This window comes from Muntiacus reevesi, chromosome 4 (genome assembly GCF_963930625.1).
Source record: "Muntiacus reevesi chromosome 4, mMunRee1.1, whole genome shotgun sequence".
Lineage (NCBI taxonomy): Eukaryota > Metazoa > Chordata > Mammalia > Artiodactyla > Cervidae > Muntiacus > Muntiacus reevesi.
Window position 1 is genome coordinate 75328443 of NC_089252.1, and position 72089 is coordinate 75400531.

Consider the following 72089-nt stretch of genomic DNA (forward strand, 5'->3'; position numbering starts at 1 on the left):
TAGTCTTTGTCAGCATCTTTCAACCTTTTTTTTTTTTTTCCCTTCTGGGAAGGCAGATCATTGACAGAATAAAGAAATAAGCTCCAGGAACCGACAGCACTCCCATCCCCTCCCCACCATACCACCCAAGAAAAGCTGATGATCAGGTCAGAACGGAGAAACCATGGGCAAATGAATACATCCCCTTGGCAAAGAGGCCTGTCAGGACGCAAAGCAGAGGCTTATTAGTGCTTTGGACCACTGTGTGCAGATCAACTAGAATGAATACATAAAAGGATTTTTGTATATATAAGAGGATACATCACAAACACTCTCACTAAATGACTTTTTTAAACTTTTTTTTTGTTATGGCAAAATATACAGAAGATTTACCACTTTAATCATTTTTAAGTACATAGTTCAGTGACATTAAGCACATTCATATTGTTGTGCAACCATCACCACTATCCATCTCCAAAAGTTCGTCATCCTCCCAAACTGAAATTCTGCACTCATCAAACAGTAATTCCTCAATCCCTTCTTCCCTCCCAGCCCCTGTAACCACTATTCTGTCAATGGACGTGACTATTCTAGATACTTCATTTAAGTGAAATCATATTATAAGTGGAATCCCTCTGTGTCTGGCTTATTACTCAGCATGATACTTTCACGTTTCAACCATTTTAGAACCTCATTCCTTTTGAAGGCTGAATAGTACTCCAATTGTATGTATATACCACATTCCATTCATCCATTTATCCATCAGTGGACATTTGGGTTATTTCCACCTTTCAACTACTGTGAACAATGCTGCTATGAACATCAGTACACAAATATCTGTTCAAGTCCCTGCTTTCAATTCTGTTAGATATCTGTCTAGGAACGAAGTGACTGCGACATATGGAAACTCTATTTTTAAGTTTTTGAGCACCTTCCATACTGTTTTTCACAGGGGCTGTATCATTTTGCCTTCCTACCAGCAATGCTGAATGATGTTTTTAACTTCCTAGGTTATTTACTTCAATGTAACCTACTCAACAAGAACATAGGGGAAAATCTGTCTGGTCAGGAGAAGGGACAGGAGCCAAGGTAGCTGCTGAGGCTCCTTTGTATGCAGGCTATCCATTATTCAAGAAGTGGCCCTTGAAGTGAAAATAGGATTTGAGGTTTCAGAAAGCTTTAGAGAAACTAAGAAATCCATTAAATTTTCAGTGAGGATGAATTTATAGGCACCCAGAATCTACTTTCTAATAGACTCTCTTGTCAGACCTCTGTGTTTAGCACCAAACACAGAGGTACTCTGGCTAGACTGCCTGGTATTTTTATTGTAATTGTATAACCAGTGATCATATCCCATCTAAATTCCTCTTTTTGTGCACTCTGTTCCCTGCCAGCTAAGCCACCTGGTGAAACTTTCATATCCAGTTAGGAAGCACCTCATTCCCTAAATAGCACGTAGCCCTTGACCACACCCCCAAGCTCTTCTCCAGGCTCCCCCCTTGCTCCTCACCAGCGGAAGGGCCAGTGCTAATGCCCTGTCCTCCAGGAGCCCCCGGGATGGCCCATGTGGTCATTGTCTCTCACCAGGACCCTTCTCAGTGGGAAGAGGTGACAAATGGAAGAAGCTCAAAGAACTTCCTGGTAAAGCTTCAGTGTGTTTGCAGAGCAAGGCCTGCAAAGGCTGTGCCTACAAAGTCAGCTCTGTGTCCAGCTCTTTGGGTCTCTTCATCATCGTCTCTGATACCTTATCGCCTCCTCTGGCCCACGAGCAGATTTCTGCACAGCAAGGGACAGAGAGGGTGTAGACAGTGTCCTGTGGCAGAGAGGGCCCCCAAGAGGGACCACACACAGCCAGTGTGTGAATCAGGGACAAACCTCAGTCACCACGCCTGACATCACACTGTCCCTGATCCATACTCCATTTGGCTACACTGGTGACCCTCGCAGGACCTGTCAAAAATATGACTGACTCCCCTCCTCAGGAATGCCAAGTTCTAGTTTTGATTAGTTTTTCTCGTGAGGAGAGTCGGGGGAAAAGGTTGAGTAACCGCAGACAGATGAGCCATGCAGACTGTAAACTGGGCCAGGGTGGCCCGTTTCAAAGGCATTGAGGCAGCCAAGAAAACAAAGAGGCAATTTCCTACGGCCACATCACAGAAGGGCTGGGCAGGTTACATCTAAATGATTGCAAAGAGCTTGGAAAACTCCAGGCCACAGGCAAACCACAGCCACGAATAATTACACCCCCACAGTCTCAGAGTGGGGAGGTTTCCCACGGTCTTAGAATGAGAGCTCCCAGCTCAGCATGTGGTTCCCAAGCAAGACCAGAAAGTCAGGGTAGGGGGCCACTGGAAACTAGACAGGACCCTGGGAGAAGGGGACAGTGAGTCAGGAGCTAAGTAACATCGTGAATATCAGGAGATGCTGGGAACGAGGCAACAGGCAGAAACCACTGGGAGACTGGGTTAGGGCCACCCACGGCGTGTTGGAAAGAGCATCATTTGGGTGGTCAGTAAGACACGGGCTCAAATTCTAGCTCTGCTACTGTCTTCTTTTGAGACCTACCCTCCTCCCTCCACAAATAGCCTTAAAGACGAGGAGTGGGATGCAAGTAGTTAATTTGGGAGATAACCCCAAGACACACCAGTTGGACTGGAGGAGCAAGGGAAGGCAAAGATACAGAGTGAGTTATCCAGCAGTTAGCACCACAGGAAGTGAGCTGCAGAGCTGTTCCGGACCAGAGGCGAGGGAGCCAAGGGATGCGTCCACCAACACCCTTCCATCATCAGTTAAAGGTATTAACTCTCTGGCACTTCAGCTTGTCCTCTGTGCCTTATGGGGATGGTGGCGGGGGTGCGGCGCTTAGGTAGAAAGTTCAGGGTGGTGCTTTGTGGAAAACTAAGTGTTAGGACACAGGTGGGCTCCAATAGCCTCTAATATATCTTCTTACTAGTCATGTGATCCTGGGTCTGGTCTCCTGACATGTGAAGTATGGGAAAACGCACTTCTAAGGAAAGTGAGTTTTATTCAGTTGTTCTGCCAACAACCTCAAAGGCTTGTTTTGGCTCCTCGGGTGTGGAGGCATGGGTGTCCGGGCTGGACTGCTCTGCAGAGTGGATGGAGGAGAGTTGAGCGCTCCTGGGGTGATTCTGGGGGGCGGGGGTGGAAGGGTGGAAGCAGAGGTGACTGAAAGAGAGAGGAGAAGCCCCTAGCCCAGAGTCTGCAGTGAAGTCCACATAACTTGGCAGGAGTGGATATCTATGAGGGTGCTACGTTTTGTGACCAGGCTGATGCGAGGACAGAAAAGGACCGCAGGTCTGGGTGGTGAGCCACGAGCAAGGGACACGTGGTTGCTCTTGGGCTTAGTGTGATCCGGGGTAGGGTTTTGGATCTCTCTAGGCTGTGGAGTTCTCGTTGTTGTTCAGTCGCTAAGTGGTGTCCTATTCATTGCGACCCCATGAACTACAGCTTGCCTGGGTTCCCCATCCTTCACTGTCTTGTGGAGTTTGCTCAAACTCATGTCCATTGTGTCGGTGATGCCATCCAACCATCTCATCCTCTGCAGCCCCCTTCTCCTCCTGCCTTCAATCTTTCCCAGCATCAGGGTCTTTTCCAATGTATCGGCTCTTTGTATCAGGTGGCCAAAGTATTGGAGCTTCAGCTTCAGCATCAATCCTTCCAGTGAATATTTAGGGTTTATTTCCTTTAGGATTGACTGATTTGATCTCCTTGCAGTCCAAGGGACTCTCAGGAGTCTTCTCCAACACCACAGTTCAAAAGCATCAATTCTTTGGCGCTCACCTTTCTTTATAGTCCAACCCAGATGTCCATACATGACTACTGGAAAAACTTTAGCTTTGACTAAACGGACCTATGTTGGCAAAATGATGTCTCTGCTTTTTAATACGCTATCTAGGTTTGTCATAGCTTTCCTTCCAAAGAGCAAGTGTCTTTTAATTTCATGGTGACAATCACTGTCCACAGTGATTTTGGAGCGCAAGAAAATATGGTCTGTCACTGTTTCAAATTTTTCTTCTTTTATTTGCCATGAAGTGGAGTTGTGTAGGTTGTGGAGTTGGGGGAGTCCAATTCCCCCAGAGCACCCTCTGAGGTAAGGACTTGAGTACACACGGTTTGCTTGCAGAGGTGATTCCAGGGACAAAGCATGTAGATGATGAAGTGTGTAGAACACACTTTAGGACTGTCCCAGGAGGAAAGAAAAAGTGACTTTACCTAGAACTCTCTAGTTCAGATGAGAACTGCCCCTAGGGTGTGAACCCTGAAGCACGGCAGGCTGCTGTGCCCAGGCTGAGCAAACCCTTGTGCAGCCAGAGAAGGCTTTGGGCAGGGTGGAGCACACAGCCTTGAGGAGTGACAGCTGTCACAGGTGGGGACCACCCCCTGCAGCAAGTGAACTCCAAGGAAGATGGGGGAGGAAGGGGACTTGAAGCTTCTACTACACCTACCTAGAGCTCTGGGGGCAAGGTGGGCTCAACAGCATATGGGACATAAAGATCATGATCCCTCCAAACAGCAAAGATCTGGAGGCTGGTGGCCCTCAGTGACAGGAGAAGGTACAGGCCCAGGTGGAGGCCAGAAGTTCAGGTGTTTAAGAAGTCTGGGGGGGGGGGGGGGGCGGGGAGGGCCTGCATGTAAGTCTGGCTATGCATGGGAAATTGGCTGCAGCCCCCCAAACGGGCGGGGGAGGCCAGCAAGATTCTTATTCCTTTTTTAAAAAATAAAAAGAAACATAGGATTCATGGGGAAAGAGTAGAACAGTAGAACAGTGAGGGACTATATCCACTAGGATGACGTTAGTCTGTGAGTAACAAGAGACTCAAAACATCATGACTTAGACAAGACAAAAAGTTATCCCTCTGTCAAAAGGCTGGAGCTTTTCAGTTGGTGGCTCAGGCGGCAAGCTCCCCGACCAAGGGTGCAGGGACCCAGCTCCTTTCAGCTCCCCCAGTGCCACCCAGGGTGCTGACCCTCAACCTACAGTCCAGTTGCAGGATGGAGGATGGGACCAAGAGGAAAGGGAAAAGGACAAAGGACACCACCAGCTATTTTGATTGAGGACTCCTGGAAATTGCCACAACTCCACTTCGATCCCATTGGCCGATCTGAATGTCGTGGCCACACCCATCTTCAGGAGAGGCTGGGAAATGTAGTCCCGTGACCACGCCCATCTTCAGGAGCAGGCAGGAAACGCAGTCTGGTTTGTGTATGACCACGTACCCAGCTATACATCCTATTACTGAGAAAGGAGGGAAATTGATGTTTTTCAACCGGCCACCTGGGCTGCGGCAAACTTGGGGATCACCTTTCAATTGCGGACGCTGAGCCAAAGGTGCTTAGAGAACGTAAAATAGATCCCATTGTGTGTTCTGGGCAATAAACCGCTGTTTAACCCGCTCCGTGTCCCCCCATCCTGCAGCGGGCCCATCCCCTCCACCCTCCTGAGTTCACCTGCAGCTGTAGGGGACCGTTCCTGCGTGACAGCGGCCACCTCTGGTGATCACGTGCCTTCTTCTCTCCGCTGGAGACTTTCTCCAGACTTTCACCGTGAGGACATCCAGCACAGGCCGCACAACTGAACTTCAGAGAAGTTAATATGCTGGAGCAACTTTCAGAAGAGGGGACCCAACAGGCAGTGTGGTCTTGTGCCCCAGGCTCCCAGCCCTCAAAGGAGAATTTTGAGGGTGTTCAGCGTGGCTCCTCAGCAGACCCCAGTGGCGTGGAACCCCACCTTGCCACACCCACTGCCTTCTTTTCTCCACTCCTGTCTCATTTTCCTCACACCCTTCCCTTGTGGTTCAGCTGGTAAAGAATCCACCTGCAATGCGGGAGACCTGGGTTTGATCCCTAGGTTGGGAAGATCCCCTGAAGAAGGGAAAGGCTACCCACTCCAGTATTCTGGCCTGGAGAATTCCATGAACTGTACAGTCCATGGGGTCGCAAAGAGTTGGACACGACTGAGTGACTTTCACTTACCCTGATCAACTCCCTGCACCCATGTTCTCATCCCAGAGTCAGTTTTCAGAGAACCCAAATGAAGTCACCTTTGAATGCCCTCCCTATGATCACCCAGATAGTTAGCTACATAAGAATTCAAACTCGGATCTATAGACTTTGACGCCAAACACTTTTTCCACTGTGCCAGAATAAGAACATGGGAGCATTTTAAAAACCGTTACTTTTTCAACAAATTGCAATCCTGAAATTGTTGACCTGATTTCTGAATCAAATCATGGGCCAGCAAAGAGTGAATGGAGTAGATTAAAATGCAATAAAGACACAGCCCATGTATTAAAGATAATCACCAGGACTGGTTTTGCTAATGAATGGAGCCTGTGCCTCGTCCTGCCCCAGCAATTCTGGGAATGGCTGTTTGATTTGGTTTATTGGTTTGTTTTTTTTTTTTTCTTTATTAGGATGCTGTGCACAGTGGTGGGAGCCACCGCACTCAGAGGTTAAGAGCTCCACCCTGGTAGACATGAGAGGCTGGACACTCTAAGACCAAGACCCACAAAGACACCGTGGAGAGTCAACAAGAGTTATCCCACCTCAGGGTCACCCATGGACCCTGTAGCACAGCCAGCCTCCCATAGCCAGGTGCATTCTCTGTTAAACACATGTGCGAGGAAACGGAGGCAAACGACTGAGAACTTGCCGAGGATCTGTGTATGGGGTTCCCGCATAGGAAAGGAACAGAAGGGGTTGACAGTCAGGTGGGGCAAGATGGAGATCCTATCCAGACTGGCCCCTCCCTAGCTCCTGCATCCTGGCCCTGCCCTGTTGGACTGAGGCTTACACACTTGTTCCATCAGATCTGGTGTTTCCAGCATTAATAATAGTAGTAGTAGTAGTTTTATTATAAGCATAATATCAACAGGATCAACTGGTTTTGCTTTCTTTGGCTGAGTGTTTAATGTGACAGTTACTTTGCTTTTTTTTTTTTTTGCTTTTTTTATTATTTAATTTAAGATTATAGTTGGTCTGTTGATTTTCAATGTTGTGTTAGTTTCAGGTGTATAGCAAAGTGATTCAGTTATACATATATCTATTCTTTTTCAGATGCTTTTCCCACATAGGTTATTACATAATACTGAGTAGAGTTCCCTGTGCTATCCAGTAGGTACTTGCTGATTATCTATTTTATATATAACAACTGCTTTATTTTTAGTATTCCTTTTAGTCCTGACAATGATCTCCATTTTACAGATGAGCAAACTAAGCCTCAGTAAGGCCAGGTAACTAGGCCAAGGCCACAAGGCCAACATTTCCAGCATGTCTGCCCCCAAAGCCAAGTTTCTAGCACTATGCCTGCACATCACCTCCTGGTCTGCCGTATGTAGCCATCAGGGTACTGAGATGGGACAAGCTTTCACCTGAAAGCTCAGTTGGTAAAGAATCTGCCTGCAATGTGGAAGGCCTGGGTTCAATCCCTGGGTTGGGAAGATCCTCTGGAAGGGAAAGGCTACCCACTCCAGTATTCTGGCCTGGAGAATTTCATGGACTGTATAGTCCATAGGGTCACAAAGAGTCGGATTGAGCGACTTTCACTTTCAGGTGCTGGGCCCACCTTGCCCTTTTGAGGAGCTGCGGATTGCCTGCATGAAGGGACTCTGGCCCTTCAAAGGCACTCGAGATCCTGGGCAGGGCTTCCCAGAGTTTTGCCCAAGGTACCTGGGGAGCAGTAGGCAGGCTTTCAGGGAAGCCAAGCCCAGCACCTGGCCCGCCACAACTGTCCCAGCTCTGGAGCGCTCAGCACTACCTATGCCCCACCTGAAACTTTCTTCAGAACATTCTCCAGCAATGTCTCCTTGGTGAAATAAGGCTTGATGACAGAGAAGGGAGAAGGAACAAAAGCAGGGGCAAACGTAATCTGGGATTCATTTCTTGGAGACAGCAGACTCCTTAAATTTTCATCCGGGGCCATATGATGATGAAGTGTTGCTGGGGCTAGCGGCTAATGGGAAGCCGGAAAGGAGGCTGCGTCCCACGGAGGGGGCGAGAGGCATGCAGGTGGACCTGGTGAGCCAGTTTCTGCCCAGGCTGAACTGCAAGGACATCTCTGTGCTCCTCTGGGCTCGCTACATGCCACATCACCAGTCATAAATCTTCTGGTCCTGCCCTCTTTCCATTGAAGGTGTGCATGTAGTGGGGGGCAGGGTACACTGTGTCCCGACTGTTTCTTAATAAAATAGATAGGCTGGTGAGTGTTCCCAAATATCAAGAACCAGAGGGTGACTGGAGCCAAGGTTTTCCTAATGTTATTAAAAAGGCCAGTGGACGGAGGGCTGGGCTGTCTGCTGGCAGCCTCCAGAAAATGGACACAGTAGCTAAAGAGCCTGTGATGGATGGGGCTGATGTGCTGGCAGCTGGGCGTCTGGGAAGATCAGACCACAACCCAGTACATACAAAAGGGATGGTTTCTTTGTTTGTTACTGAACTAAGCTTGGCCTCTAAATAACAATGATACTCAGCTTTTAAGCCCCTGGTGGCTCAGATGGTAAAGAATCTGCCTGCAGTGCAGGAGAACCAGGTTTGATCCCTGGGTCGGGAAGATCCCCTGGAGAAGGAAATGGCAACCCACTCCAATATTCTTGCCTGGAGAATCCCATGGACAGAGAAGCCTGGCAGGTGGCTGCAGTTCATGGGGTGGCAAAGAGTCAGACACGACTGAGCACCTAACACTTCCATAAGAGGCCCAGTCTCAGTGCAGGGGCATTTTGCAAGTCCTTTCTTGGGGCACGTTGGTCAGTGTCCCATCCATGAAAGCACCATGTGGCCAAGCCCATGTTCCAAGAGTGAAGTAAATCCTTTCTTGACGGGAAGTGGCAAAGTCACATTGTAAAAGGATCTCTGTGCTGGGATGGGTAGGATGATGTTAGCCATTTTTTGCAAACTCTCTCCTGCTTACCAGCTCTTGCCTCCAAGATTTCAAAGTTCAGCCAGATTATTTCTGTCTGACTGAAGTTCATCATCCACACTGGTTCAGCCTCACAGTTTGAAAGATTAAGTGAATTGAATGACAGCAGTGTTCCGTGGGCTGGGAGTAAGGCATTGGGAATACTCTGGTATAAGGTGCCCGTCCTATCTGTGAAGTCATATAGTGTTGTTTAAAAGAGTCGCCTTTTAGGAAAAAGGGTGTTCGTTGAGTTAGTTGTAAATGCAGATTGTAAACTCTAGAGCAATCACAAAAAAATTTTTTTAAAGACATGAAATTTAAAACGCAAAAGAAATGTAATCAATATGCTAAGAGACGAGATAAAATGGTGTCATACAAAATGCTGAATTAAAATCAGAGAAGGCTGAAAAAGAGGGGAAGATTTTTTTTTAAAGCACCAAGAATTAAGAACAACAGATAGGAAAGAGTTATAAATATGAGGGTCATTATTCCAACTAATGTCAATAATCGCTTTAAATGTGACTCATCTAATACACCAATTAAAACAAGAAATTTCTCCACTGGCAGCAAGGATAAAACAAAAAGAAGATCCAATGGTATATGTTGTGTGCAAGAAGCCCAATTTGAGTGTTTTGAAAGATCACTCTAGAGCCATCACTCCTGTGTTCAGCAGGCTCTGCCACTGCCATAAGCCCGTAGGAAAAAGTGAAAGCTCCCGAGAATGGCTTATAGTGGGGCTCACAATCTGGCCTTCACCTCCTTAGTTAGCATCACTTACTGTACACCCAGAAATCTAACTAATGGCCCTAGGAGTCTGTACCTCCATGCCTTTCACCTTCTCTTCTCTCCACCTGGAAATCCTTGCCTCTTCTTTGTTCACTGGATAAATATCAGGGAGCTCATATCATATAAGAATTAAGTAGATAAAAGTTGTCTTGCTGAAAGCGAGAAAATTTTAGACACTGCCAGTGATGCTGAGAGATTCTAGCATCACATGTGTACTTCCCACTGTATGTAGGCCTTTACCTTTTCAGGCCAACCCTGGACCCTCCCTCTTCCGGTAAGGCATCTTTCCAGGGTACTACTGATCCTACACAGCTGGTAGACACTCTGTCTCCCCGCTGAGGCTCACCATGATGCCCTAGCTTAGTTAGCTGTTCTCTCCCCTGTGTTTATATAGCAATTTGTCTCTGTCTGTTCTAGCACTGCCCCATCGGATGATTGTCTATTTCAGGTAGACTGAGAGATCCCTGGGGGGAGGAAGAGTACCTTATTTAGCTTTGTACTTGCCTGACTGCCCACTCTGCAACCCATGTGAGTATAGTAACTGGAACCTAAAAGGGGATGGAATAGCATGGGTGGATGGATAGGGGGATGGATGTATAAAGTGGATAGATCATTCATTTGGGTTCCTGCAACTCACACCCAATGTGAAGATTTAGATGCAAGCAGTTTTTCTATAGGTGGTCTCAGGAAGCAGTAATAATCTGGGAAAGTAAACGAGTCAATAAAGGGTGCACAGATAAGCAGGTTGCCTTGTGGGGAGCCTGGAAGCTTTATCCCACCCACTGGGGACTCCCTGAGCAGGAACTTCTTGAGCATGGCTCAGGCGGTCTCACAGCAGACTAGAGAGCAAGGCCTTTGTTTATCTCTTCCCAGCCCCATCAGTTGGTGTGACTGTACTACTCCCCTGCATTTCCGGTTTCCCCTGCTTGCAGCTGAGTGACTTCCTGTGGTGTGGGAAAAAGCCCTTAGGCAGGTCCTCAGCAACATCTGCTACAAATGTAAACTCATCTGAAGACAGAGTCATCATTAATCTTGGGCTTTAGAGTGATAAGATCTTACCAAGCCCATTCCGACCCAGACACATTGCTTTCATTGAGATGGTCAACAGTTATTCTCTTACTTGCTATCAGAAGCTATGAGCTTTGCCCACTGCATTGTTAGAGTGTGTGGGCGTAGAGTCATCCTCCCCTTTCCCCTCTGAGGGATCATTGCATCTCTCACTGTGACTCAGGTGGTCTAAGCCAGTGATATTTTCCTGGTGTAGCTCCATGCTCCCAAATTATAGGATTCTGTTCTGCTGAGTAGATTGTAAGTCTGGTTCCTATGATTTCGAGGTCCTTCCCAGCCACATCAAGATTCCAAGAACAGGATGGAGTGTCCAGCAGGGAGTCACAGCCTGAACAATCTCTTAGAAATGGGAAAAGAGCTGACACATGGATGTCCAGGGAGGAAGTGCCATTTTGTTCCAATGAAGCTGGATGGTTTTGCCGCTTTTCCTCCTAGATTCAATGGTCTTTCCAGCTGTGTAGAGAATACATAACGGGGAGATAAAGACCAATTTGGGGTGGGGGAGGGAGGGAGGAAGAGCTGTCTAAGAACTGATAATAGAATTGCTGGGTTGAGGCATCTTCTATTGTTTTGTTTGTCTTTTGCATTTTAGGATGCAAGAGACGGGGTTTGCAAGTGTTACTTGAAAAGAAACTCTTTTTAGCTCTTCAAAGAGAATCTAGTGTTGCTTTCACTGTATTATTCTTGTTAGTAACTGGAAACAGCTATTCACCTGGCAGGCCCTAGACAGGGAAGACCAGCCTGCAGTGGGTGAACAGGGGCCAGTCTCAGAGAGCAGGGTTGGTTTTCTAAACTGAAAACAATGCTTGGGTCACTGGAGCTTAGTATTGAGAGGCTGGACAGAAGCTCAGCGGAGCACATCTAAACTGCAGAGAACTTCAGAAGACACAGGCATCCTAACGAAATAGTATGTGGAAGAAAGAGAGCCTGAGACAGGGCTTCTTCTTTGGGGGTGCTCTCAGGGAAGCAGGATGGAGCAGGGGCAAGGGGAGGAGCCAATGAGGATGTGATTTCTTCTGGGCACGCTCTTAGCCTGATCCCTCCAGGAGCTCCGGAGCACGAATTGTACCAGAGCTGTCCCAGTATGAGGCAGGGGGGTACCTTTGTCATACTGTGTCATTTGGTCATTGCTCAGGTTTGTGGGGGCCAGGGTGACTTGTAACCTTGGGGGAGGCTGCAGTGGGGAGTAGCTCATATCCCTCAGGCTGAGGCTGGCATGGGGAGGAGGCAGCTGCAAGCGATTTGCATCTACTGCTTACTGCAGCCAGAGGTCAGGTGTGTTTGTGCTGTGATGGGATCTGCGTGGGGTGCCAGAAGCTTCCACAACGGGAGGAAATACCAAACTTTAGCCTGTCTGTGTCCACATGAATAGCTGACACCGAAAAACACATCTAATCTCGTAAGATTTATTGTGTGGTCCTTGGCATTAACACAACCGGTTCCCAGCTTGTCATAAAAGATGGGTTCTCTGCTGCCTGATCTCGGTTCCCTGTGGGTACATATACACTCTTCTAGGTACTTCCCATCCATTAGATTTTGATATTTTAATTATTCTAATCAATAACTAGACTATTTGACTCCATCGAGCTCTCCATGTTGAAATGTATGTTTCTCAGTCTGTGCTTTTGTGCGTCTGAGCCTTAAACTTAACCCACTGAGAACCAGGCCCAGAAAAAAACAAAAAGCACTACTTTTTAAAATCCAAATAGAATCAAATCCAGATCTTTGAACTGGAACATGAATCAGAAAGAGAAATCAGAAGCTATACTTTCTGAAATAACTGAAACAAAGAAAAGCCTGGATGTCAAAATTGCCTCAAAACTGAAAGTTATTTATGGTGCCATTGTATTAGGTCTGAGTCACTTGTGGACATTTGTTCCCCAACTGAGCAGTTGGTCCGGTTCTGTCATGAAGGACCCACGTCAGTCCTATTCACTCACCATCTCCTCCTTTACCTTTTACAACGTTCCCCTTGGAGGTGGAGGAGGAAGGGCGGGGAGGGAGCTATTTTAGAATCTGCCGAAGGTGTAGACAGGAAGAGTCCCTGGGAAGAAACGGCTGCAAGCTGCAGCAAACTTTCCTTACTTGTTTTCCCCACGTATTAAGGGACAAAACTCACTCAGCTTCATGACCGCCCCGCCTGCCTCTCTTCTCTTCCTCCTTTGTTCCCATAAGTAAATCCTAGTGAAGTCATGTGGGCATTAGCCTCAAGCGTGTTCAATTCTAAGCATGGTCCAGGAAGCTGCAGTGGAATGGAGCACAGTCATCTTCTGTGACTTGGTTCCAAGTGCAGCTTCAGGGGCCGCTGATCATTTGCAGGCAGGCAGGAAGGCCACCTTGGCTTCGTTTTCCCGAGGACTTCTGGGCTGCACTCAGCCTGCAACTGGCAATCCTGAGCGCCTCCCCAGGGGGACAAAGGGACACAGGGCCTGCTGTTCTTTTGGGGGTCTGGCAGGAGCCTGTCGATTCTTTTATGATGCTGTTTAAAAATGAGCTTCCCCCTCTTTTCTTTGAAATATTTGCTTACATACATTTTCTCACTTTTCTTTCCGTCTTCCCACCCTTCCCACATACACACACAGAAATAGCTTCACTTCTCCAGAGTGGCAGGCTCCAAGCTCTCCGGGTGGGGCTGCGGAAGCCTGTGGTCTCTTCCTAGAACTGGCAAACGGCCGAGGAGGCTGAGGGGGCCCTGGCCTCAAACCAAGGACGTAATTACTGACATGCTTAGCATCCATCCACTCTTCTTCTGCGAGGGCTCTGCTAATGAGGCAATCGGCTACACAAGTCTCGTGCATTTTGCAAGGGAGGGGTGCAGTGTGGAGAGAGAGAGAGCCAGAGAGAGAGAATGGGACCCAAAGATTCAAAACTCCAGGAATGGGCTCAGAGAGCCCTTGGAAAGATTGGCGATAAGTGTGAGTGAAGTATAAGCCTTCTGACCCAGCAGGAAGCCAGACTGAACTTCCTACACTCCCAGAACACATTTATGTCACCAAAATCTCTCCCAGGACCAAAAAAAAAAAAAAAAAGATTAAATATTAGACTTTAAAATTAAACTCAGAGAATTCTAATCCCTGGCCAGAGACTCATGCTCTGAGATGAGGCATGTGCTAAATGATATCTGAGGCCCAATAACTCCATGGGAGACATTTGGGGACTCCAGGTGTGTTCACAGCATGATGCCAGCGCAAGTGCAAATATTCACAGCATCCAGCATGTGATAAAGTGAGTGCCGTGGGCTGAGTGGGCACCATGGTGAGTGAGGAACCTGGGCCAGGTAAGAAGGCACCTGCCGATTACCCCAGGTAAGAGTTCAGTTCATTTCAAACACTCAGTCTTGTCGGACTCTTTGCGACCTCATGGACTGCAGCATGCCAGGCTTCCCTGTCCATCAGCAGCTCCCGGAGCTTGCTCAAACTCATGTCCATCAAGTCAGTGATGCCATTCAACCGTCTCATCCTCTGTTGTACTCTTCTCCTCCTGCCTTCAAACTTTCCCAGCATCAGGGTCTTTTCTAATGAGTTGGCCCTTCATGTCAGGTGGCCAAAGTATTGGAGCTTCAGCATCAGTCCTTCCAATGAATATTCAGGACTGATTTCCTTTAGGATTGACTGGTTTGTGTAAGTGTAGCCACATGTAGGATCGTGGCCAGAGCTGCCAAAAGGCACTTTTGTTCAAGTGGAGCCAGAAATTCAAAATTTTATATGAAATCACTGATTTTTAAATACCGTGTCTAATTTTTTTAAAAAACTGTTTAGGTCAAAGAGCACATCAGTTATGAGCTGGTTTGCCCAAAACTTTTAAGACAATTCCCTTAAGTGACTTAAAAGCTTCATACAGGAACTCCCGAGGTTCAGTGAACTTTGCAGACCTTGGAAGGGGTCATTCAACTCACTCCAGAGAGGGGCAGGTGGCCCTTTTTGTTCTACCTGCCACTGGGTACAATCTAAAGGAAGCGAGACCGGCCATGGAGACTGTTTCTCCATGAGGCCAGGATGATTTGGGAAGCCGGCTTTGGCTGAGCCAGGACTCTGCCCACTCCCTCACCCAGGCAACCGCTTCATGCCTGTGGATGGGGCTCAGGAGACAGTCCTCCACCCACAGCCACCCACAGCCCAAAGTCTGAGCGGCATGACCTGTAGCCTGTGCATTCCAAGTGGAACCCCGTATCAGACAGCTGCTTGGGTTAAAGTAGGAGGAGAGGAGACGGGCACCCCAGTGGCCCCACCCACTGCCAGGCTGACAGGCGCCTCACAACCACCCCCCTCGTGCGAGAGAACTGAGCACACACTTCGCCTGCAGTCCCTTGGAAGGCCCAAGCCCTCCCCTGTGGTATTTGTATGGATGCCTGAGTCCCACTTCCTCCATGCCACTGGGGTTACCTCCAAGTGGCTCCATCTCTGTCTGTTGCTGAGTGTTTTATTAGACCCCACTCAAGACACAAGCGTAGAGGCACCTTCCTCTGCTCTCAGAGCAAAAGCAAATCCCTCCTTGTGTGATGAACACAGCGACCTGGGGGTGCTCCGGTGCTTCTGTCTGCCCTGGGGGGCCTCACCTGCTCCCAGCAGCTACTTCTACAAGGATCGCACTCAGGACCCACCTCACAGGAGCCAGACCCCACGTGCACAAGGGTCTCGCACTTGATGGAATTCTCTGCTGCCACCATCTTGAAATTCTTCATAATTTTTGAATAAGGGACTCCATATTTTCTCTGCATCATTCTCCCCTCCCTCCTTTTAAGGAGCCAGTCCAGGAGTGTCTCACTGGAAAAGACCCTGATGCTGGGAAAGATTGACGGCAAAAGGAAGAGGATGACAGAGGATGAGATGGTTGGATGGCATCACCAACTCAATGGACATGAATTTGAGCAAACTCCGGGAGATGGTGGGGAACAGGGAATCCTGCTGTGCGACAGTCCATGGGGCCACAAAGAGTCAGATCCGACTCAGCGACTGAACAGCAACAATAGCCTGGCTGTATGTGCCTAAGCCCCATGGTGCCCTAAGAGGAACTTTAGTGGTAGCAGTGATCTGTGGCCTCAGACTCTCCACCTGTGAAATGGTCATATCCATCTCCTGTAGGTGGCCCACTCATTTTGTCCTTTGCAATTAAAAGCTTCTGGTTCCTTGAGGGGCTGGTGGAGGGAGGGGGTACAGAGTCTCCCCAGTGTCTCCACCGCTAAGAGAACGAGATAAGAGACAGAAGAGGGTGTATGCTCCCACTCTGTCCCCATTCTGAGCAGAGGAAAGGGAACCGCCCCACCCGCCAAAGCGCCCCGACTCCAGCTTCAGTCCTGCTCCTCTCCCTTTAAGTTCATTCTCACAGAATCGCCCACGACTGCACCAGGACCCTGGCAACACCTGCAGCTTTTCCTATTTGCATGCAGCACCAGATGCCCAGCAGGGCCCTGACTGGTGCCCACTGCTGTGGCCGGGCACTCACCCCCACAGGCAAGTTGCTGGATAAACACTCACAACTCTGCCCGGGTGTATTTTATGGTCATGAGGGCTTGCTCTGCACACACAGGAAAGGCTAGGAAGAGAGCCTGTAGTACTGGAAGCAGTCCTGTGCTGAAGATAAGGGGAGTTGGTGGATAACTGTGCCCGCTTCCTTGTCGGCCACGGTGGGACAGCTGTGGGGTGAGTGCCTGACCCCAGTGGGACTGGCCCCAGCTGCCCGTGGTGGAGACCTGCTCTAAAAAGTGTCCTGCTTGGACCTCCCCCCTTCCCACTGCCCTCCAGGGGCTTCCTGAGCTTTTCCCCCAAATTAACCACTTGCACTTGAGTTTTTGTCTCAAGGTCTGCCTCTGGGAGAATCCAATTCAGAATAATGCCAGTACACTTGCCATTTTGCTACCAAAGTGGATCATTGCACAAAGTGGATGTGCTTGCCAAAGTAGGCTAAGGAGAAGCAGATCACCCAGCTCTTAGACCATGTGCTCCTCGGCTCACCCAGGCCACATCACTTCTGTGTAAGGTTTGAAAGGAGGCATTTACATTTCTCAGTTTCACTCTATTACATCCTAGAGGTGCCAGGATGTTAACACCCCAGGAGTGACCCTTCATCAGTGCAGGAGGGTAGTTGGTAGAACACAAGTCAGAGTCTGGTGGGCTAGTTATAGTGATCAATACTGGGCTATGATCTTTTGTCCCCCACTCTTCTGGGAAGAGTCCAGTGAAATTTACTCCAGTTGTCCCCCAGGAACTGTTCTGTACTTTTTTCCTATTTGACTTGTCCTGCTCCCTCTTCCTAGGATCACCTTGCAAACAGACTGCTTGCGTGCGTGCTAAATTGCTTCAGTCGTGTCTGACTCTTTGTGACCCTATAGACTGTAGCCCACCAGGTTCCACCTGTCCATGGGATTTCCCAGGCAAAAATACTGAAGTGGGTTACCATGCCCTCCTCCAGGGGATCTATTCTATCCAGGAATCAAACCCCCATCTCTTATGTCTCCTGCATCGGCAGGCAGGTTCTTTACCATTAGCGCCACCTGGGAAGCCTTGCAAACTACAGTCCAAATAGTTGACTGTAGGTCTGCTTTGGGAAAAACACAAACTAGCACTTCTCCATTTTCCAGATGAGGCAACTGAGGCACGGAGGCCTTGAAGGATGTATTCAAGGTGAAACAGCTGTGATTGGAGCCCAAGCATTCTGGCTCCAGAGCTTGAGTTCTTTTTTATTTTAGTATGTATTTATTCAGCTGTGTCAGGTCCTAGCTGCACTCACGGCATGCGGGATCTTTCGTTGTGGCATGCAGGCTCAGTAGTTGCAGCTCAAGGGCCTTGTTGCTAGGAGGCATGTGGGATCTTAGTTCTCTGACCAGGGATTGATCCCACATCCCCTACATTCCAAGATGGGTTCTTAACCACTGGACCACCAAGGAAGTCCCTCCAGAGTCCGAGTTCTTTATCTGAGTACAGCAATCCTCTACCTGAATCTTGCCTTGGAATCACCCAGAGGATGATTAAACCCAGATCGCTGGGCTCCACCTCTCAGAGCGTCTAGGGTCTGGATGAGGCCCTGGAACTGACATCTCTAACCAGTATCCTGTAACATTATGGTTGGTCCAAGCACCGCCTATGGGAACCACAACTGTGATGCTTTGTCAGTGCTCAGTAATCAGAGCCCCTGTCATGGTCCTGTTGAAGATGTTTGTCAAATGGATCCATCGTATCAAAATGGTAGGGCCTGTCCCAGGGCAGGTTGCCTGCCCCAGGGGAGCTGAGTCCCGGTGTGGCTACTATGCTCTGTGGTCTACTGACATGTCCGCCTGCCATGGTGTGCAGTGGATGCACACTTAGGGTGTATCCACTCCAACCTTTCCTGAGTATCCACGTGTCAGGTATTGTACAAGAGGCTGGAGGCATATGGAAACCTATAAGACCAAACGTCTGCTTTTGGAAAATGTGGGTCTAGCCTAGGGTACAAAATTTGAGACCAGCCCCAAACCATGATAGCAGGCAGCTGATTTTAAACACAGGAGAGGGACTTACCTGGCGGTCCAGAGCTTCAGACTGTTCTCCCTGCAGGGGGTGCAGGTTCGATCCCTGGTTGGGGAACTAAAATCCCACTGACTGTGCAGTGCAGCCAAGAAAAAAACTTGTTTTTAAATCAAAATGAAAACAGTAACAAGTTTGATGTCTGGATTAGTACCTCAGAAAATCACCAGATCAGTCATCAGAGGAAGTAGGAAGTCAAGCCTTGGCCTGGTGGCCCCAGGGCAGAGGTGAACTGTGGATACTGCTCTTGCTTGTGTAATTCCTGTTTTATCTGCAGATAATGAACACAGCCCGTGGGAGCTGCCTCAGAAAGCCTGAGTCTACTGCAGTTTTGATTCCTGACATTGGAACTTGTTCCTTCACAGCCATTATTCTGCTGGCAGAAGGAGATTAATTCATGGGATGAAAGGAAACCATATTAATGGCAGAGATGATATAAATTTGTATTCAGTGAGGCAAATCAGCAGTGCTCTGCACCTACAGGAGCAGGAGGCAAAGAATGGCATGTTAAATTACTCCTGTCTTGGGCTGTCAATTTTAAACACCTTTTGTGCATTCTTTTCTTTGACCAAATATATGTGCATTTCAGGCGCAGTGTGAAGGCAATACCCGCTAACCTGCAGCGTTCGTCCCTCCCCCTCCCTTATAAAAGGGTTCAGTAGCAAAGGCTTGTAAGTTAAACTAGAGTTGCTTTGATTGGAAGTATTTTCCGTGTATAAATATAAGGTAGCTATTAATGTGTGTGTTGTATATGTGTGTGTGTGTGCATGACTTAGTTGCAATTAAAAAAGAATAAAGACTGCAGTGGTTTGAATCATAATGATTTGCAACGAAAAATCCATTAGCCCTGTCTACGGATAATGCTAAATATACCAAATGTCAGGATGTGGTGGACGGGAAGGACAGCCTTAAAATAGTTCCTTTGAAAATAGCCCCTCCAGATGGCTTTTCTCCACAGATCTATCTCCTTGACATATATTCCTGGGGAAACAAAGCCGATGATCGGGTGCAGGGAAGATTGTACAGGGGGAGGAACAGATATGGGTGTTCCACTGTGTAAAAACCCCATGGATCCTGGGCCAGGGCCAGGGGTTCCTGCAACCCATTTGGGGTTGCTCTCCAGCCTCTGGTTGCAGGTCACCTGGATCACATCTGCCCTTGTCCTAGTGAGAGAAAGCTGATCAACCATCAGGAGCAGACTTGACAGAAGTCGAGACCTGGAGTTGTTACTGTGCAGCCTCTTCTGTGTAGATAGGGTCAAAGAGGAGTTGACAGGCTTCAGGTGCTGGTCTGAGGGGGGTCCCCCACTCTGGAGGGAGCTGCTTGAAATGGTAGAAGGTTGTGGACCGACTTCCAGCTGCCTGCACCTACCCCATATGACTTTTCCTGGGGGTTCTCTCTCTACACAGCAGACCCTGAGTTCCAGGGACTCCCCTACCCCCAGGAGCAAGGGGTCGTTGCATAAACACAGCTCCTTTGCCCTCAGGTGGGACAGATCCAAGGTGCATGTTTTACATTTATTTCTAGAGTTTCTCATAGGGACTACGTTCCAGGTATCCACGGTGATAACCTGCTGATTCCACATCCTTTACTGACTGATTTCCCTTTCCTGTCTCCCTTCACCACTCCGCTCCTGGAGTTTCTTGGGACCAACTCTCAAATAGACTATCTGTACTTGAGTCCTTGGGCTTACCTGGTGGCTCAGATGGTAAAGAGGCTGCCTGCAATGCAGGAGACAGGGTTTCGATCCCTAGGTCAGGAAGGTACCCTGGAGAAGGGAATGTCAAACCACTCCAGTATTCTTGCCTAGAAAATCCCATAGATAGAGGAGGCTGGCAGGCTACAGTCCATGGAGTGGCAAAGAGTCTGACATGACTGAGTAACTGACACCATCATTTTCATGTCACTTGAGTCCTTATCTTAGAGTCTGTTTCTGGGGAAACCGAACTGAGACCAATGTATGACTTCTAGTATGGCCTATTCAGGGCCTTTATTTACTTATTTTTATGGAAGATGGCCATAAGGGAGAGTGCCAGATATTTGAATTTTTGATATGCTGTAATTATGTACCAACTAATGGTAGAAGCTGGGATTAGATTAATGGAGAGGAAAGACATCCGCTGGTACACCAGAAGAACTGCCCTCTAAATAGCATTTCTCTGTTTTCCTTAGATTGCAAGGGTTGCCTTGGAACTTATTCTCTACCTAGGAAATTCTAGTTGATCAACCAGGCCACCAGGAAAGTATTTGTGTAATGATACAGGAGTTGAGTTAAATGAAGATTTTGGGACTGTTGAGCCAGATAAAGAGCCAGGCTTGGGTAGGACATAGGCTGCCCCACTGCTTCCCTGTTAGGCTAGCCACCTCCCAAAGGCAGGATGGGGGCCTCAAATTTCTCATCTGAAAACTTGGTCCCCAAAGAAATTAAAATTCTGCCTCAGAATCCAAGCCCATATGACTAAGAGGATTCTTTGCCAACATCTGCACATCCTTACTCAAAGTATGGTCCATGGTCTAGCAGCATCAGCATCACCTGTGAGCTTGTTAGAAATGCAGAGACTTGGTCCCACCTATAGACCTCCAATTCGGGTCTGCGTTTCAGTAGATCCCTAGGTTGTTTGTGTACATTTGGCATTTAGAAGTGGTTGCCTCTTGGAGGAATTAAGGTGGAGACTAGAAGGTGGGAAGGACTAGGCTATTGCTTTTAACTAGGTGATCCTATTACTTTTATAAAAATGTAAAAGTCACTATGAATAAAGAAGCTAGATGCTTTAGCATATCATTTAAAGCTATAACACATATAAAAACAGAAGAACTAAAAATTTCAAGAAACACAATTTGTGTGAAGACAGGGTGAGAGAGGTAGAATACATCAGCTAAAAGCCGTATCTTTCATACAGAGAAACCAAAATATACATGTCAAAAAATAGAGGTATAAGCAGTAATTTTTTTTTTAATGTGGATAACTACCAGGGAAAAAAAGTAGAAGCAGTATCATTTGAGAAAACTTTTGGTCCCAAGGAGCAGTACTAGTGGAAATGTGTTGGGCCGGAAAGAAGGCTTTTATTTTTATATTGGGTTTTCTGTACTGTCTGAATTTTTATTGGTATGCGTGTTATTTATAAAATTAAATTTGAAAAGGAAAGAAGAGAGCTAGATTAAAGTTAACCAAGGTTACAATGGCAGGAGAGGGCTTTTTAGCATAAAAAACACTTGAACATATTTATAGGCAGAGGATAAAAAAAATAGAAAGATTTTAAAGATAGAAGAAAAGAAATGGCCAATAGACCTTGATCCTTTACTTGTGTCTGTCCCTCTGCCTGACCTTCCAAAGAACTTTCACCAAAACAGATTTTTCTAAATTCTGGAATATCACTACCCAATTTTTCTTTGTTAAAAAATTTTTTTAAGTTGCAAAAGCCATCCCTATTCCTCTCCCTTTCTCAAAGAGAATCCATGTTATCAGTTGGGTGTGTTTTGTTTCTGTAGTAGTCAGATAAAGTTACGTAACCACAGACAACACATTAGGTGACACAGCAGGCATTTATTGATTGTGTGTCTGGTACGGTCTTTTTGGCAGTTCTGTTCATTTGGACTGGGTCTGCCCACAAGTCTGAGGGTCAACTGACTATCAACCAGTCTACAGCTGTGGAGACTGGACTCTCCTCAATGTGTCTCCTCTCTTCTAGCAGGCCAGCGCAGGCATCCTCTCTAAGTGGTGGAGAAGGCACAAGAGGAAAGCAGTCCCAGGGTACCAGTGTCTCCCAAGCTTACATTTGTGTCCCACGCTCAGCATCCCATTGATTCAAAGCAAATCACATGGCTGAGTTCCGAGTCGGGAGGAGAGAGTTAAACAAAGACATACAGCAAATGGTACAGACACAGGATGGGGTGAAGAAGTGGGAGCACTCTCGCAATCAGTCCCACTACTAGGTGGCAAGTTACGGACCACAGGCTGAATCCAACCCACCTGATTTTTGTAAATCAAGTTTTATCGGGACATAGTCGGCTCATTCCTTTATGTACTATCTATGGCTACCTTCACACTACAATGGCAGACTTAAGTAGTTGCAATAGAAGTGGTAGTGCCTAAAGTATTTACTATCGGTCCTTTACAGAAATTTACCAGCTCTTTTTCTAGACCATTTTCTAATCATTTCTATATATATATATATTTATCAATATGACATGTTAGCTGTTGATTTTTAAAATTTTACATAAAAGGGAACATATCATATATATTATTCTATAATTTATTTTTCTACTTTAAAATATACCTTGGAGATCTTTCTATATCAGTACATGTAAGTCTACCTCATCCTTTTTTAAAAAACTTTTGCATAGTTTTCTATTTTATGGATTTACCATGCCCCACCACCCAACCCACCTTTTATTTTCCCTGCTGTTAAAAACAATATTGCAATGACTACCCTCCTATATGCCTCTTGGTACACATCTGAAGTGTGTTTCTCTAGGATAAGTACCTAGACATAAATGGATTGGGTCAAAGGGTATGCCTATTTTTTCCCCAACACTTTATTATGAAACTTTCAAACAAACAGCAAAGATTAGATAAATTTAAGTAAGCACCAGTGTGTCACTATCTACCATTTTACCATTAATATTTTTGTATACTTGTTTTATCAAATATCTATCCATTCTTCTACCCATCCATTAACCTATCTCATATTCTGATGTCTTTACGAGTAAACACAGTGTTCAGTTCAGTTCAGTTGCTCAGTCGTGTCCGACTCTTTGCGACCCCATGAATCGCAGCACGCCAGGCCTCCCTGTCCTTCACCAACTCCTGGAGTTTACTCAGACTCATGCCCATTGAGTCAGGGATGCCATCCAGCCATCTCATCCTCTGTCGTCCCCTTCTCCTCCTGCCCCCAATCCCTCCCAGCATCAGGGTCTTTTCCAATGAGTCAACTCTTCACATGAGGTGGCCAAAATATTGGAGTTTCGGCTTCAGCATCAGTCCTTCCAATGAACACCCAGGACTGATCTCCTTTAGGATGGACTGGTTGGATCTCCTTGCAGTCCAAGGGACTCTCAAGAGTCTTCTTAAACACCACAGTATACTTTCCCCTAAATACTTCAACTTGCATATAGTTGAGTAGTGTTAAATTTTTTTTTAGAGTTTTGATTTCTTTTGATGTAGAATTTATGTGCAAGAAAGTGTTCAGATCTTAAATGAGCATTCATGGAGTTTTGACAAATTGTATGCCCGTGTCTCACTGAAATTTTCCAAAATTAGATCATAAACATCACCCAAGGAATTTTCCTCATGCCCTTTCTTATCTGTAAACACACATAGAATCAACTACTTTTCTGATACTTTTCCATCCTTTTGCCTGTTCTAGAACTTCAAATGAAATCATACTGTATATGTTCTTTTTGTAAGGATTTTCATTGTTCCATAGCCTCACCAACATTTAATATTGTTCCTTTCTCATTTGAGTCCATTCCAGAGGTGTGTCAGTTCAATTCAGTTCAGTCACTCAGTCGTGTCCAGCTCTTTGTGACCCCATGGACTGCAGCATGCCAGACCTCCCTGTCCATCACCAGCTCCCGGATGTTACTCAAACTCATGTCCATCATGTTGGTAATGCCATCCAACCATCTCATCCTCTGTTGTCCCCTTCTCCTCCCACCTTCAATCTTTCCCAGCATCAGGGTCTTTTCCAATAAGTCAGTTCTTCACATCAGGTGGCTAAAGTGTTGGAGTTTCAGCTTCGGCATCAGTCCTTCCAATGAATATTCAGGACTGATTTCCTTTAGGATGGACTGGTTGGATCTCCTTGCAGCCCAAGGAACTCTCAAGAGTCTCCTTCAATACCACAGTTCAAAAGCATCAATTCTTCGGCACTCAGCTTTCTTTATAGTCCAACTCTCACATCCATACATGACTACTGGAAAAACCATAGCCTTGACTAGATGGACCTTTGTTGTCAAAGTAATGTCTCTGCTTTTTAATATGCTGTCTAGGTTGGTCATAGCTTTTCTTCCAAGGAGCAACCATCTTTTAATTTCAAGGTTGCAGTCATCATCTGCAATGATTTTGGAGCCCAAAAAAAGTCTCTCGCTGTTTCCATTGTTTGCCCATCTATTTGCCATGAAGTGATGGGACTAGATTCCATGATCTTAGTTTTCTGAATGTTGAGTTTTAAGCCAACTTTTTCACTCTCACTTTCATCAAAAGGCTCTTTAGTCCTTCTTCACTTTCTGCCATAAGGGTGGTGTCAGCTGCGTATCTGAGGTAACTGATATTTCTCCCAGCAATCCTGATTCTAGCTTGTGCTTCATCCAGCTCAGCGTTTCTCATGATGTACTCTGCATATAAGTTAAACAAGCAGGGTGACAATATACAGCCTTGATATACTCCTTTTCCTATTTGGAACCAGTCTGTTGTTCCATGTCCAGTTCTAACTGTTGCTTCTTGACCTGCATACACATTTCTCCAGAGGCAGGTCAGGAGGTCTGGTATTCCCATCTCTTTAAGAATTTTCCACAGTTTGTTGTGATCCACACAGTAAAAGGCTTTGGCGTACTCCATAAAGCAGATGTTTTTCTGGAACTCTCTTGCTTTTTCAGTGATCCAGCGGATGTTGGCAATTTGATATCTGGCTCCTCTGCCTTTTCTAAATCCAGCCTGAACATCTGTAACTTAATGGTTCACGTACTGTGGTAGTATCTTATTGTGGTTTTAAATTGTAAGCCTCTGATAACTACTGTAATTAAGCATTTGCAAGTCCTTACTGGGGAATCATATAGTATTTTCTTTTGGAAGGTTTTTGTTCAAAACTTTCGCCAATTTTTCTCAAGTATTTATTTCTTAATTGTTGTCAAAATCCTTTATATGTGCTGAATACCAGGCTTTGGTCAGTTTTGTGTTTTGAGAATATTTTCTCCATCTGTGGCTTGCCTATTTATTTCCTTAGTGATGCTTTTTGATGAACAGATGTTTTCAATTTTGATGAAATCTAATTTATCAATTTTAAAATAATTATTGCTTTCTGTGACCTTCCTAAGTAACTGGTTTTTTAAAACCCCAATTCACAACGATATTCTTCCAAGTTTTATTGTAAACAACTGATAGTTTTAGCTTTTATTTTTAGTTCTAAGAGCCATCTTAAATTAATTTGAAACAGAGTGAGGTGGGCTTCCCTGGTGGCTCAGACGGTAAAGAATCTGCCTGCAATGTGGGAGACCCAGATTCGATCCCTGGATTGGGAAGATACCCCGGAGAAGGGAATGGCAACCCATTCCAGTATTCTTGCCTGGAGAATTCTATGGACAAAGGAGCCTGACAGGCTACAGTCCATGGAGTTGCAAAGAGTTCGACATGACTGAGCGACTAACACACAACACAACACACAATAGGGTGAGGTAGAAATATTATTTAATTTTCTCCATATGAGTATTCATTTATTCCTGCTCCATTTGTTGAAAAACATTTCCTTTCTACATTGGATTATTTTATCACCTCTGTTAAAAGTTAAATGTTTGCGTTAACTAGGATGTATGTCTGGGTTTACTGTTCTGTGCTTTTGATCTATTTGCTTATGTTTATCCCAGCACCACTCTTCATGAAAGGAAGTCTTACAGTCAGATAGTGTAAATTCTCTGGCTTCGTTGTTCCTTTTTAAGATGGCTTTGGATATTCAATATCATTTTATTACTATATAAACTTTAAAATCTAGTTGTCAATTTCTTTTTTATAAACTCTGCTAGGATTAAGATTGAGATGGACATAAATCTTTAGGTTAATTTAGAAATAGTTAATATTTTAAACCAGTGGATTTTCCAATTAATTAACATGATATATTTTTCCATTTATTTAGGTTTTCTTTAATTTAGCTCCAAATGTTTTACAGTTTTTAGTCTAAATTTCTTGTATAGCTTTTGCTACATTTTATCCTAAATATTTTAACTTTTTTAAAACAATGGAATCAATTTTTTATTTTTTATTTTCAATTGTTTGCTGTTGATACATAAAAATACAACTTACTTTAGTATGTTAATCTTGTATCCTGTGACCTTACTAAATTAACTTCTGAGTTTGATCATTATTTTATGAAATTCATAGAATTATCTACCAAAAAAATCATGTTATCTGAGAATATAGATAGTTTTACTTCTTTCTTTCCAATCTTTGTGTCTTCTATTTCTTTTTCTTTACTTGTTGCAATGGCTAGCATCACCAGTACAATGTTGAATAGAGATGGTGAAGGTAGGCATCCTTGTTTCAGTCCTAGTCTTGAAGAAAAATGTTCAAAATTTTACTATTAAACATGATGTTAGCTATATGCTTTCAATAGATTGATTTTATCAGATCAAGGGTTACCTTCCTATTCTAATTTGCTGTGGGTTGTTATTATGGATGGATATTAACTATTGTAAAATGCTTTATCTGTATCTATTCAGGTGATCATATGAGCTTCCTCCTTTATTAATGCAGTGAGTTACATTGATTTATTTTCTTTAAACAAATCTTGCATCCCTTAAACTTTATTTGATCATGTTATTCTTTTAATGTAACATTGGGTCTAATTTGCTTACATTTTTATTAAGACTATCTGTATCTATATTCATGAAGGATATTGGTTTGTAATTTTTTCAGTAATAACTATGTGAGATTTTGGTGTTAGAATTCTATTAGACTCATAAAGTCAATTGAAAAGTATTATCACCTTTATTTTTTTAAAGAGTTTGTATAAAAAGGTGTTATTTCTTGCATATTTGATATAACTCATCAAATGAAATGATGGTTTCATCAATGAAACCATCTGGGCCCCAGTAAAACCATCTGGGCCTAGAATTTTGTGTGTTGAAAGGATTTATTTTTAATGATTAATTCAATTTATTTTTAATTATGTGATTGACTATTCTGATATTCTCTATCACCTTGTTTCCATTTTGGTGGCTTGTATTTCTCAAGGAATTTATTCATTTTATCTAATTTATTAACTATATTGGCATAAAATTGTTTTTATTTTTAAATTATCCTTTTAATGCCTCTAGGTCTTATACCAATATCCTTTCTTTCACTCATGATATTGATAACTTGTGTTCTATTTTTATTTCTTGAACTGACTAGCTGCATTTTTTTTTTTTAACCTCTAAAGATAGCCAGCTTTTAGCTCTGTTGGAAGGTGGAAGTGAAGTCGCTCAGTTGTGTCCAACTCTTTGTGACTCCATGGACTGTAGCCTACCAGGCTCCTCCATCCATGGGGTTTTCCAGGTAAGAGTACTGGAGTGGGTTGCCATTTCCTTCTCCAGAGGATCTTCCCAACCCAGGGATCAAACCCAGGTCTCCTGCATTGTAGACAGATGCTTTACCATCTGAGCCACCTTGGAAGTCATTAGCTATGTTAAATTATTCTATTCTTAGCCAGTTTCTATTTCATTAATTTCTTCTCTTTAAAATTTTAAAACATAATACCTATGGACTTCCAAAAAGAGGAAAACCATCAGTATTTACTCCCAACAGCAATGTACAGTTCAGTTCAGTTCAGTCACTCAGTCATGTCCAATTCTTAGTGACCCCATGGACTGTAGCACGCCAGGCCTCATGTCCATCACCAACTCCCGGAGTTTACCTAAACTCATGTTCATTGAGTCAGTGATGCCATCCAACCATCTCATCCTCTGTTGTCCCCTTCTCCTCCCACCTTCAATCTTTCCCAGCATCAGGGTCTTTTCAAATGAGTCAGTTCTTTGCATCAGGTGGCCAAAGTATTGGAGTTTCAGCTCCAGCATCAGTCCCTCCAATGAATATTCAGGATTGATTTCCTTTAGGATGAACTGGTTGGCTCTCCTTGCAGTCCAAGGGACTCTCAAGAGTCTTCTCCAACACTACAGTTCAAAAACATCAATTCTTCGGTGCTCAGCTTTCTTTATGGTTCAACTCTCACATCCATACATGACTACTGGAAAAATCATAGCCTTGACTAGACTGACCTTTGTTGTCAAAGTAATGTCTCTGCTTTTTAATATGCTATCTAGGTTGGTCATAACTTTCCTTCCAAGGAGTAAGCAATGTGCAAGAGTATAGAATTCTCCCTTATCCTCTTCAAGTCAGGATGTTTATTAACATATAAATGAATTGGATGGGTTAGAACTGATAATTCATTGTTTTAATTTTTATTTTCCAAATTACTGCTGAGATTGAGTGTTGTCACATATTTACTGGCCACTTGTTTTTCCTTTTTCTGTGAATTGTTTATTCACATTTTTAATTGTACTGTGTTGACTTTCTTCTTTGATTCATAACTTTTATGTACTTAGACATCAATTCATTCATAAATATATATTGCAAATTTTTTCAGGAAAATAGTATGCAAATTTTTTTAATATGGACAATTTTTCAGTATTTTGTATTTTGTATCTTGTTTAATAGTGTTAAATTTACTCCCAGACCTGTAAACCTTCTAATTCATGGCTCCATATTTATCTAAGAATTACTCTGTAATTTACCTAAAATATTTTCATTATTACAAGAGATAAAACCTAAGTTTATTTCTCTCCACATGACTAGAAAATTTTCTTAACCATGAGTAGTCCATACTTTTCTCGCTGAGTTAAACATGCTAGATTTCTTTTATACAAAATTAAGGGTATGCATTTGTATCTGAACTCTTCTGTTTCATTAGGTTAGTTTATTTTAAGGCCAGTTTCACAATTTTAGTTACTAAAGCTTTATAGTATCTTTTGTATTTGGGATCCTTCATTATTTTTCTTTTTAAAAGATATGTCTGACTATTTTATTCATTTTCCATCCCAGATTAATTTTAGAACCAGCTTGTTAAATTCCAGGACAAATCCTGTTGGGTTTTTGTTTGAGTCTGTATAGAACTTACAGACTAATTCATTGAAACAAATATCTGCATTATACTAAGGTATCCTATTCAAGAACACAGTATGTTTCTTCATTAATTCACATCCTTTAAATATATCAATGAAGTTTTATCATCGTCTGCATACTGATTTTATACACCTCTTAGATTTATTTCAAAACATTTTATTTATTTTTACATTTTAAACTTTTTATTTTATATTAGAGTATAGCCAATCAATGATGTTGTGATAGTTTCAGGTGCATAGCAGAGTGACTCAGCCATGCCTATACATGAGAGGAGTTGTGCTATGTGCTAGGCTGCCACATAGCATTGAGCAGAGTTCCTTGTGCTAAACAGTGAGTCCCTGTTGGTTATCCATTTGAAATATAGCAGTGGGTACATGTCAATCTCAAACTCCCTAACTATCCCCACCCCACCCTTTCCCCCCGGTCACAAGTTCATTCTCTAAGTCTGTGAGTCTGTTTCTGTTTTTTAAATAAGTTCATTTGTATCATTTCTTTTTAGATCCTGCATATAGGCAATGTCATATGATAGTTATCTTTATCAGTTTTACTTCACTCAGCTTAACAATCTCTAGGTTCATTCATATTGCTGCAAATCGCATTATTTCATTCCTTCTGTGACTGAGTAATATTCCATTGTATATATGTACATATATGTATATATGTACCACATCTCTATCTACTCCTCTGTCGATGGACATTTTGGTTGCTTCCATGTAAACAGTGCTGCAGTGAACATCGGGGTGCAGATATCCTTTTGGACCATGTTTTTCTCTTGATATCTGCCCAGGAGTGGGATTGCAGAGTCATATGGCAGCTCTTGTTTTAGTTTTTTAGGGAACCTCCATGCTGTTCTCCATAGTGGTATTACCAATTTACATTCCCACCAACAGTGTAGAAGGATTCCCTTCTCTCCACACCCTCTCCAACATTTATTGTTTGTGGATTTTTTGATGATGGTCATTTTCACTAGTGTAAGGTGAAACTATCTCATTGTAGTTTTGATTTGCATTTCTCTAATAATTAATGATATTGAACATCTTTTCATGTGCCTCTTAGTCATATGTATGTCTTCTTCGGAGAAGTGTCTATTTAGGTCTTCTGCCCATATTTTATTGGACTGTTTGTTTTGGTGATATTAAGTCTCATGAGCTGTTTGTAAAATTTGGAGACTAATCCCTTGTCAGTCACATCATTTGTGAATATTTTGTCCCAAAATAAAACATTTTTTTTATATTGCTATTGTAACTGGGGTTTTCTCCTATTTCATTGTTTAATTTGTTATTGCTGGTTTGAAGGAAAGCTATTGATAATTTTTGCTCCTATTCTATCTGGAAAATTTGCTGTCAGTCGATAAGTCATGTCTGACTCATGTTGTTCAGTTGCTAAGTCATGTCCAACTCTGTGACCCCCATGGACTGCAGCACGCCAGGCTTCCCTGTTCTCCACTATCTTCTGGAGTTTGCTCAAACTCACATCCATTGAGTTGGGGATGCCATCCAATCATCTCATCCTCTGCCGCCCTTTTCTCGTCTTGCCCTCTGTCTTTCCCAGCATCAGGGTCTTTTCCAATAAGCTGGCTCTTCCCATCAGGTGACCAAAGTATTGGAGCTTCAGCATCAGCCCTTCCAAAGAATATTCAGGGTTGATTTCCTTTAGAACTGACTGGTTTAATCTCCGTGCAGTCCAAGGGACTCTTAAGAGTCTTTTCCAGCATCACAATTCATAAAAAAGAAAAAAAAATGCTGTATCCTCTTATTAAATTGAATAAATTTTGAGAGTAGACATTGTAAGTAAAATAACTGGAAAACTAACTTCTGATATTCATATATAATTTTAGTTGTTTGTGGCAAAAATAGAAAAACAATGAACAATTTTATTTCACTTCCTTGGAATTGACATCAGTATTCACTAGATTAGAGTAGAAAGATACGCACACTTATCCATATCTGTTAGGTTAATTTTTCCACATCTCATTTTAAATTAAATTTAGGTTTAGAAAGCTTTAGTAATGTATTGTAAGACCTCAGAGTTCAAATACTGCCTGATATCTTTGAGCTTCGGAGGGTCCTGTGAGTGCCCCAGTTCTCTCTGGGTATGTACCATCACGCAGCAGGAGAGGCTTTCCTCTGAGTTAGCTCCTCCATCAGCCAGACCAGCTGCCCCCTGTGGAGTCTTCGGTCTCACAGGCTTCCCTTCCCTGTCAGTTTGTGGAATTATTCAAACAAACCAATCACATCCTTCAGCAAGAACCCAGCAGCACCCGCAACCTCCGGGGACTGCAAAGCCTGCCTCCCACCTCCACGTCTGGTTTGCTTGCCCCGCTGCAGCGCCTTTGTGTGGCCTGGCATGGTGTGTGGGGCCCTTCTCTCTGCGCTGAGTTTCCGTGACTAATAAACTGCTGCCAGTCTCATGCATCAGTGTTAGACACCAGTGTTCAGTGACCTTGGAGTCCTCAGAGCAGGAAATTTCTCCTTCACCATCACGGTGAATAGAAGGTTATCAGAACAAGTAATCAAATCATTTTTTGTTCTAAGCATGCCTCTCTGGCTTAACTAAATAATGATGGTGAAATATATATAATTATTCCTGAAATTCCTGAAGATGGAGGAGCAGTGTTCCTTTTGGACGTCACTTGTCCTTAATTCTGACTTACCAGATTGTAGCACCCATGTGCTCCGAGGGAAGTAATTTGTTCCAGAGGCAGCCCCAGGCATGCCTTAATTCTCTTTTGAAAGAGGATCTTGGTTGATGTGTTTTGGGTAGTAGACCCACTAAACACCAGTGCTCACAAACACTGTCGGCCCCAGCAGATTCAGCTCCATCTTGGTATATACTTGTATATACCCCGTGGCAGGTATACACCCTGTATACCCCTCTTTTGTTCTAAAATTCTCTCATTCCAAACAGAAGAGTCTTAGTGTATTAGTTTTCCCTTGTTGTTTAATGAATTACAACAAACTTGTGGCTTAAACAATATAAACTTAACATCTCCTGTGGGTCAGGAGCCCAGATACCATTCTGCTGAATCCTGTGTTCCAGGTGTGGAATCAAGGAGTTGGCCAGGCTTATAGTCCCACCTGGAGCTTGGTGTCATCTTCCTGGCTCACCGAGCTTGTTGGCAGGATTCTGTTCCATACAGTGATAGAATCCATGATGGCTTCCATATTCTTTGAGCCCAGCAGAAAGCCCACTGCTGGTTAGCTTTAATCTTTCTGACTTCTCTCTCAGATCCTAGCCCTAGATTTAAAGGAGTTACATGACTAGATCAGTCCACCCAAGAGACTCTCCTCTTTGGATAGGTCAAAGTCAACTGCTTAGGGACTTAAATTACATCCTTGCTCTAGTGCAGAAACTAATCATGGGACTGATATTCCATCATGTTCATAAATTGTGTTCACAGTCAAGAGGAGAGGGCTATATAGTGTGTGTACCCCCCGAGGGGGTGCAAATCATATTTTCTTTGCCTGCTCTCTCTTTATGCCTTCAATCTGGTTTCTTTTCCTTCCAGCCCTTCCAAAGCTTCTAGGCCAAAGGTCTCTTGGCTCACTGGTGGTAACCAGTGAGCATCCCTTTGACCACAGAGAAATATGGCTTTAGTCCCTGTTCCTTCTGGAGTGGGGTAGAGTCTCAGAATCTGTATATCTCTTGATAGCTACTTGGCTGCTCTAGTTTGAAAGCCAAGGGCCTGATGACCTGTGAACCGGAACCACCCCACCACCTCACTCCAACCAACTACAGTTCTGGGTTTGATTGATATTTGTTGCTATTCTTCACAGGGTATTTCTTGAAAAGTGCTCCCAATGTCACATCAGTGTTGATCTCGTCAAAGCCTCTGGATCCTATTGTCTTCTAGTGCTTAGGAAAACACTTTTCTCTCAGGTAGGAAATGGCTTATGAACATTGATAAAGTAAGCTGACATCCTCCCACCCTTTCCACCTCTTTCTTACACTTGCACATCCTTGGATGGAGCTGAAAAGGAAGACAGGGAACCATTGTGTAATCTAAATGGGCTCCTATTTCTACAGTCACAAAACTGTCTGTGCTTAAGCTTGAGTGTTCACATCAAGCAAATTAGGGGTAATTTTTTACTTTATAAAAATTATTCTTTGTTGTACAAAAGGATCCAATGCAAGTTTTCTTCTAATATCCAAGTTCTCTAGTATATTTCAAATATAATTCGGTTTCTAACAATTCAATTGACTCTTTTTTTAAGGACTGCATCAATTGTGGAAAACCAGGTATGTCAGAAAGTTCCTTGTTATTGGTTTTTGGGTCTTTGAAGTTCAAGGATGAAATTCTATAAATTCATAGAAGATATTAGAGGATCTGGGTGTGGTTTCTGGGAATAGAATCTCCTATGGAGTTGTTCAGATGAAAGAAAGCTGAGAAAGAAAAATCATGGTCTACTCTGAGAGCCTATAGTCTAGCTTCATTCTCTATTTTTGATAATGTCCCTTTTAACAGATATCATTATTAAAATTTTTTCAAGACAAAACTGTAACTATTATTTCAACTTAAACCTCTGGAGTCATTTACTTCCTGAAGATTCTCGGGTGAACAGTACTCTTGTACCCATTGAACAACCCAGTGAACCAAGGTGTCACAGATGGGCTGAAACGCCCAGGGTGACAGATCTACCTGCCCTTACAGAACACTTAGCTCAGGGCCAAGTTCATTAGTTGCTGCTTGATCAATGTTTATTAAAATGAAGAACGGTTTTTTTTATATGGCCACTTTTATAGACTTTTCACTTTATTGTGCTGCCTCTCAGCTCAGCAGGGACCACTCATTAGCACACTCTGATTCTGGGGGACTAACAACATGGACGATTGGAAGATTTGTGTCCCGTTTGTGTTATTTGTGTATAAAAATGCAACCACACATGCGGTCTCAATGTGCTAAGGGTGCTCAGTTGACTTAAATATTTTCCCAGAAGTCCAGTGGTGGTGGGTTGACTTATGATGTATGGGCAGACAGCCTGTGACCTATGCACAAAAGGGCTCTGAACTTGGTTTAATTAACTGGTTTCTCCTGTATGAGATTCTTAATTTTTGATCAAGGAGCCTGCATTTTCATTTTTCACTGGACCCCCAACAAATATATAGCAAATCTTAGGGGGCAAAGAACAATCCCTGTTTTTCTTTAAAAATCTCTAAAACATTAAGCCTTTTGATAGGAGTGAGACAGGCATTTTATATTTGTGATGCTATAGCCATAATAATAATGAAAGTTAAATAGACTCAGAAAGAAAAAAAAAACTTGAAGGAAAAGAGTTCAGGCAGGTTTCACATAGTCCTCATATTTGTCTTTGAAGAGGCAAGTCGACGGGACTGGCAAGGTGACTGTTGGTCAAGGTCAGTGTTGTTTTCAGTGACCACATAAGTGGGGAGACAGAGGAGAAGATACTTCCTGAGCCAGCAGCATCGATATGTCTTGGCTATTTTCATTCCTGTCATTGTAGGATTGAAAAAAATAGACTCTCTAATTGATGCAGCAGGAAACCTGGGTGAAACAGATTCAGGTCACTAAAGTAAACAATAACAAAACCGGAGTGGGGAGGGGGGGTGTGGAGAGGACCTCTTGACAGTGAGCCTTTGCAAGTTGCATAGAAACACCTTTGTAGTGTAGGTAAATATTTCTGACAAATCAAACCATTAGCTTTTTTGGATCATCTTTATTGCGGTAAAATATACACATTGTAAGTTTTACCATTTTAGCTATTGTTAGGTGTCCAGTTCAGGGGCATTAAGTACATTCACAGCGTTGTGCATGCGTCACCACTATCCATCTCCAGAACATTTTCATCACCTCAAACAGAAACTCCTTACCTATGAAACAATAACTCCCTACACCCTTCTCGCCCCAGCCCATGATAATCTCTATTCTACTTTCTGTCTCCATGAATTTGCCTGTTCTAGGTATCTCATTTAAGTGGAATTACATGATACTTGTCTTTGTGTATCTGGCTTCTCTGACTTAGCATAATACTTTTAAAGTTCATGAATGTTGTAGCATGTGTCAGACTTGCATTCCTTTTTAAGGCTGAATAATGTTCCACTTATGTATATATCACATTTTGTTTATCAGTCAATCTGTTGATAGACATTTGAGTTGCTTCCATATTTTGACTATTGTGAATAATACTTCTCTGCATACCGATGTGCAATATCTGTTTGAGCTCCTGCTTTCAATTCTTTTGGTCATGTATCTAGAAATAGAATTGCTACATCATATGGTAATTCTAAGTTTAACATTTTAGGAACCACCAAATTGTGTTCCATAGCAGCTGTACCATTTTGCATTCCCACCAGCAATGTACAGGGTGCAATTTCTTCATATCCTTAGAAGCACTTGTTATTTTCTGTTTTGTTGTGTTTTTTATAATCCCCATCTTAATGGGTATGAAATGATAGCCCATTATGATTTTGATTTGCATTTTCCTAATAACTAGGGATGTTGAGCGTCTTCATGTGCTTATTGACCATTTGTTTGTCTTCTTCAAAGAAATATCTAGCTAAGTCCTTTGCAAATTTTTGAATTGGGTTATTTGTTTTCTTATTCAGTTGCAGCAGTTCTTTGTATAATCCCTCATCACATATATGATTTGTAAATATATTCTCTCATTCTGTGGGTTGTCTTTCCACCCTCTTGATAGTATCTCATGATGCATAAAAATTTAAATTTTGATAAATTTATCTATTTTCTCTTTTGTTCCACATGCTTTTGGTATTATAACCAAAAAGTCATTGCCAAATCCAGTGTCATGAAACCATAAGCTTTTTATTGGACAAAATGACTTTTAGAATTTCACCAACTGCCATCCAAAAAAAGAACTTTAAAAAAGTGCATGAATGTTCAAATTATATGATAGAGGAAGGTTGAAATTTAAAACAATGAAAAAAATATATACCATTCAAATATTGCTTTAAAAAAAAAAAAGCAAGAGTGGCTACATTAATACCAGATAAAGTAGGCTTCAGAACAAAGAAAATTATTAGAGACAAAGAGGGAAATTATGTAATGAGAAGGAACAATCTACCAAGAAGACATAACAATCTTAAATGTATATGCAGCAAACCACAGAGCCTCAAAATATATGAAGCAAAATCTGATAGAGTTTATAGGAGAAATAGACAAACCCACAGTTAAAGTTGGGGACTTTTACTATTGCCTTCTCAGTAAATGATAAAAGCTACTAGCCAGAAAATCATTAAGGACATAGAAGAACTCAACTGCGTCTAATTGACAGTTAAGTAATATAGAATAGAAGAGAAGAGAATCTAATTGGCATTAATGAAAAACTCCACCCAACAACAGCAGAATACACATTTTTCAAGAGCCCATGAGACACAGGCCATATCTTTCCTCATAATACAAACCTCAGCGAACTTAAAAATATTGAAGCATATAGAGTGCATTCTTTGACCGTAAATCAAATCAAACTAGAAATCAGTAACAGAAAGATAACAGAAAAATCTTTAAACACTTGGAAATTAAATAACACATTTCTAAAAAAAAAAACCTCATGGATCAAAGAGGTATTTCCAAAATAAATTTTAATATTTATTAAAAAACTGAGTAAGAATGAAAATACATGTCAAACTTCATGAGACACAACTGAAGCAGTTCCAAGAGAGAAATTAATAACACTAAATGCTTACACTAGAAAACAGGGAAAATCTCAAATGAGTAACAAAACTTCCTATCTCAAAAAGCTAGAAAAGGATAGAAAAATAAACCCAAAGCAAGAACATGGAAAGGGAAATAAAGAGAAGAACAAAAATAAATGAAATTGAAAATAAGTACACAACAGGGAATGATCAATGAAAGCTGGTTCTTCAACAAAATCAATAAAATTGATAACACCCAGCAAGATTTACAAAAATGAAAAGAGAAAAGAAACAAATCACTTTTATCAGGAATGAGACTAAGGATATCACTATATTGTAATCATTAAAAGGAAAATAGGAAATACCATGAACAATTTCATGCTTAACTTATTAGAAGAAATGCAAAATCTTAGAAGAAATGAATCAAATTCTTGAAAACCCTAAGCCACCAAAACTCAGCAAAGATGAGATGGATCATCTGAAATGTCCTAGAACCATTAAAGAAATTATTACTTGCATTTCTATATGAACAATGCTCATGTGGAAACTAAAATTAAAAGTACAATATCATTTACAATTGATCCAAAAACAATGAAAAGTTTAGGTGTAAATCTAATAAAACATGAACAGGATTTATATGCTGAATATTGCAAAATGTTGATGAAAGAAATCAGTGAAGACCTAAATAAAGGAATAGATACACCATGTTCATGGATTAGAAGGTTCAACATAGGAAAGATGTCAATATTCTCCCCAAAAGGATCTACAGACTTAAAGCAATTACTATCAAAGTCATATCAAGGGTGTTTGTTTTTTTCTTTTTTGACAGATATAAAAAACCTGTTCTACTCCTGGCGGAGAAAGATTCCACATGCCTCAGGGCAACTAAGCCTGTCTACCACAGCTACTGAGGCCTGCATGCACTAGAGCCCATGCTCTGAAACAAGAGGAGCCACCACAAATGAGAAGTTCACACACCACAGCAAAGAGTAGCCCCCACTTGCCACAACTAGAGAAAGCCCCCATGCAGCAGTGAAGACCTAGCACAGCCAAAAATAAGAGTAATAAAGTGAAAGGAGTCACTTTACTTGATATTAAAGCTTATTACATGGCTACACATATCAACAGGCTTCCCTGGTGATTCAGTCGGTAAAGAATCCACCTGCAATGAGAGAGACCTGGCTTTGATCCCTGGGTCAGGAAGATCCCCTGGAGGAGGGCATGGCAACCCACTCCAGTATTCTTGCCTGGAGAATCCCCATGGACAGAGGAGCCTGGCAGGGTATAGTCTGTGGGGTCACAAAACAAAGAGTCGTACATGACTGAGTGACCAAGCTCAACAGCACAGAAATCAATATAGCGTGCTATTGGTCAAGTGGTAGCTACACAGATCAGTCGAACTGATTAGAGAACACAAAAACAGACCCACACATATATGCCAACCAGCCTTTCATAAATGTGCAAAAGTAATTCAATGAAGGAATGATAGCTTTTTCAACAAATGGTGCTAGAACAACTTGGGAGCATAGACAAGAGATACCTCAACTGAAACGTCACACTTTATAGAAACGCTAACTCAAAGTGAACCACAGAGTTAAAATTTAAATGTAAAACTATAAAATGTATTTAAAAGTTGGAGAAAAAAGTCTTCTGAAAATTAGGGCCAGGCAAACGTTCTTAGACTTGATAACAACAGCATGATTCACAAAATGAAAGAATGATAAATTATATCTCTCAAAATGAGAAACTTTTGCTTGTAAAAGCTCATGTGAAGAGAATGAAAAACACCAATAAATTGGACAGCCTAGAAGAAATGGATAAATTCCTGGAGACATACAACCTACCAAGCCTGAATCAAGAAGAAATAGAAAGCCTGACCAGATCTATAATAAGTAGAGAGATTGAATCAGTAATCAAAAACCTCCCAACAAAGAATGTGTGCATGTGTGTGTGTGTGCGTGCTCATTCATGTCCGACTCTTTGTGACCCCATGGACTGTAGGCCACTAGTCTCCTTATTTATGGGATTTTTCGAGGCAAGAATGCTTGAGTGGGTTGCCATTTCCTCCTGCAGGGGATCCTCCTGACCCAGGGATGTCTTCTTCATCTCCTGAATTGGTAGGTGGATTCTTTACCACTGAGCCATCTGGGAAGCCCCCCAATAAAGAATAGTCCAGACCAGATTTCACAGGTCAATTCTACAAAACTTTTAAAGCAGAATTAAATATCAATCTTTTTAAAACTCCTCCCCAAAAATAGTAAAGGAGGGAAACTCACTTTATAAGGGCAGCGTCACACTGATACCAAAGCAATTTTGAGCAATTCAGAGGCGTCATACTTCCTTATTTCAAAATATATCACAAAGCTACAGTAACAAAAAATAGTATTGGTACTTGTATTAAAGCAGATATATAGAGCAATGGAACAGATGAAAGAGACCAGAAATAAGCACACACGTAAATGGTCACCTGATTTTTGACAAAGGTGGGAAGAATACACAATGGGGGAAGAATAGTCTCTTTAATAAATGGTGTAGGGAAAACTGGATATCCACACACAAAGAATGAAATTGGATCCATACACAAAATTTAAATCAAAAAGTTAAACAGAAGACCTGAAGCCATAAAATTCCTAAAAGAAAACACAGGGGAAAAATTTCTTGACATTGATCTTGGCAATGACTCTTGGATATAACACCAAAAGCCTAGGTAATAAAAGCAAAAATAAACAAGTGGGAGGACATCAAACTAAAGGGCATCTGTTAAAAAAAAAAAAAATGGCATCTGTACCATAAACAATCTACAAAATGAAAAAGCAACCTACAGAATGGGAGAAAATCCTTGCAAAACATGTATCTGATAAAGGGTGAGTATCTAAATCATATATGAAATTCCTACAACTCAATAGTAAAAAACAAACAAAACCCCAAATAACCCCATTTTTAAAATGAGCAAAGGAAGTGAACAGATGTTCTGAAAATAAGACATGAAAATAAGAATCAGGTAAATGAAAAGATGCTCAATGTCATTAATCATCAGGAAAATGAATCAAAGCTGCAATGAACTATCACCTCACACCTTTAAGGATGGCTGTTATAAAAAAAAAGAAAAAAAAAGTATTAACCAGGATATGGATAAAAGGGAAACCTTGTACACTGTATTTGGGAATGTAAATTGGTACACCTACTGTTGAAAATAGCATGGTGGTTCCTACAAAAATAAAAAAAAAAAAGTAGAACTACTTTCTAATTCAACAATCCCACTTTCGGATATATCTTTAGGAACTGAAATATTCTGCAATCTTATGTTCACTGCAGCATTTTTCACATAGCCACATAGCCAACACATGGAAACAAGCCAAGTGTTCACCGATGGATGAATGCATAGAGAAGATATAGTACATACTTACAATGAAATATTATTCAGCCTTAAAAAAGAAGGAAATCCTGGCACTTGTGACAACATGGATGACCCTAAAGGATATTATCCTTAGTAAAAGCCAGACAGAAGGACAAGTACTACATGACTACTCAACTTACACACGGAATCTAAACTAGTCAAACTCATAGAAGTAGAGGGCGTAATGGTGGTTACCACGGCCTGGGAGGAAGGGAAATGGAGGGTTATTAGTCAATGGATATAAAGTTTTAGTTTTGCAAGATGAATAAGCCCTAGAGCTTTACTGTATAGCATGATGCCAATAGTTAATAGCATGCCTGGGTTATGCATTTAAAAATTTGCTAGGAGGATAAATCTTATGTTGTGTTCTTACAACAAACTAATCATAATAAAGAAGGTGGGAAGAAACTTTTAGATGTGATGGAGATGTTTATGGCACAGATTGTAGTTGAGAGTTTCACAGGTATATACTTATCTCCAAAATCATTAAGTGGTATACATTAAATATATACAATTTTTTATATGTCAATCATACCTCAATAACATGCTTTTAAAACAAACTCTGAAATATTAACAGAAAAAAAAAAACAACCCACCTCTAATTAGAAAATGGGCGGGGACTTCCCTGGTGGGCCAGTTAAGATTTTGCCTTCCAATGCAGGGGGTGTGGGTTCAATCCCTGGTTGAGGAACTAAGATCCCACATGCCTCATAACTGAAAAACCAAAACATAAAACAGAAGCAATACTATAAGAAATTCAATGAAGACTTAAAAAAAAAAAAGGGGGCAAAAAGTGTGAACAAACATCACCAAAAAAGGGTATGGAGATGACAAATCAGCCTATGAAAAATAATAAGTATCATTAGCCATTAAAGAAATGCAAGTTAAAACCACAATGAAATATTACTACATTTATCAAAATCACTAAAGTAAAAAACAGTGACAACACCAAATGCTGTGGAAGATGAGGAGAAGCTGAATCATTCATATACTTCTGTTGGCGCAGGCACTCTGGAAAAAGAGTATGGCAGTTTCTTACAAAACTAAAAATGTGCTGATCATATGACCCAGAAATTCATCCTCTGGGGCATTTATCCCAAAGGAGTGAAGCTACTGTCACACAAAATCCTGGACGCAACTGTTCACAGAAGTTTCATTTCTAATAGTGCAAATCTAGAAACAACCCAGATGCCCTTCAATACTTCAATGATAAAACAAAACTGTTTACCATTATGGTAGCTCCATGGCATGGATAAAAAGAAGGACCCACAATAAAAAGAAGGACCCGAAATAAAAAGAAGAACCTATTGATACAGTGACTTGAATGAATTTTAAGGGAATTATGCTGAGTGGATAAAACTGGTCCAAAAAGATACTAGTATATAATACCATTATACATGACATTCCTGAAATGACAAAGTTGAAGAAAAACTATTAGTGGTGATCAGCCTGCCTCTCCCCTAGGTGTGATTTCAGAAAGGCAACAAGAGGGATCCTGTGTGTTGAAATAGTTCCCTACCTTGACTGTGGTGGTGGATATGGACCCACACATATGATAAAACTGAATAAAACTAAACACATACACACATGAATACAAGTAAAACCAAAGAAATCTAAGTATGATCAGTGGATCTGCTCAATGCCAATATCCTGGTTATGACACTGTACCATAGTTCTGGGAATTGCTACCACTGTGGAAAACTGGGTAAAGTGTGCACAAGATCTCTCTATATTGTTTCTGAAACTGACTACGATCAGCTCAAAATACTTTAATATTATTTTAAAAGTGCAAATGTTCCTGGGCTATTTTTTTTATTGGATTATAGTTGCCTGACACTGTTGTGCGTTTTTGTTTTTGTTTTTTTAAATAAAGGACAATCCTCTTAAAAATGCCATGACTAGGGGCAGAAAGCTATTTCATAATTTTTAAGAAACCACCTAGGTCCTGAGTGCCACTCCCTCACCTCGCTGTCAGCGACGTGATGTGCGCTGCACAGCGCTGGAATTAGGAGCTGGAGAGCGATCCCGGCCGTGGCCTGCGGTGCTCAGGTGTGTGTGTGTGTCTATAGGTGGGCACTGAAAGAGAGACGGCCAAAGGAGAGCTACGCCTCCTATACTGTCGGGGAGGGTGGCCGGCTGGTGAAGGTGCTGTACTGAAAGCCAGGGAAGGGCTTCTGGAAGGTGCTGGCGCCTCAGGAACGCCCTCCTGCTGCTCTCTCCAGGAGGCCGTGGGCGGTGGCTGAACAGCCCGGGTGCAATGACTGAATCCCAGTTCACAGGAAAAGGTGAGTGCGGGACGCGCGCGGGAGGTGCGGCCTCTGGGCAGCGGCCCGCAGGCGTGCTCCGCAGCTCAGCTGGCAGACGCGGCGCCGGGTCTTGGATGCTGCAGCAAAGGCGCCAAGGAGACTCCGAACGCTGCGAGCGAAGCGTGGTGGCCGGGGAGGGTGGGGCCGCCCAGAAATCCCGGCGGCGCCAGCCGGGTAGCTTCTGCAGGCCCGGGGCGCGCACACGCGGGGCACGTGGGTGTGGGGGAACCGGCGCCGCTGGGCCTCCTTCCTGCAGCGCCGCGGCGGCCGGGTGCCGGCGCTGGAGGAACCTAGGGTGGGGTGCCCGCCCCGCGCAGGCGGCCCTCTCAGCCCCAGCCCAGCTGGCAGGCGAGGGGCGGGGACCGCACCAAGGCCCAGCGCCTGGAGGCGCTCTCCGCGCGAGTCTCTTACCCAGTGCGGGGACGGGGGTGGGGTGCGGGGACCTCCTTCCCGCGCCCGTGCGGGAAGCCTGGCGGCTTTGTCCGGGGATGTCTGGGGGTGCGGGAGGGAGACGAAGGGACTTCCCTACCTGCCAGACCCTGGCATGGAGGAAAGACTGGGATGGACAGAGCCTGGTGGGAGCACCAAGGGGCTCCGCAAGCTGCACTCTCAGCCCAGTCGGGAGACCAGCGCAGGGGGACCGGCGCAGGCCGGTGGACTCCACGTGGGTGGACCCCGAGCTGGGCGCAGTGGTGGGGTCGCGGGTCGCCGTCGCGTACGATCCCCTACGCCAGCGCACGAACGCGGGCATATAGCCCCTGCCACCCGCAGTGGAGGGGCTGGCGCCGGGAGCGCGCGGGGAAGGGCAGGCGGCCGTGTTGGGTGGGTGGCGGTGGGGGGCGCATAGAGGGGGGCGGTTCGCGACTGAGGTGTGGCCGCGGGGGAGGGGGCGGGAGGCGCCGCAAGGCTTTGGCCCTGCTGCCGCAGCAGCCCCGCAGTCCCCGCCCGGCTCTGAGGAGGCTGCGGCGCGCGGCGAGGTGCCTGCCGGCCGCACTGCGGTCCCAGTCGGCGTTAACCTGCCCTCGGATTAAAAGCAAAAGGCAAAAAGAGTCCATTAAAGAGGCGTGGGCGGGCAAAGACTTGCCGGTTCCAGCCCGGGCTAAGAGGTTGGCCGTGGGGACGTGGGAGTTGCAAGGTACCGCCAGGTGTCATAATGCGGGGAGGTGCCTCCACCTGGGTTAAGCTTCCCAGTACGCGACCTGAGACGGGAAGATCTTGAAGTCTGGCTTTACCCATCGTAGTCCTAAACCTAGCATTAACCCTTTCCCACCCCCCACTCTACACACCTTCAAATTCTTATTACTCTTTTGAGCGCTCAGGATTACCAGCCTCATTTTATGCGAAAAACCAGGACAGATTTCTTCCCTCTATTAACCTCTCCGTGCCGAAGACCCCAGAGGCAGCTCTCCATTGCCCTAAGACGTGGTCACTCCGAACCCACAGTGAGCGGCTCCTGGGCTCGGCTTTTGCTCCAGAAACTCGCTCGAGTGCCACCGGAGGATGCTGAAGGCAATGTCTCGGTGGCCGCCCGGCGCCGGTGAGACTACCGCGCCACTCAGTGTGGACGAGCCTCGCGTCCCCCTCCCCAAGCGAGTGAGTCGGCCCTGCACGGACACTTGGTCACTCTCCCTCTCTTTCACTCCTTCTTGGGTACCGCGCATTTTCTCTACAGAGCGTGACCTGGTAGACAATGAACTGGATTCCCCGAGAACCCGCTCGCTCTTGTCCGGTGGGCCTCCCGACATCTCTGCCCTTCACCGCGGCGGGCGCTATGTGGGCACTTGGACCGCCCTGGTACCTCAGTTCCCAGCTCTCTCCTCCCCGAGAAGCGGGAGAAGGGCCTTTCCGAGTTACCTGACTCAGGTTAGCAACCACGTGGAGGCCTTCCCCCTCGCTCTGATTCCCAAGGGCAGAGCGCATGAAAGTCCGAAGCGTCTGTGGCACTCACCTCCGCCCAAGTGGGGCGATCCCCTGATGGTTTGTGTGTGTGTGTGTGTATGAAATGTTTGTGCGCACGCGGTACGCATGTAACCGCACAGAGTAAATTTCAGACGTACAAGACAAAGCATTTCACGCAAAGATGGCCCAGAGTTCTAGTAAAACAAACAAATAAACAACAACAACAACACCCCACCCCCCACCCCCAAACACCACGTCTCGAGGTATGGAGTCAGGACTTGCCGCCTGCGGAGGCTTCTAGAACGTCTGCATCCTGGAGAAGGGATTTTAACTCTGCATCGCCGCCAGATCCGCTTGGAAATCACCTCCTCTGACGATGCCGCAACAAGTGGCCTCGCCACCTACCCCGGGTTACAGCGTCTTGGTCCCCCAAGTCCTTATGGAGTAGCTGACTGGGATCGGTAGATGGGGGTGAATGCAAAGAGGAAGACTTTATTTTCAGTTGTGAAGATTCTGTCTGCGTCCTGTGGGCTGGGATTCTCCCGTCACCATCAACCTCCAACGTTAATGTAGTGGTATCATTAACACTTGGAAATGGAAAGCTTACCCATCTTCCTATTAAAAAGGTGTTGATTTTTAACCAAGCATTTTCCTCTTCGACAGACTTACACTTTACTGATGGGATTTCCCCCAGCCTTTTGCGGTTTGGAGAAGCGGGGTGGTGGGGGACGTAATGGTAGCAAGGCTTTTATTTTCAAAACAGATACTTCTTCCCCTCTCCCCACCCAGTTTACGAGGGTTAGATTCTCGGCTTCCTCAAAGGTGCCCTCTCTAGGTTTGTGCCAGAAGCTTTGCGGGTAAAGCCCTTTGTGTGTGTGTGTGTGTGGGGGGGGGGTTCAACCTGCCCACCACTTTTTCCCTGCCCAGCGAAACCCAGGTACCAAGGGGTCAAGGTTCCACACTGTCACATTCCTGTTAGGGAGGGCCTCGGGGACACAAGACGGATTGCCGGGCAGGTCGAAGTGGCGAACAGAGGCGACAGCGTCCAGGGACAAGGAGCCTCGGTCTTCCTCCCGGCGGTTTCCTGGACTCAACTGAGCGCCGCGGCGACCTCGGCTACAAGCCGATTCCCCGCCCTAGCCGGGTATGAAACTCCTTTGGACAAAAGTTTGAGAGAATCCAGCGCAGAGACAGACTTCTTCCAATCTCGTTATAACAAATAATCTTATAAGTTTACCCACATAACCACGCAAGCGGGGAGCAGGCACCCAGATTCACCACCCCCACGTGGTGTTGGAGTTGGCGCAGACGCGTCCGCGGTCACAGCGGGGAACGTGACACCGCATTTTCTCTGAATTCCTGCCTTCTAGGGTGGTGCGGCCGGTTGAGAGGGCCTCAGGGAGGTGGGAGAGAGGCTGCGGAATCCATTCGCTCTGCAGAGGCATTGGGGCTCTAGCACAGCGCGCAACTCCGGGGGCTTTCCCACGGCCCCATTCCCCGACTTGAGAAAAGCAGTGGTGGTTATGGGTGATTAATAGCCGGGCTTCCCACGACCGTGCGGCGCGTCCTCGCCAGCACCACTAGCTTAGCCGTTTAATCTGACCTTTATTATGAGCCAAGCGTTCCCACAGGCTGGAAACTGGATTCGCACCCCAAGACCGTCCTCTAACCGCCCCCCCCCCCCTGCTTCCTGAGAAGGATCGGAGACTTGCAGCTCTCCCTTGGTGCCCCTCTCCTCCTCCAGAGGAAGCAGGCCCCAGCTCCTCTGAGACTAACTCGGGGTCCAGCAGACATCCCCGGGGGTCTCCCGGGCCTCCGAGTTGGACGTTGTCTGCAATGCATCGTCTTGGGTTCTCTCTAGCACATTGTGCCGGTATGCAGAGAGAAGGGGGGGAAAAAAAGAACCACTTTTAAGTGCCACAGACATCTATGGAGTGGTGATGGTCTATGCAGAGCGCCGGTGCCTGGAGTTGTGGGGGAGGGTACCGCGGTCAAGGGCAGGTTGGGAGGCCGGTGAAGGCCGGCTGGCCGCAGGGGAACCCTTCCTCTCCGGGTTCAGGGTCCGGGAGCAAACCCCGAGCTGCGGCAAAAAGGGCTGGTAGGCTCTCCTGCACCCCCGCTTGCTCCCCCGCCTTCCCTGTGTCCCCCGGCTTTTCCAGGAGGAAGATGGGGTGCCCAGCGGGGGTGGGGCGCGCCGGGCCGCGGGGCCGGGCTGTCACGTGCCCCCCTCTCCCCGCACCCCCCGCCACTGCGGCGGGAGTTCCAATCAGAGCGCGCCAGGGGGCTCCTCCCGGGCAGGAACCACCCGGCTCGGCGGCGGAGGGTGGGCCGCCGTCACCTGACCGCCCGCCCCCGCCCCCCGCGAGTAAGGGGCGGTGGTAGCGTCTGCTCGGTTACAAATGGCCCCTCCCGCCCCGCTCGCCCGCTCGCTCGGGCTCGGCGCGGACCCGCCCGGGAGCACTCCTCCCGCCGGCTGCCGGCGTCCCGCCGCCCTGCCCGGAGCCGGCCGGCGGTCCCCGCCAACCCCCGAGGGCGCTCCTGGCCCCCAGCGCGGAGGCTCGCCCGCGGAGGTCGCGCCGGGAGACGACCGCGGCGGCGCGCGGCTTGCCTTCCCGCAGGTGAGTGTGCCGTGTGGGCGTGAGATGCTGCGGGGAGAGTGCAGGGGCGACGTGCGAGCCCTCGGCTGCGGACGCGGGTCCGTGCAATGCGCAGGTTAAGTTTGCAGAGCGAGTCCGAGGTCTCTCTCCATCTCAGCCTCCTCTTGCGGCTCCCGCGGGTTGGGGGCTCCAGCGAAAGCCTCGATTTGGGGGCCGGGGGGAAGGGCTTCAGGAAATTCTTGCCTTGAGATACTTGACAAAGGTTGAAAAGACATATCAGGTGGAGCTTGTAGCTACAGCTGATGGGGGTTAGACAGGTGCATTCGAGTTTGCCAGCGTTTGCGTGGCTCCTGGGCGTGTAGGGTGAGCCCGAGATGGGGTGAAGCCTCTGCGGTGGGTCATTCCGTCCCCCAAAGCCACTCAGATGCCCAAGAGGAAAATTGCGCTGCTCTGAGGTGGTCACTGGATGTTACAGCAGCAAACCGGTGACCCCCGTATTTCTGATATGCTCCTGTAGCAACAGAAGAGCAGGTGGCTTCAATTAAAAGTGTATGAAGCCTTAAGGCACCCAAAAGATATTCCATTTACCTTTTAACTTCTTGGCAGGATTTTGTATTAAAAGTGCTGAATCATGCAAAAAGACATGGAACGGGAAAATAATGAAATAATTGAATGAAAAATAATTTACTTCATTTTTTTGGTAAAGTTTTTCAGAGCTAGTAGTCGTTTTTAAAATAAATGCTATAAGTTTAGGGTGTAGGCACCAGGTATTTTAAAATCATGTTTTAAGACTGTGCCCTTGGCTTTCTGGCTGTCGGTTGCCTTTCTGTCTTTAGAGTGAGTTGTATCCTTTTATCTCATGCCACTCTACTGCCTCAAAAAAAAAAAAAAGCCAACCCAAGACATGGGTTGTTTTTTGTTTTGTTTTTTTTTTGGTGTGTCCAAGATTGTAAAGGGAGTGGACGAAACCAGTCCTTGGAAATAAAAAACTCCTTTGTTGATAAATGCGATGATGGACAATTTGATTTGTCATATGCCTCTGAAGGGAATGTCAAGCTGATAACATGCAGGCTGGAGAGAAACAGAAACAGGAGTTGCCCATCGAGGAAGAAATGAGCTGTAATCCAATTGTGTTCAGTAAAAGAGCTGAAGGGAAGTGATTCCACCTGGGAGCCTGAGTCCGTGATGGTGGAGATGGAAGGGTGCCGTTTTTGATGCAAGTTCTGCAGTCAGACACCAAGTAGCATAAAGATGATTAAAAAAAAAAAATCAGAGTGAGAATGAGCAAAATGGGTGTGTCCAAAGACAGCTCTTGCCCATTTACTCTTGTCTGAACTGCTTATGGCCTGCTGACTCATAAGGAAACCAGCATGCTTCAGGAGGGTTGGATTTGACTTCTAGATAACCATACCTGTAAAAAAAAAAAAAATCTTTTTTAAGAAAAAGAAAATGTTTAACAGAGACATCCATAAACAGGAAAGCTTGTCTCCTCCTCACATCTCTTCTTGAGGGAGGTTTTCCCAATTCCTGACTTGTCACCTTCATTCCAGTCCCTGTCGTCCATACTTGTGCCCGGAACATTTGGGTTGACACCAGAGATTTTCATCTAAATCTTGACATGAGAAATAGTGGCACTCCTACCAATAGGATTATTTCAAAGGTGTTTGTGAAGGATGCTGAAACCCTGGACTATGAACGATTAATTGAGTTTTCTTTGCAGCAGTCTCCCTTGACATGGCATGCAGGGGCAGGGAGCCCCACCCTGTTTCCGAGCATCTGCATGAAAGGCCAGGAAAGGAATTCGACAATTGCAGTGGTGCAGAGAGAGGCAGTTGCTAGACTTGGGTGTGGATGTTTATTTAAATAATCATTAAAAGGTTGGGGGCTAGGCTTCAATTCATAGGTAGGTCTTGGAAAAGCACAGTATTATTCCATGTCACTTGTCAGCCTGTGAAAATATCCATTTAACTTTGAGAGGTTGGTTTGGAAGAAAAGGAGTCTGAAGTGAATGCTGCTTTCCCCATTTTAAGATCCTGGGGTTACAAGACACTCTTGGAAGGACAAATATCAAAGCATCTAGTGAAGCCCGAAAGAGTTCTTTGTGCTCTGGTATTCTTAATAGAATTTCTTTATCAAAGTAAGTGTTTTAGAGAGGTTTCCTTTTCAGGCAATAAACCTGCTTGTGGAATAGACAAGCACCAGGCATCTCAGAACAGAGATGCACAACGGAAGCAGGAAGCAAATGAATGAGTTTACCTTTTGCTGCTTGGTCGTTCCATCAGAAGCCAGTCATGTCACGTCAGGTGAGAGGAAAGCCATTCCTGCAACAGAATGAGGCGATTTCAAACCTTATTTCCAATCTATGCGAAAGAAAATATTTTGCGCCGCTCTGAAGAAAGAGGCATTCATTTATTGTCATTTAATTCATTTATTGTCATAGCCCTGCTAACCCACGTCGTCTACTGCAGACAGTGGGTCTGACCATGAGGAAGAGAAATAGCAAGTTGACCTCTTTCCTTTTCTTCAAAAAACAAGAAAAAAATTTTTCAAAAGGATGCCCACTTGATGTTACCATTTATTAACGCAAATCACTTAAATAAGAAAAAATTCTACTTTTCCCCTGATGGCTGGAGTGAATGAATGCCTTTCAGAATCTGGATGTGGTGCCCATTTATGTAACAGGATAACTATATCTCAGTAGTTATTCCAATCTGAGGTGAGACTCCAGGTGAAAACTGCATGTTCTGCTCAGATTAAATGTAAGTTCAAAGCTGCTGGGACCACCTGCTTTTTGCCTTCTTCCTCTAATACTATCTAATCGTAGCACCTAGAAGGCTTTGCGGTCTCACCAGGAACACAAAATCAGGTAAATTGCCAATGACAGCGGGTCATTCTAAAATCAAAATAGATTTTCACCTTCAGTCTAAACATTCCATTGGGAGGATGTCTCTGGCGCTTTGCTCAGATACCAGCGGCCCCGGTAGCCTGGTTTCAAAGAGGGACTTGTCCTAAGATTTGCAGCGATTATTTTGTGGAAGTTCTCTCTGCCCACTTGCATCGTAAGTGGCAGAGCAAGAAGGTTCCAGAACACTACCTCCTTGAGTTGCAACAGTAATGTGTACACAGCATTGTATGAGGAGCATTCCAGAACTCCCACCTCCCGGTGACGTGAATGTGCTGCCTGAATAAACACCTGGGCTGCCTTGGCCCGCCAACAGATCTCATTTTTTTATCATAAGAGATGGTTTTAGTGTACACTGAGCTTTTTTAGGACACTAAGAGCCTTGTAGGATGGAGAGAACCGTCTGATGTCTGACTTCTTTTAGAACCGGCCTCCAAGGATCTACCTTTTCCCTATGAGAATGTCAGGTTATGTGTGTTTTTCAAGGAAATCAAAGAAAAGCACACTTTTGCTAAGCCACTTATTACAGGGAGTTGAAAGGTTAGTCATACTAGTAATGTCATTGGCTGCAAGCATGTAAAAATTTAAAATTCACATATTTGTGGATGTGTGAGTGTTAGTAGGGAGTTGCCTTTAAAAAACTGGAAATCAGTGCTTTTTAAAAAATCATGTGATGTTAAGTACTTGCACATTCATCTCTGTAAAATGAAAGAATACACTTCAGTATGCACGATTTGCCACAAATGCACACATCCTACACAAACTGGAATTGCGACTTAGAATTACTCTGTTACTTATTTTGCATCGACTTGGGGTAGTGGGGAGAGTTTTTCTTTTCTTCCTGGTGGATGCTAGGCTCTAATTCTGCTGTGCTTAGGTATCTTAGCACCTACAATGCTCAAGAAGATGCAGTGAACATATACAGTCGTTCATATCATGAGTAAATTTTTTTTTTTTTTAAATATGTCCTCCTTTAGGTTGCCAGTTTAAAAGTAGTCATGCTCTAGGCTTTAGAACTAAAAGTATCACAAGAAACAGGTTTTGTCCAGGTGTAGCTCGGATACATTTCCTTTGGTCAAATTGGAGTAAATCATCTTTGCTTCTTGGGGCTTCCCAGGTGGCTCAGTGGGTAAAGAATCCGCCTGCCAGTGTAGGAGACATAAGGGACATGGGTTTGATCCCTGGGTGGGGAGGATCCCCTGGAGAAGGGTATAACAACCCACTCCAGTATTCTTGCCTGGTGCATGCATCTTTGCTACTCATAAAATTTGGAAGCTACCTGGACTGCTAATGACCTGAATATGTTGATCTTACAGGTGTCCTTTGATATGGTGGATGGTGACTCTTCTGCCTGCCTGCGAGTGGTGGTTCAAACCGTAAGTTCAGCAAACCAAATAATCAAATATCAGTGATCCTGGAGCTCTATGCAGAACCGTTCTTCCTATTTTCATTCCTTCTGCCCAGGATTCTAGCCTCATAAGTAAGAGTCAAGACGGAAGTGACATCATCCCGTTGGGTAGGCGGAAGGATGTCCAGCTTAGACCAGGTCACTCTGTTCACTGTAAAGCAGTGTGACTGCCATGACAGCCGTCCGTTGGCGTTTTTCTCTACCCGTCCCCGTCGCATTCTTTTCCTGGTAACAGAATATGAACCTTTAGTGTCTGGGCAGTGCTGAGTTGATCCTTCCCCAGATGTCACGTCTTTTTCTGTGGCCCTGTCCCTTCTGATCTTCTCCTGGCTCAGGCAGACAGATCCCAACACGTAGACACACATAGGAGCAGCATCAGATGTGTCGGATGAAATCTTAAGTCTGCTGTGGAGTTGGCTGTCCTACCACATCCATTAAGCAAAATATTTCTTTAGCTCAGCTGATGAAGGTCACGCTCTCAGGACTGATCTGCCTCATTTATAAAATGGAAAGCATTACAGTACGCAAGAGACCGTTGTTCTTTCACACAAAGACATTGGATGGTATGGGACTGTATAGATTTCCCGGGGATGGGTCCACCTTCTCCACTTCTGGATGTCAGGTACTTCTAAGTATGGCTCTTTACTGTCTGTTCTCAGAAAGGGACCCAGAGGAAGACCCTTCCCTACTTCTGTAGAGACCTCAACATGTAATTTAAGATTTTTGGAAAATCCTTAGGCGTTTCAGGCATTTATTTCCTATATATTTCATCAGTGGTCAGGTTCTAGAAAGCTGGTGTTTATTAGGGAAAAAAATCTCCCCTGCCTTCTCTTCTCCTTGCTTTTCTGTCTCCCTGTCTCTGTTCCCTTTGCCCCAAATACGGCTTTCTGTGTAATTCAGTTCACTAAATATTTCTCCATTTTTGGTTTTGCTGCAGAGTTTATTGCTAGAACGGGTAATAGACTTTCAACACAAATAGTATATTGATCACTTGAAATCTTGTTTGAGCTTGACTGAATATACATAATGGGGTGTCAATCGGGGAAAAAAATCTCATAATAAATGGCAGGTGACTTATATTCATGAGAAAAAAAAATGTCTCAGGCAGCACACAAAATATCATGTTTACTGTAGCATGACAGACTGATTCTGCCAGTCTCCTCATGTTCTTCGGGCGGCTATTTAATAGGGTGGCTATTTACTAGCAAAGGCAAGGTTAGAATACCAAGATTCTGGAACCATTCTTTCATTGTTTATATGGGAAAGCATTTCTGCACACTCTATAGAGTATAAACATCTTCTCGAATCACAGCCAGCAAGAAAGATCTTTTCTACCTGAGGAATTCAGAAATTGCAAACAAATCTGTTGAAGTTGGTGTATATTTAAAATCAGATACTGATTTATGCAGTCCATATTTTTTAACTTTTTACCATGTGTGTATCAGTGCATATACTCGCTGTATGCAAATATCATTTCCAATGTGTACATGGGAGAGCACGGTATATTTAGAGAAAATCCTGCTTTACATAAATTATTTTTAAGAACCAAGCAGAGGAGTAGCCATGCGTTAGGAAAGCGAAATCTTTTTTTTTTCTTTTAATTTCCTATTGAATGCTAAGTGAAGGAATCTCAGCTTTAAAGTATTAAATGTAATTCTTCAAAATCTATTTTCTTGATAGAGCCGTGATTATGATGGCAAGTATTTTGGGGAAAGTAGTATTTTTGATTACCTTCTGATGCTGACTTTTCTCTGACTCCGTTGCTGCTGGTTGTCTGTGTGGAATCTGGCCCCAGAGGGAATGTGGGTTATTGTAGGAGCTGGCATCCGGCTTCCCCCCAAAACTGTGTGGGGTACATTATACTGTCCCAGTCCACTGGGTGGGGTCAGCCTAGCTTCTGTTAGGAATTCTTGATCTCTTGTAAGTGAATGGAGCCAATGTGCTTTTTGCGTATCAGGTTTTAATTTGCTTTTTTTTAACGGCAAAAATCAAATAATACTCTTGACAATCAGACAATCATCTCTTCCAGTTCCTTTATGGTATTCAAGATTTTTAAAAGCGGATCATGGCAGAATTTTCACTTCTTAAATCTCAGGTCATGTCCCAACAACCGGAAGAACCTACTTAGCACAGAGTGTGTGTAATAGAACAGATGAGGCTATGAAGGTATAAAAGACGTGACATCAGGCCCTGACCATATCTGCTGTTTTTCTGTAGGGCTTCGAGCACTTTTGCCTGTGTTCATCTACTTCATTAAAATGCTTTTGATTTTTTTTTTTTTTTTTTGGTTAAGGTTTCTGATTAGCAGTATTAGCAGTAAAAGAGAAATGCAAAGGTTGCTGAGAAAATGGGATTATCTGAGAACTAGCCAGTTGCAGAGATTCAACAGTATATGATTATAGGGGAGCTGTAGATTTTAATAATACCTTTCGTAAGTAAAACATTTCCTCTATATTGTCCCTTATGTACGTATACTGTTTTGTGACAAGTTAGAAACAATTTATAATGTGTGCATTTTTTGCACAAAGAAAGGCAATCACATTCAATAGGTGAAGCTTGGGGAATTACGCTGGTGAGATTTTAGCAGAAACTACCTTATATGATATTTTAAACTTGGTATTTAGCTATTTGAAATACGTTCTTAACTTTTAACCTGCAGAGAAACAAATGTTAAAACTTGAACTTATTGGGTGTCATTAGTAAAAGGGAAAAATACAATTGCAGGGCAGAGAGAATGGGAAGAAAAAAATTTCTCAGAAATTTGAGTCTAAAACCTGCGTTTACAGTCCTTGCTGTTCTCTTAGATATTGGATCATTTTACCGATTTATTATAATCCAGTGAAGGGAGAAAAAGAATAGGAATGAAGCAGAAGCTATGTGAGCTATTTTCTGATTAAAAGATATTCAAGATTACATGTTGGTAATATAAGTACCTACTTTTAATAAATAGGTTTCTTACCAGTTTGTACCATCTTACAGTAAGAATATTTAAAGACAAGTTTAAGCACATATCTTTTATAGACCTTATCAGTAGAACTGAAAAGAACACCGTATACTTACCAGGTGCTTAGTAAACTTTTTTGTTGTTCCTGTTGTTTTTTAACACCTTTATTTAACACAAATTTTTAAAATCTAGTTGAATTGGCAACCATTTCAGAGAAATGGACGTTACAATTTCTGAGGTTTGATTTCTACATACGCTTAGTGAATGAACATCAGGAAGTAACTAAAACTCCTGGATTTTTGCTTGCCTGCAAATGCAGCATTTTCAGAAGCGAGAATCAGACCTCTCTCCTGTTAGAAGCAGCTCATTTAAAGTGATCCTCATTTAATAGAAGAATTGCAGTGGGACAACTTTTCCTTCCAATAATGATTTAAATAATAACTAGGCTGATGCAGTGGATTAGGATAATATTACTTTTTAAAAAATTGGTGGTTTTTTCACTTTAATAAAGAACACACCGAGGCAAAATAAAGACAAATTACAGTGTATTAATTCAGTTATCAGTGAAGTAGTAGTTTGTATATTACTGCTAATAAATCTCACTTTACAATTAATAGAAAGTTTATTTTCAGGTTTAATTGCTCATGTTAAGAGAGAATCAACAGAGAAAACTTGCTTAGGGCATAGAACTGCTGCTGAGCTTTGCGTGAATTCAGTTTATTAAACCCCTGAGCCTCTTAAGAATGAAATTTTGCCATTTGCAGCAATGCAGACGGACTTGCAGAGTATTATGCTCAGTGAAGTAAGTCAGACAGAGAAAGACAAATACTGTGTGCTCTCATGTATATGTGGAATCTAAAAAATACAGCAAACTAGTGACTATAACAGAAAAGCCGACTCAGATACAGAGAGCAAACTAGTGGTTCCCAGTGGGGAGAGGGGAGGGAGTGGGGCAGATAGAGTCGGGGGACTAAGAGGTACCAACTGTTCAGTATAAACTAAGCTACACGGATATACTGTACAATGCAGGGAATGTAGCCAGTATTTTATAGTAACTGTCAATGGGATATAACCTTTAAAAATTGTGAATAACTATATTGTACATCAAAAAAAAAAAATCCCTATCTGTCATATAAAAGGGGATAACTTGGGGTCACAGCTGATGACTTACCATATTTATTGATATGTTAATGATATAGTCTTTCTATATATCATGTAAATATATCATATACTTATTACAAATATAGTGTTATACTATAATTATTAACAAGCCTGAGCCATTTCAGTTTAATTGGAAACCTGATCCTGAGAAATGGACATAGCCAAACGTCCTATAATATTAAAGAATATAGGCGCAACTGTTTCCCCAGCGTAGTGTTAGCTTGAGGTACACGCTGTCGCAAAATTCATTTTCTAAGTGACAGGCTGATCATCCACCATGGTTATGTAAGAATTTGGTGAGAGGTACTTCGTGATGGTTTTTTGGGATCATTTGGTTTCCGTGTGTATATTCTGGGGGAGGGGGCATGGCTTTCAGGAATGATAGTCTCATTTTTAAAAATAAAAAAAGTGAAACCAGTTAATCCCACTTTCAGGTTAAGCGTCTTCATCTTGCTGTGGTTTTTTGTCCCGTAAGACCACGCTTTGGTCACACTGACAAGTGTGGACCTGCAAACCCATCGTCTGATGGACTTGATTTTGTCTCAGCCAAACAGAGAAAGTGGTCAGCCTATGAATTGCATCCGCACGCCAAGCATTTGAAATTGATGTTATTCTCCAGCAAGCGGCCACACCCTCTTCAGAGTCATTGTTTTATCCCCGTGCCCTACGTATGCTCCTACAAACACACCTATGCCTCTCCGAAAGTTCTTCAAAATCATTTTTCTCTCATATTGTTAAAAAGATAAGCGTTCAAGATAAGACTTAAAAATATGAAACCTCCTATAGACCCACAGTGTCAGGCTTTTCCACTCCTATATGGTCTCTGGAAATAACCCGCAGAGCTTGAGTTTTCAGCCTGGGCAGAGCTCTAACTCAGGACTTATATGATTGCTCCTTAGGAGACGGATTTTAGCCAAGATTTGCAGAGTTGAGATGCTGGATTAAAACACACAGACAATCTCTCAGGCAAGAATCTAACTGGATTGTTAAAAAAGCACAAAGGTGAACATGTATAGAGATAAATGTTGTTTATTCTTCAGAGATGTCAATGAGTGCAGGAGAATCAGCCAAAATTCCAGAGTTTTCTTTTTCCTCTTTTGTAACAGTCCAGGGACGTCATTGCCAGTGACCACAATGACTAATCATTCTTAATTTTTCTAGCTCTAAACGCAAGGCTAACTGATCCCTTACAGAGCGGCCTTCTTGAGCAGCATTGTCCAGTGGAACTTTCTGCAGTGACAGGAATGTTTGCTTTCTGCACCGTCCAGTACAGAGCCACTTGCCATGTGGAGCTACTGAGCGCTTGAAGGTGGCTAGTGTGACTCAGAAACCGACCTTCCAAAACCTTATTTGATTTTAATTAAAATGTAAATTAAAAAAGTCGCATGTAGCTGCGGGCTGCATGTATTGGACAGTGTTACCACAGACAGAAAAGTGAGTCAGCTTCACATAGAGTCCTCTTTGTGGACGGTGTGAGCAAAAGGCCCTGCACATTCCAGACAGCGGGGACCACCCTAGCGCTGACCACCGTGTGTGAGCTGTCCGTGTGCTGGAGTCCGCAGAGCTGCCGAGAACATCATGGCTGTGCTGTTGTTGTCATGTTTTCACATTTTAAAAAATTTATTCATTTACAACTTTCGTTGGAGTATAGTTCATTTACAACGTTGTTGGCTTCAAATGTACAGCAAAGCGAATCAGTTAGACGTACAGCTATATCTATCTTTATGTTTAGATTCTTTTCTTCATATTTTAAAATAGAACAGAATCCTCCCAGAACAGACCCAGCGCACGGTAGTGTTTGTTGTTGTTGTTTAGTTGCTCAGTCGTGTCTGACTCTTTGTGACCCCATGGACGGTAGCCCACCAGGCTCCTCTGTCCATGGGATTCTCCAGGCCCTCCTTCAGGGGATCTGCCTGACCCACGGATTGAACCCACATCTCCTGGTTGGCAGGCAGATTCTTTACCCCTGGGCCATCAGGAAAGCCCCCCTCGCCAAAAAAAGATGATACTGCTACTCCTCTTTTTTTCTTTTTGAGTTGTGGAAAGAATGCTTGAAATGAGATGTAGCCTCCTCACAGATTTTTTTCCACGTACAGTATGGTATTGTTATCTGCAGGCGCCGTGCTGTACCCCACATCTCTAGAATGTGTTCCTGTGGCATAACTGAAATTTCATACCCGTTGGTTAGTAACTTCCCATTGCCCACTACCCCCAGCCCCTGGCAGCCACCACTCCATTCTTTGCTTTCTTGAGTTTGACTCTTGTTGATCAGAGACCCCATCCCCACCTAGGTGGTCTCTTCCTTGTCCCAGAACTTCTCTGGATCCTGGCTAGTTTGTTTGGTTGTGACTATACGTCTGAGGTACTCTTAGAATTCTGGCTTTAGGATACAAGATTTAGGGGCACACATCTTGGTTTGCCCTTCTGGAAGCTTCTTCCACTACTTCGTCCTTTTTGTCTCTGCACCCTGTTGCCCACGACTAAAGCTTCACCATCTATTTATCAACACTTGTATTTATCTCTGTGTCTGAAAGGGTTTTCACCTCCAGTGTTCTTCAGTACGGACCCCCTCAGACAAGACTGATTAAGAAGTTACAGCAACTCACTCGTTTTGCAGACACAGGCCTCTTCCTCAAGGCAGTGAAAACTTCCTCCATAAATGGAGAGGGTCTTCTAACTGAATTGCCGGTGACGTTTTCAGAGCCTGTCCTTGAGTAAGTGGACTTCTCCTGGTGGAGCTCAGCTTTCTTTGGCTCCCACCACTCTTTAAGTCTTCACAGACAAGGCAAGCGGGAGAGAAAGGGGATGGAGGGTACCTGGCAGGTGTGACCGTCTTGTGTCGCCATGGGGCATGTATGCCCCATGCGTCCCGGCATACAGAGGAGGCTTCCGTCTGTGCCGGGGGAGAGAGCTTGACCGAGGTGGGCGTGTGTGGGTGGGGCTGCTCTGTTCTTAGGAAGCCCCCAGCATGCACTCCACCTTCTCCCCCAGACCCGAGATCCTCCTGTCAGGTCCTGCCGAAGGATCACCTAAGTTTCTTTAGGAAAAACATATTTATAAGCAATTTCCTGGATCGCACTCCTCATTTGGGGAATTAGACTGCTTCTCTCAGTACTCTCAGCCCTGTCTTCACAGTTAGGGGGTTTCTAAGACAAGCTGCTGCCAGTGTTCCACCCCCGACTGAGAATCTCTAGGGTGGGGTCTGCACATGGATGAGTTTCAAGCTGCCCCCACCCCAGCATGGCTGATGCAGCGTGCATCTGGCTCCATCCCAGGGGGGCTCGGGATGTGCAGCAGAGGTCTTGGCTAGGATGACTCCCTAGCTTACATGCACGTGTTGTTTGTGTGTGCGCAGTCGCTCAGTGGTGTCCGACTCTTTGTGACCACAGGACCGTAGACTGCCAGGCTCCTCTATCCATGGGATTTTCTAGGCAAGAACCCTGGAGCAGGCTGACATGTTGGGTACCTGCTATGCCTCCAGCCCTCTGCTCTGTGATGCTGGGTTTCACCACCTTTGCTTCATCTGCTTTTCGCCAGCTCATCTCTTCGGCTCCGCCCACTGAGCATATGACCTCTGGGCCTGTGTCTCTGTGGTGACCTTTCCAGATCCCACTTTCCAGCTCCTGCCAGCTGTGTCCTTCAGTGACACTGGGCCAAGTCCCCTCCCCCGGGCCGCCCTGCTTCCTGGCACTCGGGGTACCAACCTCGGTTGCTCCTTCTCCCCCAGTGTGGTCCCCGAGTCCTGCAGCTGTGGACCCCTTGCAACTCTGATGCTGACCTAGTTCCAGCCTGTGCCGTCTCATGCCCCGGTTGATTAGTAAGGCCCCGAGTTGGCCTCTGCCTCCTTAGCTGGTTCTTCTTTCCCATCGTCTTTCCTCAGTGAGGAACCACAGGCCAGTTCACAGAACTCACATCAAAGCTCCTGAGGACTTCTTGATGCGCAAGGGCCATCCACACCTCTCCCCCCCACCTCACCCTGCCTCACAACCCCTGACCCCCCAGGGCTACTCCCCCAGGCTTTCGTATGTGGTCCTCCTGTTCTTCTGCACCCCTCTCTGTGTTTGCTGATCTATATCTCCCTCATGGCCTGGTTCACAGGTCAACTGCAAGTTTCCTTCCATGCCTTTGGCCAAACCCCTCATTCCCAAGGCCCCACACCTTCACCTGCACTTCTAGTTGTGGACTCACTTTTCTCATCTTCCGGAGCTCCTATGTAGCTACTCACAGATCCCCCACTCCCACACCCGCCCCAAGTCCATCCTGCAGGCAGGAGCCACAGTCAGTGTCTGTATCCGAAGGACAGGGCCCCTGCAAAATCCCTGTCACCATCACACACACCCACCCAGCTGCCTGTGTCATGGGTTTTTAAAAATATATATTTTAAGAATTAATGTATTTGGCTGCACGAGGTCTTAAGCTGTGGTATGCAGGATCTTTAGTTGCAGCATGCAAACTCTTAGTTGTGGCATGTGGGATGTAGTTCCCTGACCAAGGATCAAACTGGGGCCCCCCTGTAATGCCACAGGGAAAGGTCCCTGTGGCATGGCTTTTGGGTGCCCTGACTGGATGCTCTCAGCAGTGAGCAGGCCTTTGGTTTTCCCCTGCGTGGGGAGGTGCTGGACCCCAGGCCCGCTGACCAGACACGTGCACACAGCGTCATCCTCCCATCAGCGATCTCTGTTTCTCTCCCGGCAGAGCTGCTCACCCCTCCCTGTCTTCTGAGAGCAGCCTACTAGCACCTTGGTGGTACCTCTGGAAAACACTTCTCCACCAGCCTTCTTTGAAGGAGTGAGAATTTTGAGACACAGTTGGCAAGTCTTGGTAGTAGAAGGAGAAGGATGCCAGGACCCCTCCCACGGTCGTCCCCTCCCTACTGTCCCTACTCCACTCCTGGCTCGGACTTAGCCAACCTGACTGGACCCTGAGCCCCCTTTTTGAGCAGCTGCTTTGAAGGTAACCTCAGATGACTGAGCCTAACCCTTGAAAGCATCTCCCATCTCCCAGGGAGAGCCCATAGGGTCCCTGGGAACAGCCAGGACACCCCCTGCCTCCTGCTCTGGACAAATGCATAGAAATGAGGGGTGCTTTTCCATCTCTCATTCCCCTGGGGAGAAAGACCGGCAGCCCATCAGGGAGGGGGAGAAACACTGGCAGGGGCTGAGCCAAGGCTCTGAGGGCTTCATCCAACTAGGCCGAACTGGAGAACCTTCCAGAGCTCAGTGCTGGTGAAGGAGGAGGAGACGGCATCCCGAGATGCCTGCAGAGGCCTGAGCGAGGGTGCGAAGGCCGGCGGGGCTTATTTGAGGAACTACAAACACGTCAAGTATTTCAGTGTGGGGTGGCCTTAGGGGCAGGACAGGCAGAGACAAGAGCTCCGGGTCTTAGAGCCCATCCTCAGGGGAGAGGGAGTGGCTGCAGAGACCGGCACTGGGGACATCCCCCTCCCGGCGCCACCACACTGTCTGGGCCTGGGCATGGCCCCCCTGCGCCCTGCTATCATCCCACCCCGAGCCTTGCCAGCTGGCGGGCCTTTGCTGCCATGGCTGCCCCCGTGGTCAGGCCAGGGGATCCCCAGGCTACCCCCAGAGGGGAGATGACAATCAAGCCCCAGGGCACTGTGGCCTAAGGATGAACCACCGTGCGTTCCAAACTTAACCCTCAGCCCAGAGTCCCTTTGGCATCTTTTATGGGGAAGAGCATGGGCCATTTCCCCTTCCCCACTCAGGTTTCCTCTGCTGTGGCCCCACGGGGCCAGGAGCACATGGGCAACCCACCTTGCCAGGCCCCTCCAGGACCACAGCCTGAAAGGATGTGGGTGACTCTGCATGGCCCCCTGGAGCAGCTCCCCGCGAACACAGCCAGCGCCTTCTCGGCTCTGCTGTCCGTCACTGGCTTGACAATCAAGGCACTGAAAAAGGACAATTCACAACAAGCCTACACAGAGAAGCCCTTTTATGCGCAAGAATGGCCCCGTCGTTCACTTCAGCACCATTTATATCTTTCTTGATAGGAGTTACTGTACTTGAGAATGGTCGAGCAGCGTGGCTTTAAGCAGGGTGTTGGGTCATTCTGTGTAAAGGACACTGAGAGGGTTCATTGTCCCCGGGCAGCCCAATGGCCTGAGCCAGCATCCCCGGGTTGGATCCGAGTTGGCTGAGTGTGTGGGCGGTGCCAGCAGAGCCTCTGTCGTGAGGTTCATAGGCTTTGGGGGTGGTGGGGGGCTGCCTCGTGGACGCAGGCCTGGGACATGCCCCACCAGCCCAGGGTCCCTCTGCAGAATGACACAGGGCCCATGTGGGCAGTGGGGAGCCGTCCTCACCCACTCACACAAGCCAGAGAGGAAGGAGGCTGGTGTACGATGGAAGGTCCCCACTAGAGCTCTACCTGAGAAGGATGACGGTTACTTATACGGTTACTTATAACCCTGTTTTTTGGCATGAATGCTCTGCCTGCTGGTGAAGGAGACCCACACACACCCTCTGAACTTGCCACCAACGGGTAGGCCTGTAGGAGGTGTCTGGACCAAGACCCGGTGCAGTTTTGGAAATAGTCCAACATGCAGAAGGATCCAAAGACCCTGGGAACCCTTCTCTACCTGGACACATCTGCCCCTCCACCCCGCCCCCACCATCATGGCGGGACCCCTTCTTCCCAGCTCCCAGGCCTGCCATTCCTGTTCTGCCCAGCATCCAGGGCTCCCGTTCAGGCCAGGACCACAGCCCACAGTTGGCTCAAGTTCCAGGGCCATATTTGAATGGGGAATGCCAAAGGTGTGTGCTCCCCATCTCTTGGGGCTGGACCTGAACTGGCCACCTGGTCCCTGGGTACCGTGATCCAGGACGTTAAAGGGTCTGCCAGCCTTTTTATCAGTACTGTTGTTAGCTGTTACTTGCTAATGTTTCCTTGGCCCTTGGTGTGGGGAATTTCTTTTTATCTTGCATCTTGATACCATCCATGTAGTAGATACTGCTCTTACCATTTTTTCCAACAAAGAAGTTGGCTCAGAGAGGGCAGGCCAGTGGCTGGAGGTCACACAGCTAGGAAGAGGTGAGGTAGAGGCGGCCCAAGTTGCTGTCCCAGCTCTTCAAGGCCTGGACTCTGAGCAGTCTATGCCTAGGCTCCTAAGCCCAGTTCACTCCCATCTCCAGGTGCTTCTGAGTCAGGAACTGTGGAAGAAGAAAAAGAAAGAACAAGTCAGAAGCTCAGATGGGTGCTCTGGGGGCCTCACTTGCCTGCCTCCTCCTCCCAGCTGGGCCTCGAGGCTTCTGTAAACCACCCATGTGGCTCCTCAGGGCCCACTTTCTCTCGCCTCCGTACATATCAGTGAGTCATTTCCTCAACTTTTTTTTTTCCCCCTTAGTTTTTTTTTTTCCTATTAGGAGGAAAAGTTTCCTTCACAATGATGATTTATGTCTGCCTCTGCAGATCAGTTTTTGAAGTGTTTCAAAGACTTGCAGAATTACTTTCTGTTGGAATATTAGATTTCTATCTCTGTAAAATTTAGAACCATATACTCTCAACCCTGGATACTGGCTTCTGTGCAGTATCCATCCTCAACTTTTTTTTTTTAATCCCAGATAATGATCCCACATCTGTCTCAGGGCAGGTTTACCTTAGCTGGAGGAAGACTGAAAGAATGGGAAATAGGTTCCTGCGCAGGGACACAGTGCCTGTTAGCCATGATTCCCCCGGGGTTCCCACATAAGCAAGACGGGAAATCAGAGTGGACGGGCACGGGGGTCTGGGCTGGGGAGAAGAGAGTCAGGATAAGCAGCTGTAGCCCTCAGTACAGTGCTGAGCTTCTGAGCCTGTCTGTTGGTGAGAGCCCTGGAGTATAGGGCTGAATTCAGATCCTGGGTTCAAATCCCGGCTGTGTCATGGGTCAGTGGTGTGTGCCCTTGAGCAAGTTGCTGAAACTCTCTGTGCATCAGTTTCCAAATCTGTGAAATAGTGGTACTCCCTCCCAGGGTGGACACAAGGACGGAATGAGTGCATACGTGTAGCGCCCTGAGAACTGTGCCCGGCACGTATTAGGAGCTCAGCCTTGTTGCAGTGAGAACAGACTGGCTTCTGGAAAGGGCTTTTCAGAACAGTTTGGATGTTTCCCATCCAGTGAAAAGCAGGAGTAATTCCTGTTTTATATAGGCAGAGACAGTTGACAGCTTTAGCAAAGTGCCCACCCAGAATCAGAAGATTGATGTCACAGCCATCCGGGACCTGATGTGATCTGTTGTTTATTTACTGTATCACCCCATCGAGCTCCATGCGGGATCTGGGCTGTCTTCCTCTCCCTGGATGTGCTGTTGCTTCTTGGTGAATGAGATTAGATCTGGGATTGGCCCCAGTTCTGGAAGCTGGACTGGTCCTATCAGAGTGCCATCATTCTTTGTGTATTTGCACTTGATTCATTGTTTTTGCCTGTGACTCCCTGGGCCACAGGTCAGGGGAGTGGGGAGTGTCACCTGCCGTTATGTACTTCGCTCTATCTTTGAAAGACACCTGCTTGCCTGACTCCTGTCCGATTGGAGAAAGCTCCTCTTGTGATCCCAGCCTAAGGTTACATCCAGCGGCGTGGTCCTCTCTAGGCCAGCTGGGGATCTGCGGGCCAACTCAGGTTTCTCATGGGTGCTTCTGCCCCATCCGAGTCCCACAGGTGAAGCAGACAGCCGATGATGGCCTGGGGGTTCAGGCCATCATGTACAATATGAGGTGTGGTTCAGGGGCCCACCCAACCCTCCCTGCCTCAGATGTTTCTTCTGGGATGTCCTTGCCTCGTGGCCAAGAGGTGGGTGCCTTTCGAGGGACCACACATCTCTCCTGTAGCTGCCAGGCATCAGGCACCCCAGCGAGCTGACTGCACAGACCCCAGGCCTGCTGTCATCTCTGGCACCTTCGTCTCCCTCAGGCCTGCACCCACCCCGTCTCCAGAATTGCTGCTGGAGCAGAGACCACCACCTCCCTTCTCAGGCCTCCACCCTGGCCTCCAGGTCTGCCTGTCTCCAGCCTCTATTCCATCCCCATGCATACAGCATCCAGGGTGGGCTTGAGAAACACAAATCTGATCACATCTTGTCTCCTGCTTCCCTCTTGCCGGCCTTGGGCTCCAGCTTCCTGTATTTCTTCATAACACACTGCAGTTTCAGCAATCTGCTTTTTTCTTCTTGCACCCGCTAGCTGGTAAGGGCCCTGGGGCAGGGCCCTGTCTGTGTTGCTCATCTCTAGGGTGGTGTTACAGCCATGGCTTGGGGTGGACAGAGGGAAGCCCTAGAGAGTCAAAAGATAGGCCTGTCTGAGAACCCATCTGCTAAGAAGCCAGGAGGACCTAGTGGAGGTAACAGGGCTGGTGCAGGCAGGTGGAGAAGGAAGCACCCCCGCCCCCCTCCAGCCTACCACCCATCTGCCATTTCTCCTTCTGACAGCCAGCCAGGGGCTCCCCAAGGCAGCTGGTGCACATGCTTCTGGGGAGCTTGGAGGACGGGTCTCTTCTCACCAGGAAAAAGATGGTGATGCTGGACTAGCTCCTGGTGGCTGAAATCCTGGCTAAGTTAGAGAGGATGAACAGAGATTTGCCTTTGGTGCCAGATGTCTCACGTTATCTCAGTTCCTGCTTGCTCACTCAGTCATGTCCGACTCTGCAGCCCCATGGACGGTAGCCTGCCAGGCTCTTCTGTCCATGGGGTTCTCCAGGCAAGAATATTGGAGTGGGTTGCCATCTTCTCCTCCATATCTCAATTCATCTTTACCCAGACTTTGTGGGGGTGGGTTGTACATTTCCCATGTGACTAATAAGGAAACTGAGGCTCAGTGAAGCTGATGCGGCCCACCCCCCGAACCCCGACCTGGTCTATCAGCCAAGCCTAAGAGGAACTAACCTGCTAGAAACAAGTAAGCAAACCTTCTCTGCCATAATGGGATAAAACCACTTTATCTCCAGGTCACGGCCAAGATGAGGTTCCCTCAGTGAGGACAGCTCAGATATGGTGATGGTCTGTGAAGCCAGGTGGACAGTTTTCCCTGCAAGGAATCTAGGAACTGTCCGAGTCTGTCCAGGAGAAGGGTTGTTCAGACTCATCAGTATGTCAGAGGGATGGCCCATCACCTCGTCTGGAGCTCTTGAGGTCTGACAACAGGTCAGGTGTGGTCAGTCTCCAGACGGAGCACTGACAGCCACAGGAAAACAAAGGGCAGGGGAGGTGGGAAGAAGAGCAGGACAAGAAACCTCCCCCTACGGGACCTGGCCCTGTCCACGTCCACATCAGCAGTGAGGGTTTTGAGTTGAGATTGTCACCGAGTCCAAGCTTACACTGCTTGCCACGCGACACATTGAGAGATGACTTGTCGGGGCAAGGAATAGCAACTTTATTCAGAAAGCCAGCAGACCGAGAGGATGGTGGACTAATGTCCCAGAGAACCATCTTGCCTGCGTCTGGGTGCTAGTCTTTATTATAGAGCAGAGAGAGGGAGATGAGGAGGTAAAATTAAAAAGGTGATAAACTGTTGCAGATATTTCCTGGTTTTGACCAGAGTCCAGGGAGGATATATAAATTTCTTCTTTCCTGAAGCCATTCACAGGTAGGCCTGGTCATGACGTTTCCTCTGAGCTTAAACAAAGATACTGTAGCTGAACACTCGGGCAGTGGGGGCCAGAGTTCCTGGAGATGGGCCATTACATATGCCTTAAGCTATAGGCAGCATCCCTTTAGATTAATTTACAGCAAAAAAATCACTTCTTAGCCTTTTGGCTAAGATCAAGCATAGTAACTTGTAGCAAAAGAAATAAAGGGTAAAGTAAAAGAAACAGATTCAATATGGAGTCAGATTTGTTCTTCTGTGTTACAAGATCACAGATGATGACAATGGGGTACAATGGAGTTTTAGTCAGAGCAGCTGTAATAGTGGGCCATGATAGAAAGATTGTAAGGTGGTAGTCAAAGGGGAAAAGACCAAAGAACTCAGAAAACAAGAAATAGAGGTGCTTCTTGACCTTGTCCTTGGGGGAGACCAGTCACGCCCTCATGTCTCATTTTGCACTCATGATCAGGCCGCAGTTTTAAATGCTGGTATTGGTCACACAGACTCGAGCTCCGTGCTGAACACAGATGGAATCCCAGCCAGATGGTGGCATCACACACGGGTTACCTTTACCTGTTTGTTGTCGTTTAGTCACTCATGTCTGACTCTCTTGGAACCCCTGGACTGTAGCCCACCAGGCTCCTCTGTCCATGGAATTTCCCGGGCAAAAATACTGCAGTGGTTGCCATTTCCTTCTGCAGGGGATCTTCCTGACCCAGGGATCGAAGCCGGGTCTGCCTGCATTGCTGTGGGTTCTTTACCACTGAGGCACCTGGGAAGGCTGCGCTTGTGTAAATAAAGGAGCTTCCAGTTTAGGCTGCGGCGGCAGCACTCCTGATGTTGACAGTGCAGGCCCAGCAGGGAACAAGAGTGGCCTTGAGGGTGACGGTGAAGGGGGGGATTAAGGTTGAAAGATGGTGAAGAGTAACAAGAGACCCTTGCTTCCAAGAGGAACCACAGACAGTCATGTTGCAGTATTAGCTGGGCATTCAGAGCTTCAGGGACTCCTGAGGGAGACACCCTGATTTGGTAAATGTAGTCCTGGACTGGGACATGAGCCTCCTCTGTCGCCCCGTCACCTCATTGCCATCACGTTTCCTCTTCTGCAAAATAGCACCACCGCATACCCTCACCTGCTGCAGCGCTGCCACATCACATTTGTATAAACACCACCCGCATTTGGCTCTACAGTATTCTCCTTTCAAACGCTGATATTTTAAGGGCTTAGTCCACTCTGGCCCTGTAACTCCATAAGGTAGTGTTGGTTTTTTATAGTTAAACCGTCTTGTGATTCCTCATGAGCAACTCACAAAGCACTTGTGATCCAACTGGAGTGTCTCCATGAAACATGAGGATCACACACAGCCGATAACGATTAGCACCAGGGCTGAGGAAAGGAATAGCCAAGAGAATCGAGACCAGGAGGAACTCTCGGGGCATTGGCCGTGAGATGAGGTGTTGCAGGTGGTCCGCGCTGCTCCTCCAGGGACGCCCCCATTGACGGTCACAGTCCGCACCACCCCCCATGCAGTCGACTATGCTCACTCTCCACCCAGAAATAATTTGGCCATGAAGCAAATCAAATGGCTCTTCTCCAGGCTGGGGTGGTCCTGCCTCAGTCCATTTGTTTTAGGAGTATGGACCAATGCTCCAATAACTTTATATCTGGTTAAGTAGTCCCAGGGAGGAAAATGGAGCTGCCCTGCACTCAGGCGGACGGGGACTTTGTGCAAATAGACTTAGATCAAGTTATGAGAGTGAAAGTACAAGGTGTTTCAATAGCTGCAAATCTGGTGAGCAGTGAAAATGTCCCCAGCATCTTTAAAAAAAAAAAAAACTTCAATCCCTACAATAAATATTTTTCTATACAAGGTAAAAAATTCTAAATTTTACTCTGTAGTATTATAGTCTGTGATGGCTCCACAAATACTGACAGTTTCTTTTTCTTCCTAGAACGGAGGGGAAAATCTATTCCACCCAGGATTTTTTTTTTTTTAATACCAAAGAGGATATTGTTTATAATAAAAATGTATTCTCCTGATGAATAATAATTTGATAAACATTATTCTGTTTTCCTATAAAACAATTTGTTTAAATGAGACGGGATGAGGGTTTTTCCCCCTCCTGCTAACATGAAATTTTCTCTATTTTCAGTGGCATCACAAGACAGTTCGGCAGTGGTTTATATACTGAAAACAGGAGTGACCCCATTGTCCCACCTGGTTAAATTTATACCCTTTTCAAAATTCTATTAATTCTTCTATTAATACTGGATTCTGTGGAGTCTAATAAGTGCTTCTGGAGAGTCTAATAAGAACCTTGATACAGATTTTTAGCAAACCCAGACTTAGTTCCTTTCTAAATAATGAATTTCTTGAACCCCTTCTTCTGAACATAGAAGCTGTAATATGGATGCCAATGTTTTGTGATCGAAATTTGATGAATATATTACAAATCCCAGCTGCACTCAAAGGAAGTAGTTTGGTTAGATGTTGAAGGCAGGAAGAAAATTCCACTGCTTTGTGAACTCAAGTTAGAATGTCAGTTGCCCAAAAGAGGGATTTTTTTTTTTTTTCCAAAAGGGTAGATTCACTTTTAAAAATTGGCAGTCTAACTAACCACAGCAGATTTGGAATTCCAGTCCTGACCGGGAAGCAGGGAAAAAAACATCCTCAAATGTACTATTAAGAAGTGGTTGTATATGGGGAGAATACAGATTGATGATAATGTTAGAATAAACACAGCATATATTTGAAATACCAGTCGATAATACGTGCATCGTCTCCCCAAACCTATGATAGATTTGGTGGATGAACCCTGATGTACCTTCTGAAGTGTGTAGGTAGACGAGCAGGGGTGATGTGCGTGCCAGGCCCTCACGTTCACGTTCAGACAGATTCTCGCTGGCAGCCATGTTCGTCTGTGAGTGGTGAAAAAAATAAAGGAATCTGAAGGTGATCAGTCCCATCGTGGATCTGGTAAATGAAAAATTTACATGTGTGAGTAATTTTGCAGTTCGAGGAACATAGATAAGAAAGTGCAAGGCATTGAAATAGAAAGGTTTTAGAAACAGACACACATAAATGAGAATGACTTAAATTGATTTTTTAAAAAAATCCTTTCTTCTGTGGAGTCAAGTGACCCCAAAGCCTTTGGAGGCATGTGAGAGGTGACAGAGGGCTAGTGGCTTTCTGTTTTAGAAGAGCAGGAGCAAATTAGAATAGAAACGTTGCCTGAACAGTTTGTGTTTTCTGGAGACCTGCACAGGAAAACAGCACCCGTCAGTGGGAACAATGAAGCGATCGGCTTTGTTTGCATAGAGGGACTTTGCAGAAAAGCTCCAGCTATAAAATACCAACACCCTCAGCTTGCCCCCAAGTTCCTCCTGTCACCCAGTTAATTCTGAAGGAGAACAGTGTCCTGTAGGGACTCAGTCTGTGTGTGTTTTCTGTACCACAGTCAACACTCCTCTCCCCTAATTTTCTGAAACTGACCAAATACTTTCCTGGGGACAGAGGAGGAAAATGGTGTGGTCCTGGGTATTCATCTCGTAACACTGCCCACAAGGGCACACTGGCCTGTAGGCTGGATGCCAGCCACCAGCCCATCATTTCTCAGTGAAAAGAACCTTTCAGCTCGGTTACCTCCTGGAGAGAGCTGATTTTCCAGCAGTCAGACTTGATCTGGGTAAATAATTAGAGAGCTGGAGAGCGAAGACATCGCTCTAGTGCTGTCTGTGATTCTGCTAGTATAGCCAGACCCTGTGATTCCATCCTTGCTACAATCTTAACTGTTGTCTTTCTCTAAAGATGCAGAGAAAGAGGGAGGGGGGAGGGAGTAAGAAACAGCAACAAAGCCGGTTGCTTGCATTTGTCTTGGAAGAATTAATGACATTTTTCATTCTTTGGGTGAAAATAAGAAAATCGCTGCAGTTCTTTATCTGCACATAAGAAGGTGAATCTCAGTCTACCTCCCTCTCCCTAACCACTCTTACCTCCCAGGCCCTGCATGCTCAGTGCAATTACTTTGGCATATTGATTTATTTTTAAAACTATATTACCCCTCGTTTACTGGAATTTGCAGGGCTCTGGGTCATGCAGGCGGATCACATTTCTCATAAAGCAGACCCTGAAGTGGTTAATAGGTTGTTGTTGAACTTTTGCAGCTGCTCATTAAAAGCCAAATTTAAAAAAAAAAAAAAAAAAAAGGAAAAAGAAATATTGGCTGTTATAGAGCACGTATGTCTCTCTAAAAATTTCCATTATTTTGAAACTTTATCAGATTTTATCCTGTCCTTCTGTGTGAAGAGAATAAGGAATTGATAAAATAATTCCAAGGTTCTAGTGAAATTCCCAGTTTTTCTCTCATTTGTGTCTTCTGTTGCAACCTCTATAGTTTATTAGACCATTAATTCTCATTGATTGAGAATCATGGTCACAGGGGCAATCTGATTTGCTGAAAAATAGTAATTTTACTAGTGGAGTTTTATTACTTTGGAGGAAGCTATATAGATAAGAATGAATACTAAGAAATGGGAAGAGGTAACATAATTAAGAATAGTTATAATGCACAACAGGCAATGTTTAACATGGTTCCATGTTAACTACAAAGGTCCTCTAACAATTTCTGCACCAAGAACTGGTAGACACAATGAAGAAACAAAGGCTGTTAGTTTTGGTGGCTTCCTGTAAGTTTGGAAACCAAACTTACAAGATTCTGAGGGTCAAGAAAGGTGGAAGCCAGGCACTCCCCCACCCATGGCCCACCACCACAGAACTGTTTATCACAGCTTGCAAAATCAGCGAGTCCTTCCCTGAGTTGAACTAGACTTTTCTGGCAGATACCAGCTGAACTGGTAATTACCTGGCTTGCTTTGGTCACCAACATGGCAGACCTTGCTGGGTGTTGGGGGTGGGTGTGACAAACCTAGATGGCCTGACCCATCTGGGAGTTAAGTAACCCCACTAAAGGGGCGGGTGCAATAATGCCATGCATCTCCTGCTCGCCTGCATTCAGACCAACTCTCCTCACCAGAGGTTATTTTTCCTTTTTAATTTTTCATCCATTCAGTGAAGCAGTTCATCTTGGAACTAAAAGCAGCAAAAGTTGATTGATATTAACTATGGCACCTCTGAGCGGATTAAACCTAATCCCTTCCTCCTTCCTTCCTTCCTTCCTTCTTTCCTTCCTTCTCTCCTTTTTTCCTCCCCCTTGACTCCCTCCCTCCTTCCCTCCTCCTTTCCTGCCCAAACCCAAGGGAGGCTAGAAGGCTTTTTCCAGGCAGGAGAGGGCAGTCCCTGGGGACTCCATGCCAGTAGGGTAGGTGTGTCAGGAAAGAACATGAGGTGTCAGGAGTCCGGGGGCCAGGAGCTTCCCAAGTGCTTTCTGGTCTCACACAAAGGGGATGGGGATTTTTTTTTTTTTAATCATGGGATGTAATTGTCCACAACTATGGGACAACCTCCCGCGCGGTCTCAGGACTTGAGTATTTGGGGATGTCCTAAAAGAATCCTCTGGAGGTGAACAACATGTAGGACCCCCTCTCTGCAATGCCACTGGCACGTTACCGCTTTCAAAGCAAAGCCAGACTCCGGCCCTGCCCGAGGTGAAGTCTTTGTCTGCCTGCGCGCCCGGCCGCTCCGGCTTCGGATTGATTTTTGGCCCCCGCGGCAGCAAGTTGGGGGCTGGCTCGGAGGGTGGAGGCGGCTTGGGGGCGGAGTACGGACTGGCATCCCCGGCTGCAGAGAGCCCACTGCTGCTCCAGGATTTTTTTTTTTTTTTTTAACTTGGAATTTCCAGATGACAAGAAAGAGGTTTCTCCTGGATCTGAGGGAGCCATTAACATCTATTAGTAACGCCGATGGGGTAAGTAGCAGAGTGGCGCTCGGGCTCCAGTCGGGTGTGCGGTCCTCGCAGAGCTCGAGCATCGGCCGCCCTGCGCTCCGGCTGGATGCGCTCCGGGGCCGGCGGGGCCGTGGCCGGCTGCCTGCCGGCACCGACCCCTGCCCAAGGTAAGGGTCCTCGCCGGGGCTCCTGCAACTGACCTGGCCCCCCTCCCGGGACTTCTTGGCAGGGCATCTTCTCTGGCGGGTGAATTACTTGTCATTCCTCCCGGGGCACTGCCAGCCGCCTTCCTGGGACCATCCTTTCAGATTTGGTGATCCGCCCTGACACCC